Genomic DNA, 72,089 nt, shown 5'->3' with positions numbered 1-72,089 from the left:
TGATGGAGTACATCATAAATAACTATTACATATATATGTATGTATGACCTTGTTGGTATCTTTCTCCTTCTCTCTCTCTAGAAATGGAGAAAAAATAATCAAAATGTGGGTTCTTTTTTAGTTGAATAAAAGAAGGGAAATAAGACACCCATTGTTGTATACTTGTGAAGATATCCTTTTCTGATAGGACTCTTTTTTAGGTTTACATATGCTTCAACTATCTTTATGTTTTGATCAGCTAAATTTGCAGATAATAAGCTAAAACAGAAACAGAAAATTAAATGACATGTAAGTTAGGGTATTCCACTCTATAGCTATAGCATGAGGAATTCATCCCCTTATAAAGAGTGAAAGTAGGCATTAAAGGTATAAATGAAAAGGCAACCCCTTCAGCAGCCACTTGAGTTGAAACTTCAAAGCTCAAGCACCATGTTCATACAAGCCTGCAGTATTTATCAGTTAAATTTTAATTAAAAGAAACCATACTCCATAAATTTCAAAATGGAAAGATGACTAAAATTTACTAGTTAAGCAGTTGAATTTGTATTGAGCAATATTGAATTTGGTCTTCAGCCAGCCCTGTGTTAAGAAGAACATAATCTTACTTATCAACTATAATAAATTAATGTCATACGTCGACGAAGTCAAAAATAACTTTTTGAGGAATAAAATCGAATAACTTTAGAGTGATTAAACCATAATTCTATCATTTTGGGAGGAAGTCCCTTACTTATGGCATTGCTTGTAATGACTCGGTACAGTGATGTTAGAAATTACGATTTCAAGATTTTGTTTTAGTGAACTAAACTTTGTAAATAATTAATAAAAATATTTAAGGAGTTAATTTAGTTAATTTAAAATTTTAATCTTGCCCAAGGACTAAATTATAAAATTAGATAGCTACAGATTTTAATTAAAAAATAGTTCAGAGACTAAAATTACTAATAGCCCAAAAGTCTAAAATGACAAGAAAACATGCCAAATTTATGGCTAGGAAACTGAGGGGTTCTCTGAAATTATTATTAATTATAAAAAAAAAGTAAAAAAAAAAAAAGAGTAAAATGTCAAATGAGTTGAGTGGAAGGAGAGAGACGATCTTCTCCAGCCTTTTACGTACAAAAGAAAGAAAAGAAACATAAAAGCATTTGCTTAGGGATTTCAAGCTTTAATCCACATATTACTTCGACGGATTAGTTTCCTCAAGAGCGAAGGAAAAAGTTAAAGTCGCCAATGAATAATTCGAAATTTCTTATAGGTATATTTATAACTGAACTTATTATTTATTTTCTTTTCTATTTTCACTGTTAGGTAAATTGACAAAACGAAAGAAGTTACATATGAGTGACTGACTAGAAATACAATATTGAGATAGATTATTGTGATAGAGAGTTAAATTGTATGAAATTTGAAATAGAATAATTTAGTAAAATAGTTCATTTGATATGAACATGAGATGAATCGTGCCATGTTTTATATGAAATTACATTCAACGGAAGAATTTTTGTTGTTGAGATCAATAGAATGAAAACTAAATTTAGAATGAAATTGGATTACTGGTTGTCGTAGTAATTGTTGGGCAAAGTTGAGAACAATTAATGAGTTATAGAATCGAGTAAAAAAAATTTCTTCGACTATAAGTCGATGAGTGCTAAGTGAATTTTTCTTTGGACGTCCCAACCGTGTGGATTTCACAATTACTACTTCGGCTAAGTCGATAGGTGCCATGCGCAAATTGCTTACGTCAAATGTTCCAATATTGAATTACTTCGACTATAGGTCGATGAGTGTCGCGTGTGAATATGATATGCAAATTGTGCAAGTATACACATCGGATAAAGTAATAAAGTGATAAGTAAGATCGTCTCCATAGTGATCGAATTAGGTATAAAAGTGGTCGAGTTATTATAACGAATTATGATTAATGCTATTGCAAAACAAAGATAAGTATGCAGTGGTAGTTTAAAGGAATAATAATGTGTGCTAAATGTGTACTGACTAATATTGGAAAATGCTAAGGCAAAGCAAGAGTAAAAATGTAGTTACAATTACGAGAATAACTACGCGAATAATATGTAACAAACAAGTAATTTTTTTAGAATAACTACGTGGTAGTTTAAAGGAATAACTACATGCCATGAAATGGCAAGATGCTATGGCAAATGATAGAGGATATATGATGTTGATTTGGAAGGTCGGGATTACTAAGAATATACCTTTTCTATCAATAATGACTCATCAAAATATACTTCATCTACTGCTCAAAAGAGTTCTAAAGTGAGCAGCTTCCTTCGAGAGCAAAAACCTCAAGTTACCTTGCCTTAAGCAATATATGTCTATAAGCCTTTAGCATGGTATCCTACACTGTTTTGTTTTCTTTCCATATGAACACTGCTCTATGTCTAGAGTCTACTACAAGTATCGATTGAGTACTTACTCATATCATTTAATTTCAGTCCAACTAATCCAACCTTTTCAGAATTAAATTAGCTTATGGGCATGCTGCACAATTATCTATGTCTAAGGATTGCACGCATACAATTCAGAAACAAAAATAGTTGAATGAAACATTAAATTAATTCAGATCTATGCTTCGACCATTAAAGAAAATAAATATTTCATCATGTAATCCCAACCCTATAAGATTTAGCTCATGGGTTGGCAAGTAAAATTCAAAACCAAAATATCATCCAACATCGTTTCAATCAAATCAATTCACGGAGGAACGAAGTAAGAAATACAGAAGAACTTTGGGAAGACAAATTTCGCTTGTTCAGTTCACACTCCAACGGATCTCCACACCCCTTAGAGTTTCCTCTTTTGGCTTTTTATAAGCTTTTTCCTAGGGTAAATCCAACAGCCCATGATATCTTTTTCTCTTTTTTAGGCAGATTTTTCTGGTACAAGTAGAGTTGGGTTGAGACTGGTATGCGTTGAATGTTGACTCGGTCATCTTCCTGGAATTGCCACGGCATATAAGTTGGCAAACTATCCAACCTTTTGCCCTGACAAACCTTCACTCTTTTATTTCATTCTCCACATCTTGCAGCTGCCAAACCACCAAACACAACACTTGCACATGCAATGAAAAGTACCTAACATTTAAACACAGTCCAAACTCCTAATGCAACGATAAAAATACTAATAAAATGTCCTAAAATGCAATTAAATGTACCCAAGTACAAGCAATTAGCTAGTTCTAAAGGCATGAAATATAACTCTTTTCAAGAGTTATCAATGAGTGCTCGGCGCGTTAACCATCAGACGTACCGATGAGTGTTGGGCACGATTATTGCTTTAGATGAACCAATGAGTGGTGGGCGCAATTTGTTTAGTTCGAGACGTATTGGCGAGGCATTGAGTGTCGAATCATGGTATTAGTAGGATCCTTAAATTAGTTCAGATCTGAGCTATGTATTAATGAATATAAATGTTGAACAAGAATGGTTTGATTCAAATTGGAAATGCAATGCGATATGATGAAATGAGACAAAATCGAATGAGGTTGCTTACATCGTTACCATAAAGTGTTAATAAGTTCGTTAAAATAGATTGGTTACTTGAAATATCACATTTGATTTATTTGGGATACATATGTATATTAATGTATTGGATAAACTTTGATGTGAAACATACTTGAATTGGTCTATGGAAGAAATAAATCAACTGTGTCCAATCATCTAAATTTCATGCTATATTGAGTGAGTTATAGTAATACCATTGGAATTATTACTCACCAAAGGGTCTTGTTTTCTTATGCAGGCTAGGTGTATTTTTAGATCTTGTACTCAGATTCGTTAGTATCCAACCGACAAATCTTGGACTCAACAATGTTTGTATATTTTGATTTGTTTCAAGGTGGCATGTAATTGGTTTTTAGTAGAGTCATTTGGTTATATTTGTATATGTGTGACATGAAAAATTTAACTTTTGGTTGCAATAGTTATAATGTTATTAGTCAATTAAATGGTTTTAATGTGATAAGCTTAGTTTCGGGTATGTTTTGGAATATTGAAGTGCTAGGAATTGATTTGGGAGATGATTTGAATATGGATATATTGTGAAATCTGAATTTTGTAGGAGGTTTTTACGTAAAATAAGCAGAAATGCTGCCGAAATTTTTAATAAGATAATTTTACCACTACGCTTCCATTTCGATAAAGTGAGATATAAAAGTAGGTTGTTTTGGCAACTAAATGTGGCATTTTATATTCTAATCCTCCAACTGGATTGGATATAAGGTGTCACATTTAGTGGTATTAGAGCTATATAGCCAATTCTTAGACTAGATCGAGTTAAAAATTTAGTCTAGAAGTACTTGCCAAAGTTGAGTCGAGTCTGATTCAGGATTTGGATGCTAATTATATTTTTTCTATTTTATAGCTAAAGATGTTTGTAGAATAAGGAAATGATGTCGATCATGATATAAATAGTGGTGGTCCTTCCGTTAAGAATGAAAACAAAATTGGGTTAGAAGCACCTAGGGTAATGCCTTCAACCAGACCCGATTAACCAGGTCCAGATCTTGGGTGTTATTGCGCAGGCTACTTAACAATTTAACAAATAGTTAACAATTTCTCATTTCTCTAATTATTTTATTTAACACTTTAACTAAAAAACTTATCATCTGAAAACAAATGAATTATTTTAAAATAACTTATTACAATAGACTTGATACAGATCTTTATAATATAAAAGTTTATTAAAGACAGACACAGAAGGTGCAATCTTAGATTACGCCATTTTTCCACTGTATGCATAATAGCCCTATTTGCCTCTACCTTGGGGATACTCCTGGCATTGTCTTTCTTGGCGCAAACTCGTGTTGAACACCTGAAATGATAATAAACATGGCAAGTTCAAGAGAACTTAGTAAGCCTTATCACAGAATTACCTTGGCAGATACTTTATTTTCTTGTAATAACTTCTGTGCGTCAGCTATCCTTCTAAATCATTCATTTCGAGCGGATGTCACTTTAGTTTTAGCATACGCTTACATGCCAAATATCATACCCTTATCATACCCATATCTTTTTTGTCTAACTAACTAAAGATCCTTCCAAACATTTCACAAATCTCTTTGTCACTTATGTGCTTGTCTACAGAACATGCCCACAGAGTCCACCTCAAGCTAACCCTACCTTAACACGTACACTTATCTCAAATAGTTGTTCACAAACATTCATCGCAGACGGATACATATAGTTTGGAAAATACTTTCGCAGAACTAAATACCACCAAACTCACACTCAAAACATATCTTGGTTCATTACTATATAGACCCATGCTGATAATTTACTATATAGATCATTCAGATGACTTCCATGCCATTTTACTCCAGAACCCCAGACTCTCAAATAATTAATAAGCAAATTTCATATAGTTTTAGATGAATTCATTATACAACCTAGACAAAATAGATTCTAGATAACTTTAATTCAAAAATTTCATAACACAATCAAACCCATATTGTCCATTTCTTAAGTCACACATTGCTACGAATATATCCATGTCCAACATTATCTGACCATCATGACGAATACTTTTATTAAGACATGAACACTCAATTCTTTTCAAAACTTATTTATTTATCTTACAAATATTACTTAAACCTTACTCTTGAGCATATCAATAACTTACCATAGTCATACGTTACTTCATAATCAACAAAATTTATCCATAATTTACCATAAGTATAAATACACAAATCTTACAAGGAACATGCCACAAGGGCCAAACAGAATATGCCATAAGGCTTCACATAGAATATGCCACAAAAGCGTCATACAGAGCCATATGTTTACTATCTCGATAGACTTTTACAAAAATCCATGTATAGTGATCAACCAATTCGATTTACATACTTCAAAGGCTACACCATGAATATTCAAACAGACATATCATGCTATAGGTCTTAACCACATAGTCTTACATACATTCATGTATTGTGTTCTGCCAATCCAGTCTTCATCTTATTGGAGGCTACATCATGAAAGTTTCCAAATCATACCAAGTTGTCATGGGCTTCTACCTCATGGTCTTACACTTGATTTCAACTCGTGGCATGCCAGTTTGGTTAGCAATATAACTGCCTTACCAGAGGCTTCACAATAGAATGTTAGCTCAACATTTACTTACCTAGATGATCACTTCTTTACTGGCTTGTACATCTCGTATACCAGACCTTACCTGTGTGCTTATCAAACATCATTCCTTTAACTGAACTCATACTTAATCATCCATATAAAAAAGCAACAACCAATGCTTACAGAATAAAGAAACACATGTAAAAACTTATTCATATAAAATTTAATACCATCTCAAGCACTTACAACCCCATGCAAAGCCTTATACTTACATTGTAACACCCATGTTTGGCAAGTTCTAAGTTTTTGCGTGTACCCTAAAAGTAATCTGTGTAGCGTGGTTCTACCTGCCAATTGTTTCCTGTGGCATATAGATTTGGGCACATAACCAAAGTCTGGATATTAAGTAAGGATTGATCTAAGAAAATGGATTCATAAGGGAGAAGAGTCAGTAAGAGAAATTTGTAAGTTAGATTAACGCTATGGGCAATGTGCACCAAGTTTGTTTAAGTTACTGTACTAATCATGTTGTAAGTATTCAATATAGGATACAAGGTAATTTAGTTAGAAGTCAACTGGATTGAGTATTGGAGTAACTAAAATATTTGACCTTCACTTATGTTCTTCTCAGAGGTTATAGGCCATTATAGACACAATTCTAAAAAAAGGTGATAGGTGTCAAGTTTCAATAGGGACTTAGGTTGTATATACATTTGTATTTAGTATGATTGTGGGGGAAGTTATCTTCTCCATTTTTCAAAAAGTGCTACTATCTGATTCTTAAGGAACTACAAGCATTTCTTCCTCAAGCTAGAAGTTGTGGTTTTAGGTTATTATGGGAAGATGCTTTATGTCTAGGTAAGTTTTATAACTCTGTATGTTATGTTATGAAAGATTAAGCCTGTAAGGGTGCATGAATCGTAAGATGAAGAAGTAAATATTTGCATGAGGTTGTCTGGGTTTGAGATGATGGTAAAGGTTTTATGAATGAGATTTAATGGTGTCTCTTTGTTTTATAAGTAGTGGTCGTTGCAGTTTCATGTTGAATGTTGAATCTAGAGTGTAAGTCACTATTCATGGATTTCATGTGAGTCTTTAAGTTGGCTCTTGCCTGGTACTGTTCATACCTTGATGTCTGTGGAACTAATTGAAAGTTGATGCCGAGATCATGAAAGGTATAGTAAGTAAGGTAAGAGATTACTAAAGGATATCTATGATTATTGTTGAGAATAATATGTAAGATTGGTACAGAGTCTAATGATTTCAAGTGTGTGTTGAATGTTGCATGAATAATGTAAGGTAAATCATAGTTTTACTAGAACGTCTGAAATGCATGTTATGAGATGGGTGTTATATTGGTTGCTTATTGTAGACAAAGAAGATTAGGCTTAGTTTGATCGAATGTATGAAGTTCCTACAAGTAAATATGTTTTGAAACCGAGCTCTAGCATTTTTTGTTGAATCAAAGATACATGTGACCCAGATTTAGCCTGAACTGGTAATCTGTTGTCATTTTAAAGGTTTAGCCTGGACTGATAATCTTACATGTATGTTAAGCCAAGAATGGAAGGTAAGTTTAGGAAAATCCATTTTGTAAACACATAAAAAAGAATAGCCTTTGTGGTGAAGTCAAAAAGAATAGTTTTTGTGGCGAACTTTGGATGGACTGTCCTTGTGGCGTGTCTTAATAGGATTCCCAATGATAAGGCCTTCATGGCACATTCTAATAGATTTTCTCTGGTGGGCAATTTTGTATGGCTCTTAAAAAATATCAGAGGAATCTGTAAGGACAAAATATATCTATGGACTACATGATAAACTACTATACAAGACTTGAAGAGATACAAAGAAGTAATGAGTTAGTATTGAAAATGTATTCTGATTAAGGACATGAAAATATAACTGTGATCTGCGTATGTGTTTTTTCTTGAATCGTGATGAAGAGATGGCTTAGTGATTGAAGGATGAAATTGATGTAATGAAGATGTTTTGTTGAGAAAAGGAAATGTTCCAGAGTCAGGTATAGTAATGGACAAGTGAAAAGGAATAAAACTTGAGGAAGCATTCACCAGAGACAAGGTTGAAGGTTAAGAACAATAAATCCGCTTATATAAGTTATCAATTGTGATATGCAAATATGACTTAGGTAAATGATGTATTGCTTGCTAAGTTATTATGAACTTATCTGTGTGTTATATTACAGGTAAATTGGTAAGGGTCTACGTCAGGAGGAGCGATGCCAAGACTACATCAGGGAAATGACCTATCGAGTTATTATACATACTAAGTGAGTTTGGCAGTCTTAATAGGATTCCCAATGATAAGGCCTTCATGGCACATTCTAATAGATTTTCTCTGGTGGGCAATTTTGTATGGCTCTTAAAAAAAATCAGAGGAATCTGTAAGGACAAAATATATCTATGGACTACATGATAAACTACTATACAAGACTTGAAGAGATACAAAGAAGTAATGAGTTAGTATTGAAAATGTATTCTGATTAAGGACATGAAAATATAACTGTGATCTGTGTATGTGTTTCTTCTTGAATCGTGATGAAGAGATGGCTCAGTGATTGAAGGATGAAATTGATGTAATGAAGATGTTTTGTTGAGAAAAGGAAATGTTCCAGAGTCAGGTATAGTAATGGACAAGTGAAAAGGAATAAAACTTGAGGAAGCATTCACCAGAGACAAGGTTGAAGGTTAAGAACAATAAAACCGCTTATATAAGTTATCAATTGTGATCTGCAAATATGACTTAGGTAAATGATGTGTTGCTTGCTAAGTTATTATGAACTTATCTGTGTGTTATATTACAGGTAAATTGGTATGGGTCTACGCCAGGAGGAGCGATGCCAAGACTACATCAGGGAAATGACCTATCGAGTTATTATAAATACTAAGTGAGTTTGGCAGCGTGTCCAAAGACTGAAATGTTCTTCAGAAATCCATACTTTAGGGTATCTGCAATTGATTAGGATCTCAAATTAGATATCATTGTAATTTAATTATCACATGTTGTAGTTGTTTTTACTCATTGGATATACTTATGTATTTTAGTTTGAAATTTTGTAATTAAATAAGTTGTAATTATCTGTAGATTGTATAAGTAGATTAAGCTTGTATTTGTGTTTGCATAGTAATACCCAAGATTTGGATCCAGTTAATTGTATCGGGTTGAGGGCGTTCCAAGTTTGGTATCAAAGAACAGTTTAGTCGATTCTTAGACCTGATGAAGTGAAGAAGCCTTGTATACATAATACACTGAACCTGGCAGAGTTCCTCAAGTATGTTGAAATTATCTCATCATGTGATAGATATATTAATAATGGATAAATGAAGAGAAATAATGATGAAGTAAGAAGACAAAAGAAAGGTAAATGATCATTTCATTGCTAAAGATAAAATGCATTCCTAAGATAATAAAGAAATCAAAGAACTAGACTTCATAAGGGAAAGATTCATTAAAAGTATGACGACCATTACAATAATATCTATCAGAAAAGTACAAAAAAACCAAAAACAAAGAAGACTTAGTTCTTTTCTCCAGACCGATGATCCATTAGTTCATCAATGACTTCTTTAGTTTGTTCCACGCCCCTAAAAACTTTCTCTAAATCGATTGAGCCCTCAAAATTTTCTACCTTAGGCATATTAGTAATAAAGAAACCAATAGAATTTGTGGGGATATCCTTAATAAAATTAAAATCCACTTGGCTCAGATTTATTGGACCAATTGCCACTTGAGTGTGAAGGACTAGGTTAGACATCAGTTCTAACAGTGCCTCAACTAAACTCTTTGTTGTGTCTTCCTGGTACCTTTTGAAGGCTTCATTATTGGACTAGTGAAGATTATCCAACTTAGCCTTATAATGCAGCTCTTGGTATTTGAGTTGTTCCTTTAAAGAGTATTCACCCTCCTCTAATGATTTGACCTTTCTTTCCAACTGCTTGCACTTATCCTCTGTGTCTTTATCTTTGAGCTTCCAAGCCATAATACAAGAGTCGAAATGCTTGAGCTTGCTTCTTTGGATCTGGTCATTGTAGCATAACTCATTTATCGTATTATCTTTAGATTTATTCAACTCCTCCAAGTTTGTAACCTTGGCATTATGGTAATTACTGAACTCTTGAAGGATTCCAGTCCATAATCCAGCCTCTACAGGTAGAGCTTGGAGAGGTTTAGCCATTTCTAAAATAGGAGATGAATCTGAATTGGATGTAAGGTAGGAATGGATAGCCTCTTTCATCTGAGAAGGTATCATGTTATATTGACTTGGAAAATCGAATAAAAAGAAATAGAGGGTGGCACTGAAGCATATAAGCCACACCATGAAAATAATTCCCTCCTCTCTGTAGAAGGGAATTGTTGTGGATGAGGGCCAGTGGGGATCACAGGCAGATCCAATGAAAATGTTTCTCCTGGGATATCAACACAGGAAGGACCCTAATTTGGAATAGGGATTTCTATGGAAGGGGTGGACTCTAAGGGGATTCATGGCATAACAGACAAAGATGGAGTTGCAGGAGAAGGAACTTTTGGAACTGGAAGTCCCTTCTTAATTCTACGCCACTTTGGCTGAAGGAGTTCACTCTCTTCAGCAACTAGAGTGTCTTCACTTGCTCTAGACCTCTTCTAATATTTCTTCATAACTGGTTTCTTAGAGGGAATAGTTGTGGCTTTTTCCTTAGCACGAGACTTCTCTAAAATAGCTTTAATATGTCCATACTCGGTGCTTGGATGATTGAATTGTGAGATTTTGGATTGGGTCCTGCACTATCAACGCAAGTATTAGCCTCACCTAAAGAGGAATAAGAAGAGTAAGGAATACCTTGAGTGATAAACCAATTTCGAGAACGTATTCCACAAAATTCATAAAAATAAGCGTGCCCAGTTAAGATCTATGCCAAGATAGTGTTGCCATTGAAAAACCAAGCCTCTGAAGCAGAAGGTATATGGTAGTTGTTTAGCCAACTAATGAGGCCGGTACTTCGTCAACCATTGGGACTTTGGTTTAGTAGACAATATTGGAAAATATTTCAAACTGTAACCAATTCCACTAACTCAAGAATATTGATTTGCCATGAATTACACTACTATTTACATCCTTTTTACACATAGCTTTAGCTTGTTTAATAGTTAAATTAAAGCATCCTAGTATATATTTAGGTTTTCATACTTAAAGTAGTAATTTATGTTTTCTAGTATTTTTTATTACATTTTATATATCTAAATAAGGTTACATGAAGTCGGGAGCAAAAGATGCTTATTCGAGCCAAAACTGATGCTTATGTCGTAACACCAAGATACTTAAGTCTCAACATTGAAGAAAGAAGCTAAAAACAAGTTCTAGAGTGAAATTGGCCTTAATGTTGCTATACGACCCTCCTGGGTTGCGACATATTGGAAATACGAAAATATACACACTTTTTAAATTCATAGTAATTCTTGTCGAAAAATATATAATAATTATAAAATAATTAAATTGTACCTAAATTATTAACATGTTTAATTTTAAATGAATTTATAATAAATTTTGATTAATTTTGATCATTTTCAACAGATTTGCACAAAGGTAAAAATTGGCTCGGCAGACACTACTAAAAGTGCAAAACCAAGAAGCGATTTTTGAAGCATAAAGGCGAATTACTTTTTTAGCCGAAGATAGTCCAAATTATGAATATTAATTCATAATATAATTAATTTTAATTTTAATCCAATTTATTTTGGGTTAAAAAATTATTATTAATTAAGTATAAAAAAGGCCTAGTTGAGCTGAACCGAGAAAACCGATCCAACCGAGCACTAGGCTGCCCAAAACCGTCGCACATGCTGACCCAATCAGCTTTTTTGGCTTGCAAAACTGGCCTTCAAGACTCCTTGAATTTGCATTCAAACCCCTCCACTTATCATGGCTTCTTAGATTTGCCCTACCTTAAAATAGCAAGTTTGAAATCTTTAAACTTGCCATACATGTGGTTGGCCATGAGGGGACTCTATGGCTGCTGATTTTTGCTATTTTTAACAGCCTACTCAACCTATAAATACCCCTTGGTTGCTCATTCCAAACACATCTCAACTCTTCTCATCTCTTCACTTCTCTCTCATTTTTCTCTTTTCATTTCCCTTCCATTATTCTTCATTCCCTTGCCGATTTCACCTCTTGAAAAGAGTCATTCATCCACCATTTGAGAAGCATTCAAGTGTTAATAGAAGCCTTGGTTTGACAAGAATAATCAGAGAAGGAAGAGCGGAGCACATTAGTCAAGCCTCAGAGAAACACTGGATTTGATTCTTGTTCCCTATCCTTTTAATTTTTTTGTTGTTATGATGAACATGTCTATGAATATTTGAGATGTTGATATGCTTAATTTAATTAATATGGCTTAAATTTAATTCGTGTTACGTTGATTGCATGTCGTCTACTTGAGTTATTAAAATTGTGTTTGTGTCGTTATAGGCCTCGATAAGATGTTTGATTAAGTAAAACCATGACTAAGTTGTTCTTAGATTACAATTGTAAGGTAACTAATGAATTAATTATTTAAACGGATTGAAATTGTAATTAATTGACACAGTACTTAATCACTGCATGTTTAATAGGATCATCCGATTACAAGAACATATACTTAATCATCTCGCGAGTGGAGATTGTTCCAGAGCCATGCTTTCATCGATAAATCCATAAGCATCTCTTTTCCTTTATTCTATTCCTGATACCTCTTTCTTTAACTCTGTTTAATTGAATGTTTGTGTAAAGATTAGAATCAATTTATGCTTCATACATACCTCGCATGGTTTCAACTGTTCTAATGTTATTAATTGATTAAAGGAAATGGTTTCTTAGTGGATTAGTTATTTGGGAGAGGAAGAAATTAAACCTTACGCTTGACGACCCTAGGAAGTCATTTAGGTGGGAATTAACCCAAAATTGGTATGGCTTATCTGTGAACACCTTAAGCTATTTGGGAGAGGAAGAACTTAAACCCTAGGCTTGACGACCTTAGGAAGCCATTTAGGTGGGAATTAACCCAAAATTGGTATGGCTTATCTGTGAACACCTTAACCCTGGACTAGTCTGGACTGTGAGGTTAGAAGATAAGTAGTCACTTTTAACTCATTATTTAGTGGAAAATTGGAAGATCCTGCTAGGGTATCGACTAGTTGATTGATTAGAACCTTGCATCAATAATTAATTAGGTAAAATAATTGGATCTAGGCTAAAGGAACTTACGTAGTGGAAATAAGGGACAAGAGAAACTGATACATGAACTTAGGAGTAGATTTAGATTTAATACAATTTATCTAGTTTATTATTATTATCATCTTACTTCTTGATTGACACGACTAATTCGTGACTCGAGTAAATTAGTAATTATTTTTGGAAATTGGCTTAATAGTAGTTTTCCCCAAACTGCAATCCCTTGGGTACAATCCTCGAAATACTTACCAAGTGTTTTGTTGTAAACAAACTATATTACAACCTAACTCGTATACTTGTGGACACCACCTCAAATCTATACTTTAGTTGTAGCATTCACACTCTAGATGTTGGTACGTCCAAATGCGGTCAAATATGCCCCTTGTTCAGACGTTTGAACTGCTTGTTAGCAACCTTAGATCAACAGGAAGACTTTGAGAACAAATGGATTCTTTAGGAAATGATTAATTGATGGGAAAGCCAAAAGCACTCTCAAGCTTGCAAACAACCCTTATGAATCGTTCCTTTTTCCAGTGTAAGTTGGAAAGGCTATTTTGAATGATAGGTTCATACCCTTGCCGAACACTAAAGTGGGCATACCTTGCACTAGCCCCTTGTCTTATAACCTTCAACTGATAGAACTTCTAAAAAACCCTAGGAGGGGTGGTTCATTTCTTGGTAGCAATCGATGAAATAGGCTATTAGAGTCCACTAAGATAACACTGACAACTATCCCAGTGCAATATCATACTCAGTCAAAACTGAGAAAATAAGGGATGTAAGGGTAAGTGGAATCCAACCTCTAATAGAATGAGGGGAAGGATGAAACTTTGGGTGTTGTCACTCAAACGACACCTTGGTGGTATTTCAACATTGTAAGCAAAATTTGGGCAATGGAAGCCTCGGGTTGCTAAAAAAAGGTGTGCTTCTTCTTATAAGGTGTTACATTCATAAGTGGGAGTGGAAACTCGTGGAAGAGTATTCTCAAGTTCATATTTGGGGATTTATTTTATATTTGCATGATTTGAAGTTTTAATCTGCTTACTGATGTTTTATTGAAAATGCATGAATGATCGATTTTCAACAAAAATATGATTTTAATACAATTTTTCTGTTGCAATACATAAAAGTTTGTTTTTAATAAATATATTTTTTGAAATAATTAATCTTTAAAATGAAACTTTAATGATGCTTGATGATTTTGAAATTAATATGATTTTTCTTGGAACAAAGCAAATAATTGAGATCACTAGTCTTAAATAAATAGAAAATTGGTTTTAAAGAGTGATTTAAAATAGGAACATTTTTCCGTGTCATACCAATGACCAATGTAAGTTCAGGATTTGACCATAATGTCTAGGTTGAGTTTGGGAGGTTACACAAATATTAAACGTGCAGTGTACTTCAAGTGTAATAGGTCTAGTTGTAATATTTATATAAAGCATAAAATGGAACACCTTACAGAGTATTTCAAGGATCAAACCCATAGGAGATCGGTGATAAAATTGAATCAAAAGAAACAAACATGAAAATAGGAAGTCTAAATGGTTATTATCTAACAACCGGTAGTATGGTAAAACATAAATTGGAGTTATTTTGCTAAAAACTATATCTATCGACCTAAGTGTAAAGATTTCAAATATTTTAAAAGAGATAATAAAAATGATGGTTTATTAATTTCGTGTTGACAATTAACTCTTGAATTAGGGAGTTTAATAAAATAATTTTCTAATCATATTAGTTAATAGCTCTAGGTCTATAATTTACCCAATTTGCAATTTAGTCCAATTAATCTCTCGATCTAATTTAAACTAAATAAGGACAATTGAATTGTTACATGATAAGTTCTTCTTTCGATCTCACTTATCTAAATTTTTACCTATAGTTGTCAATTCTAAGTTTTTATTTCTATTCAATTGAGTTCGAATTATTCAATTCAGTTGGTAATCCTTAAGATAATTATTCAACAATCAATTAACCAACTACCCAAGAAAAATTAGTTCATGCTCATCTTAATCAACCAATGCCCAATTAATCTCATGTTTACTTAAGCAGTTAAATAAAATGAAAATTAAAGGGTTTAAAATTGCTCAAAGTTTTGTTTTGACGAAGTCCTTGATTTGTTGATTATGATGAAGCGAAAACAAAAGATTCCTCATTTTGATTTTTTGAATGCATACGCCAAGGGTCTAGTGCCACGACATCCTTGGCAGTATCAAAGTTTCTTCATGTTTTGCCTTAGTCATCTCCTACACAAGCTAGAATTAATTGTTAGATCACTGAAAGGTGAGATTTTCTCATTTTTGTTACAAAAAATACTAAAAGTACACAAACTAACTACTAATATAGAAACCTTATAAGTATTAAAAATAAAAAAATAAATCCATAAAATGCTTAATCACAAGATCTTTAAGTGTCAAAAAGGACTTAATTTACCATTTAAAATTATGAAAGATCACCTATACTATAAAGAATATACAAAAACAAAAAATTAGACCTATGTGCTATTACTGTGGAGTTATGAGTCATATCAAGATCAGATGTTACAAACTCTTCAAGGATCATAGGAGAAGATATCCTATTATATCTACTGGAGTATCTCCAATTACAACTCACTTTACAACTACTAGTACATACTTCTAGAAACAATATTAGAGGAAGTAGAGTCAGAATGAAAAAAAAGAAGTAGAGACAAACATGTCATTATAATGATGTTGCGGGTCACATTAGACCTCAATGTCATAAGATGCTAAATGATTTGAGTTGGGGGGAATAAATATGTTGCACATGGTGTTCTAGAAAGGAAAAAAAATATATTTTTTTAAAAAATCTCACAATCACAATAAAGTGTGGGTGAGAGAATTCAAATCACGTGTTAGTTTTGAAAATTAACTATGGGTTGATTCTTTAGTCAATCATGAAGTTGCAACTACTGAAGCAACAATTGGAAATCAAAATGAAGATATTTCTACCGCCATAAAAACTCTCTTAAGATTTCGAAGAAAAGATCATTGTAGTTTCATGAGTAAAAAATCTTATTAAAAAGTTAGTGTCCTATCGTACCACCTACTGGAACAACTTATTGTGAGGAAGTAATAATGCTTTTGTTATGATAGATGTTGATGCGATAATTTCTTGTTTTTATGCTAACTTATACTTGCGTTAATTTATTCTTATGTTTTCTTGGGTTGATGCAAGAAACAATGGTAAGGTAATTGAATTTATTTTGGCAAGAGAAAGATATGCTAAAAGGACTTCATTTTATTTATTTGGTGAATCTGTCATACTTGAGAAAAACCCTAGTAGTTGTTTCACCTTCAATTATAATTGGTCCTAATGTGGTCAATATTACTAATGATGTAACAACACCTTGTCCATCATAGAATAGAAGTAAGTTCTAGATATTCTTAAGTTTCTTATTGATCTGCAAGAGACAAGATATTAAATGGGAGTTTTATTGATCTCCAATGTAGAATTTGTTGAACTGATGGAAACTAAGAAAGAACTTGAAGTTGTTGCACTACAACTAAATAAATGACAATATAGTCAACCTCACCTATTATACAACCAACTATAAAATTTGATGACAATGCTCCTTTATCTTCACTTGATCCTAAAGGCGATTAATTGCTTGAATTTTACTATTGTATAAAAGGAAAGGATAATATCATACTCGTGGAATTATCTTAGGACCATTAAAAAAGTCGGTGTAATAGCCCGTTTTTCATTGGTGTTGAAAATAGTTGTTTCAGGACCACAAATACGATGTGTGAGTCCATAAATATTATTTATTTAATATTTACAAATTTATTTAAGTGTCTTATTAATATTTGGTTCGGTAATTTTGACATTTGGTTAGTTAATTAAGGAAAAAAGACTAAATCATAAAACCTACAAAAGTGAATCGCTATTAATTTTTATCAATTAAAATGTTTAATTAATGAATGTTTAAGGACCTATAAGGTAATTAGACCCTGGTGTTAAAGTTTGTACAGTTTAAGCATGTGATTAATTAGAAAACATGTTAAAATTGTAATAAAAATTTAAAGAAATAATAAGTAAAATAAGATAAGAAAATTGGATGGAAAGGTAATGGTTCGTTACAATCATCCTCCACTGTTTGAAAGCCATTTTTGAAGTGTGGAGAAAGCTTCAAACTTTTCATGAAAATCGGTCTTTGTATGTAAGTAACTTTGATGTCGTTTTTAGTAAACTTTATTGTATAGATGAATTGAGATAAATGCAAAAGTTGAAAAATTATTGTATAGATGAATTGAGCTATTATTTAAATTAAATATACTATTAGAAGATATTTAGAATAGATGGTTGATTTGAATTATGGTTTAGATCAAGAATTACAATAACCGGAGGACATACGTGGAAAAGAGAAAATTATTAACTAGTCACTGTCAGCTAACTGCTACTATTTTGTCAGGTAAGTTCATAGAGTTAACTAAAATAATATTACTGATGTGTTATACTTATAAAATGGTAATTTGTTGGTGATTATGAATTTTGATATAACGTGAGGATAAATCTCGATGAACTTAGTAAAAGTCTCGTATAGGTTACAGGTTAATGCCTAAAGGTTTTGAGCTCCAGCATGTGTTGCGGACTTCAGAATACATGTATATTAAGCCTTGATCAGGCTATTTATCATATGGGTTTAACCCAAACAGGTAACAAGACACTATTATTCACTATTCATGTAAGTTTATCCCTAACAGGTAACCAAACACTATTATTCATTATTCGTGTAGGTTTATGTAAACTCAAAATTATATATGGATTTTCTATATATATTTTACCACCTTTTACTTAATAAATATGTTAATACTGAGTAATTGTTATTAAAATAAGTGAATTTTATTTAATTAGTAATATTGGGCATGGATTTATGAAGTATGCGAAATTATGCTTAATTACACGATTTTTGTACATATTTTATAGTATTCCATGATAATTTATTACTATGTGATTTTTCACTATGTAGGAGGACCATTGAAGATGCGATTAATATGAAAGAAACATGGACATGCACAAATCAATACATGTGGATGACAAGACCATGCAAACTGGGTCATGAGGTTGATAATTTCACTCAGTGAAATATGTACTAAAAGAGAGACATGTCTGCTAAACTATTGGACTAAGAAACCGTCTAACAAGGGGGAATCAAAGCCTAAAAATTCACATTTAATCAAGAATTCATGTGTACTTCCATACAAACAAAAAAATAGGGAATAATCACCAGCATTCATAAAGAAATAAGAAAGAATCGAGTGAAGAATACTATTCCTAGACAAACTTGACTGAATCTCTCTATTATCTCTTGTCTCGCACTTTGGTCTTCTCGTCAGAAGCTAGTCTGCATCTGGTTTTTATGTTGGCTCACCCGAGGCTTAAGCTACCATGGCCACAAGCTTCAAGGTAGGATGATGAAGATGATGATCCGAAAAAAAGAGCTAGATTTTCTTGTCACGTCTACCTTTTATATATGTCCTCCTCCAACAGTACAGATGTCCTTTCCTCAAAATTATTCGGTCCTTGTACGAATAGGTTGGTTATACCAGGCTGGACAGCTCACACAATTTTAGTTCTTATCTGGATAGTTGTCAGGTGTGGTGACAATTCTAGACGCAATCTGGAATTCACTTATGCAACGACATTAATGCAAAAAGATAGAAAAATTAAGGATAAAATAGGCTAGGATTCACTGAATTATAAAATGAAATTTACTAAACTGAAATGGTATAATGTATGCTAAGGATAACTACATAGGAACAATTTAACCAACAAGTAAAGGGGAAAACCTATGTTCTTTCTAGTGCTATCACACCCCGAAACTTGAGTTTTTACGTGTCCTCAAGTAAAACAGAAACTAGCAATGCTAAAAAAATTTTACTAAGGCAAATGATCATTCTAGCAACCTGAACCCTCTAAATTCCCAATGGATGAATCACATTCAGATGAAAGAATATTGCACCGACAATTCATAAGCATGAATGAATAAGGCTGCAACTTCATCAATACTAGCATCATGCTTCAAACACTAAGTTTTATCTACAATTACAATATTTATTGTACAATACTAAGTATTTATATATTATATATATACATTTTCTTTTCAAAATAAGGGATATAGTTGCATTACTGTACCTTTGTTCCTGAGAAGTAACGATGGGGTGCAACAAACCCCCAAAGAGTATGTAATTGCGTCGACACACACTCATGCAACGACAGCTGGCCAGATTGATTTTTCTAACGCTTGTATTGGAGTGTTCCCTTTTTAACATTCCGTACTACACCCACTTTGGAGTGTCTCTAATTTATAACTATATATACATATATAAGTAGCTGTAAAAAGCAAAGTCATCCACTACTAATGCAACTTAATCCATTCATCAAAGAATTGAAGATACAACCTTCTGTCAAATTTATCCAACTCATTCATTGATAATTCACATGATTCAAGAATTAAACATCAAATGTAACAAAAATTTTTGAACAAATTTCATTAACTATAATTAAACCTTGCATGCTTCATTTTTGAAAAAAATTATATTTTGAAATGTGGGTGCATTTCCATGCCCCATGTGCATTCCCCTAAACTTAAAGTTTACATTGTCCCCAATGCACTAACATGAAAATGTAATGACAAAAAAAAATGCAATGGCAATGTATACTTATTAAAATAAAACTTACAGCTACATGCAATGCATGAATACTACAACTAAAGCTTAAAATAAACTAACTCAGTTATCCGCAGCCGTCGATGTGGCTGCATTATGTTTCTTTCTCCTTCTTCTTTCATTTTTATCCTTGGAGTACTTTCATTTCATTTCTTTGGGCTTTGTACGGTCTTTGGATTGCTCCTCAGTTCTCGACTCTGTCCTCGCATCATCGGTTGCTTCCTGTGTAGGAGAAGCCACCTAGAGTGGTCTAGTGTAGACCATTATTGCCAATGAATTGCATTCCTCCTCACTGGTTACCTTAGCCATTTCCATTGGTCTCACTGTATATCGCTCCAAATTATCAATATTTTCTCCCACAAACTTAGGTACGATGACAGTCTTCTCAACAAAATCTTCTTATTCTTCAGCAACAACTTCCTTTTTTGCAGCAGCAACTTCCTTCTCATCAACAGTGTCCTCTTAATCAGCAAAAATACCACCCTCAAACAAGCTATCAATCTTTCGCAGGCATTCTTCAATGTCCCTACATTCCTCTTCTTTCTCATTATCAGAGACTTGCACAATGAGTGGAGATGCCACCGATCTATCTCGGTCTTCAAAGTCGTCATTCGAGGAAGAGAGGTCATAATTTTGAATGATAGTAGGGATGGGCTCAGTTGGCCTAATGCGGCTACAATAGAACTGTTCCAGGCTCTAGTATAAGCATAAAAAAATTATGGGATTTCTCCATATCTTCTACTGTAGCGACAAGCCTGATTGTTTGTTGTTGATGAAATTTAACATTTTTTTGACATCTTTTGGTTTACGCCATAATAATGTCTCTGCATTTAGTTTTCTTCCTTTGCTGTCGACTTTGGCTTTACCTTTTCTTGTCTTGTTGGTTTCTGCCTTCTTCAGTATCGACGTGTCCTTGCCATGAGTCATTCTCTCCATAGAGGCTTCATTAATTGGGTAGCACTGGGCACGATTCCTCTTTACTGGCACAATAACATCACCAGTGATGGGAAAACCAAGATCCCAGTCTGCCTTGCGGTGCAGTCAGCAATTTCTTGGTGAAGTATTGCTCCTACATCAATTTTTCTGCCCTTGACGATAGAATGTATTAGACACATTCTCTCGAGGGTGACTGTGGAGCTGTGAGTAGAGGGCTTTAGCTTGTAGTTGGTAAAATGAAAACAAATTTTGCCTTACAGTGTCAGGGTGCGATGGTGCATAGTATAATTCTTTTGATGGGAACCCGTCCACACTGCTCCCTCGACACACAAGTCTCTCATCAATGAACTAAGAGTGTTTATTGACATTGACCTTAGTGTTGTACAACTCGTTGTTTTTTTCAGCGTCCCATGGTATTAAATCTTCTCAAACGAAAATGAAATCTAACTATAGAGATTTGCATAAAACTCACGTACCAGTGAACGCGAGTAGCTTCTAGGATGGGTGCAAAAAGTTTCCCACTTTAACTTCGAGATGGTCTTATAGACTTGTTTACCTAAATCTTGTTGTGGCGAAAGGGAAATGCCCTATTCAGGATGGAAGTTTCGCTTCAACATCTTGTCGTGAAATCATTCTTTTGCTGCTTTATTCAAAAAGATTACTGGCTCCTTTGTCTGCATTGGCCTAGGGGATTTTGATTTACGGGCTGTGGTAGTAGAGGACGCTTGTTCTCCAACAGAATTGGTAGCTTGCTTCACTGAGCCTCTTGTTTTAGCCATCTTTTGTTAAGGGAGAATGGTTTGAAGTTAAAAACATATGATCTTGAGAAGAGAAAAGAAATAAAAATGGTTGCTTGAATGCATTATAGTCGGGACAGTGGGAGAGGATTTATTGTTGTTGTCTGGAGAGATATAAGGTTGGCGGGAAGAGTTGTGTCCAATAGAAATTGTGCACACTTAGAAGGATCAAACGATTGTGTGAGTTTTGATCCAACAATGGAATCTGAATTTCCCTAAATTCTGATGAGATATCAATGGTAGCACAGACTTATGGAATGCGCCGACAGAAAAATTTTAATATGTCGACAAAGGTACCTAATTTATTCTGCAAAAAGGAAGGAAAACAAAATTTAAGAAAACATAAATAAAATAAACTAAAATCACTGAGTACTAATTAAAAAGTAAACTTTTCGACCAATTTAATGGTCTCTATCTACTTTTGATCACTGTTGCCAAAATAGTGTTTCAGCCTCTGTCCATTTACTTTGAACTGTTTTCCATCACGTAAATCTCAAATTATAATTGCACCATGTGGAAATACATCGAAAACTTCAAAAGGTCCAGACCAATGTGAACGCAATTTACCTGGGTGCAATTTGAGTCGAGAATTGAATAATAAAACCTGTTGACCCGTGATAAATTGTCGCTACAAACTAATCTTGTCATGCCATCATTTGGTCTTTTCCTTGTAAATTACAGCATTTTCATAAGCATTTAATCTCCTCTAGTTTAGTGATATCCAACAGTCTTTTCTTTTCAGCTGCTTGATAGTCCATGTTCACTTGCTTAATTTCCCACATTGCTTTGTGTTCCAGTTCGACTAGCAAGTAACATACTTTCCCAAAAACCAATTGATTCGTCGACATCCCTAATGGAGTTTTGTATGCTGTCCGTAATGCCCACAAATCGTCATCCACTCGGAAAGACCAATCTTTCCTCGAAGGGTTTACAATCTTCTCAAGAATGTTCTTGATTTTTCGATTCGATACTTCGGCTTGTCCATTGGTTTGCGGATGATAAGTAGTAGCCATTCTATGATTAGCTCCATATCTCTTCAATGCGGTTTCCACTTGGTTGCAATGAAAGTGTGTACCCTGATAACTAATAAATGCCTTTCGTGTGCCAAAGCGAGTGAGTATATGCTTGTGAAAATAATTTAGCACTGTCTTTGCATTATCCTTTGGGACTGCAACAACTCTCACCCACTTTGAGATGTAGTCAATAGGTACTAATATATAAAGATTTTCAAATTAGCTAAAAAACGGTCCCATAAAATCCATACCAAAATCATTGAATAGTTCAACCTCTATAATTGGCTGCTACAACATTTCATTACGTTGGGATATAGAACCAATGCACTGACACCTATCGTATTGATTCACAAAATTGTGGGTGTCTTTGAATAATGTCGGCCAGTCGAATCTTGATTGGAGAACTTTAGCCATAGTTCTTATACCACCAATATGACCTCCATAAGGAGCATCATGACAATGCTGTAGGATTGAAAGCATCTCCTCTTCCAAAACACTACGTTGAATGATGTTGTATTGCATACCCTGAATAAATACGGCTCGTTCCAATGATACTTCACTATGTCACAAAGAAATCTTTCTTTTTTATGGCCTGTGACACCCAATGGAAGTTTTCCACACACTAGATAATTAACAAAATCTGCAAACCAATGAGATGAATCTATAGCAAATAACTTTTCATCTAGGAATGCATCAAAAATTTGAAGTATGTTTCTGCTTTCGCTGCGGCCTTCTAATTAAGACAGATGGTCTGCAACTTGATTCTCTGAACCTTTACGATCTTTTATCTAGATGTCAATTTATTGTAGCAGTGATATCAAGCGTATCAGTCTTGGTTTGGCATCCTTTTTCGCAAAAAGATATCTCCACGCCAAGTGGTCAGTGAATATAGTAACATTTGCACCGAAAAGATAGGAATGAAACTTGTTGAAAGCAAAGAATTCAACGGGTAGTTCTTTCTCCGTAGTTGTATAATTGAGTTGAGCCTGTATAAAAGTTTTGCTAGCACAATAGATGACATGAAATATTTTTCCTTTTCTTTTTCCTAGAAACGCACCCATAGCAAAGTGGCTTTCATTACACATAACTTCAAAAGGTTGAGACCAATCAGGTGTAAAGACAATGGGTGTATTTACTAGCTTCTTTTTTAATTGAATAAAGGCATCTAGACATGTATCATCAAAGAAGAATTTTCGATTCTATTCTAACAATGAGCATAAGGGCTTTGTAATTTTCAAAAAATCTCTAATAAACCCTCAATAAAACTGCGCATGTCCAAAAAAGCTATGAATAGTTTTCACGTTAGTTGGTGGAGGTAATTTCTCAATGATTTCCACCTTAGCTTTGTCTACTTGAATGCCTTAACAAGAGATGCAATGTCCTAACAAAATGACTTTAGTTTCTATGAAATGACATTTTTCACAATTCAGGACGAGATATGTGTCCTCACATTGCTTCAGTACTTTATCTAAATTGTCAACGCAATGATCAAAATCATTCCCGTAGACTAAGAAATCATCCATAAAAACCTCTAAAGTGTCTTCGATCATATCTGACAATATTTCCATCGTGTACCTTTGAAATGTGGTTTGTGCATTGCAAAGATCGAAAGGCATACGATGAAAAGCGACAGTACCAAAGGGGCAGGTGAAGGTTGTTTTATCCTAATCCTCCGATGCAATAGCAATTTGATTGAACCCAGAATAGTCATCTAAAAATAAATAATAAGCCTTTCTAGTAAGTCGATCCAGCATTTGGTCAATGAAAGGAAGCGGGAAATGATCCTTCTTTGTGGTCGCATTCAATTTTGTGATAATCCATACAAACTCGCCATCCCGTGGGAATATGTGTAGGGATTAATTTGTCATTATCATTGTGAACCACAATGATGCTACTCTTTTCAGGCACGCATTACGCTGGACTTACCCAATTACTCTCAGAAATCGGGTAAATAATTCAAGCGTCAAGCCATTTTATGATTTCCTTCTTGAGAAGTTCTTTTATCTTCTCGTTTAATATTATTTGTTGTTCAATCGATTGCTTGCCTTCATCCTCCAACTTGATCTTGTGTATGCAAAAAGGACTAATACCTTGAATATCAGTAATACTCTAAGCAATAGCTCGTTTGTGCTGCTTGAGAAAATGGACCAATTTCGCTTCTTTAGTTACATCCAGTGTTGCGAAGACAATAACTGGGAGAGTATTGTGGTCACCTAGAAAGACATTTAAGATGAGGAGGTAGTGGTTTTAATTCCAAAGTAGGAGCTTCTTCAATAGATGGCTTGAAAATTAGGTTGTTCTGTTAGCTAGGTCTAAGGATTCAATCTGCCATCCATGCTTGAGTTCAAGATTAGTAGCTTCAACCATGCTATCACAATCGTCTAAAGATTCAGCAATAGATGTCAGTGCAAACTCTTCAGAAAGTACTGTGCTTTGGTTATTGAACTCTTCCTCAATTAGATCATCTAGCACATCAACAGTATGGCATTCTTCTTTGTCCTTGCATTGAATAGATTCAAAAACACTGAAGGTGACGAGCTTATCATTAAGTCGCATGGTTAGTTTACCTTTATAAACATCAATAAGAGTTCGACAGGTGGCTAAAATTGGTCGTCCCAAGATTATAGGAACCTCTTTGTTGCCTTGCAATCAAGTAGGATAAAATCAGCCAAAAAAATGAATTTATCCATGTGAACTAAGATGTCTTTTATTTTCCCTTCAGGTGGAGCCAAGGATTGATCGGCTAGTTGTAATGTCACTACAATAGATTTCATGTGACCAATTCCCAACTTTCTAAAAGTAGATAGTGGCATTAGGTTAATTTTAGCTCCTAAGTCACATAAAGCCTTACCCAAATAATGATTGCCAATTAAACATGGGATGGTAAAGCTCCCAGTATCTTTCAATTTAAGGGGCATCTTGTTTGTCAAAACAGCATTACAGCCTTCTGTGAGTGCAATAGTTTAAATATCAGTGAGCTTCTTCTTCTTGGACAAGAGGTCTTTCATAAATTTCCCATAACTTAAATTTTATAATAGAGCATCTACTAAAGGATTGTTATCTGTAGTTGCTTCAGTGTGTCCAGGAACTACTGATACTGCTTGTCATGCTCATTCTTCCTGAATCTTTGTGGGAAGGGTACAGGTAGAGATGTATCTGCTTGTGCTGACATCTTTGATTGTGGTGACAGTTTCGAAGGTCAGACATTAGGCATATCAGTGAAAACTTGTGGAACTTCTTTGTCAAATGCATCGAAAAACTCTTTAGATTCAACATTCTCACCAGTGATCACTCTATCCGTATCTTGAGTTTAGAAATGGTTTGCCAGTTTGATAACTAGTCCTAAGAGTGATAGTCTTACAATGTTCTTTCCTTATTGGGCTAGGATTTTCCATATCATTAGGTAATGAGCCTGGTGGTTGAGTATTCAAATTTGAAGCAAGTTGTCCTAATTATGCTTCCCTGTGAGTAATATGCTCCCACATTAACACGTCAAGAGTTGCGAATGGGTCAGAAGTAAAAGCTTGTGTGTACGGTTACTGTTGATGTCCTTGAACATGTTGATTTAGTATTGAAGAGTGTTGTGGCTGCATCGAATTTTGGTGTGGATGTGTTTGGCCTTGTTGTGGATGCATCAGAGTGTGCTGGTTGTAATTCTACTATTGTTGGTTGTAGTTCCCCTGCCTGGGATTATAATTACCCTAAGTAGATGTATTCCCATATTTGAATGTCGCAGCATTTTTTCCAACATTCTGAATTCCCCAAAGCTATTTGTTGCGTGCAGAGTTGTTGTAAGAATTACCATAAGAATTGTTGCGGATGTTACTAATATAACATGCATTCTCTGCATGTTGCGGAGAATCTTCATAGCTATGGTTGTCACTACAAATCTCACAACAAATAGTAGGAACATCAACTTGCTGAGCGACTTGTATAGGTGCAACTCCACTAGTCCGTTGCATATTTTTAATCATGTTGGTGAGAGAAGACATTTGAGCACTTAGTGCGGGTATGGCATCCAATTCGATAACTCTTGGAGTACCTTTTTCTTGTACAGCATTGGAGATAGGGTATTGATAATCATTCTGAGCAATTCTCTCAAGAATTTTTGCAGCATCATTATAAGTATAATCCATCAAAGGTCTATTGGCTGATGCATTAACAAGATTCCTTGTATGTGAATTCAACCCATTAAAAAAAATCTCAGTTTGTGTTTCTGGTTGAGTGCTATGCATGGGACAACGTCGAAGTAAAGATTTATAACGTTCCCATGTGGTGTGAAGATTTTCATCATCCAACTAATGATAAGCATTAATGTCATTTCAAATACGAGCATTCATTGTAGGCAGGTTTAATCTCAAAAAAACTGTGTTGCTAGTGCATCCCAAGAAGTAATTGATCCAGCAGATAGTCCAAAAAACCAAGTACGGGCTCTTCCTTGTAGGGAATAAGGAAATAATTGAATCTTCAAGGCATCATCAGGAACACCTTGTTGACTAAAGGAAGCACAAAGCAATAAAAATGATTTAAGATGTTCTCTCGCATCTTCATGTGGCAGTCTAACATATTGTCCATTAGAATTTAGCATTTGAAACATTATTGGCTTGAGTTCAAAATTCCCAGCTTGGATTGCTAGCCTAACAACTCCTGGCTGTAAATCATACAAGACAGGTACAACCAAAACTCATATAGTCCTATTTTGTATGCGAGCATCTTGCGGCAACAATGGGTTATTAACATTTTGCAGTTGCATTATTCCCTGGTAAAGCCATATTTCTTTGTTCTCGAAGTCTACTCCGAACAGTCCTTTCAATTTCTGGATCAAAGTGGTAAGAAAACCTGAATTACTTCGGGTCATAAAACACCTAAATTGATGTTAAAGAATTAGCAACAAAGAAAAACCAGTTAGTGAATAGTAAATATTATATATGGAAAATAAAGTGAAAAAACACATAAAAACAAAAATAAACATCAAACAAAAGCCATCCCGATAACGGTGCCAAAAACTTGATCAGCTGTTTAATGTCACAACAATAATGTGCAAGTGTAATGTGCAAGTGTACACTGTAGATGCAAGTATAGTAGACAGATGTGAGTCAGTCAGATATCGATCCTACAAGGATGGTAGTCTTTTGTCTATTAATGTCGGTGTAACAACTAGATGGAAATGAGATAAATTGAGAATATTTATCAATACAATAACTTGAAAAAAATAAAATAAAATATGATAATGATAAAATGGGATCCCCAACATGAATCTTCAGCAGAATACTAAGTGCTCACAAGGTATAAAAAGATAGGTGATTGTCGAAGCTATAAAGTTCAATGTTTATCTTACCCAGCGTCACTCCTCTATTTAATCTGAGACTTAAACATGCATACTAAACTCACCTTCCAATGATGGCAATACGACACTATTAAGAACAAGTGGACTAAATTCCTCTAATTCTCACTCAACTTCCGTTGTAATGCTTGTTGGCTCAAACTTTCATTGTGGTTTGTCCACAATTTTGGTATGTTATTGGATGGATCAATTTTGGGGGAACTCTTTTATGGTGTGTAGCAGAGTTGGGTAAGAACTTTTCTAAAAATTCAACAATTATTTTTGAAAACTCTGCATCGACATCATCGTACATATTAATATATGTAAAATTGGACTGCTTATATATATTTTCTCCTATATTCGAAAATGTATGTTTTAATTTCTGTTTGTTACCTAATTTAATACTTACACTAGGCTTATTTAGCTCACTCATTAATTCTTTGACTTTTCAGATAAAACTCAAGGTTAGCACTTGAACACAACATTCAGAGGAGCTTCACGAATGTTTCCGTATTTAAGTATTTTCAATTAATTATTAATCATTATTTTGGGACTATAATAATTTTCTTTATGGACTGTGGCATGAGACACTAACTTTTAGATATTCATTTTGATTTGTATGACTTGACTGCATGACACTAGAGTTTTAACAACTACTCGAACGAGTATTTTAAATGATTTCGCATAAAACTTGGTTTTTAAATAGAATCTGTCAATAACACATTTTTTCACTACAAATACTGAAAAATGAGTTTTTAATAAAATCTAAAATAGTTTTGAATAATGATTGAATTTATACAAATGAAATATTAAATATTTTGATTCCTACAATTATCAGGTTTTTATAAAATTATGTTAAACATTCAATTTTACTTGTTTTGATTTGATAAGTGATAAATGATAAAACTAACATATTTTGATCCCATTTTTAATGTGTTTTTGGATGATTATCTATGCAAATTGATGAATTTGATGCTCCTAATCCTTTTGAATTCATGTTCCTACACTTAGGTGAGCATTTGGGAGCAAAAGGAGTGAAAAACAAGCTAAAATCAGACAAATAGTGTAAGTTTCAGGAGCCACACGGGTTGGACACACGCTCATGTGCCAACCCACATAAATTTCCCAACTTGGATCCCAAATGTGCCAAAAAACACAATTTTTAGGCTTTCTGACAATTCTAAAGTCTATAAATACTAATTAGAAGAAGAGAAGAGGAAGCCACTAGAGAAGATCAAGAAAACAACTCCAAGAACACCATCAAACCAATTTTGAAGCGGATTTCCACCAAGATTGAAGATCCCCTTTTAATTCCTCTTGAAATTTTTATGAGTTTTTCTGTTTCTTGTGGTTTTTCTGACTTTGAGATGTTTCCATACAGAATTATGAACTAATTCCCTAGATACCCAGGGAAGATGAAACCTATGATGAGTTCTATTATTTAATTTCTATTTTAAACAATAAAGACTTGATTCTTGTTCTCAATTATGTGTGCTTATTTCTTGTTTTAATATATGTGGGATACTAATTAATGTTTAATGTGCTTAATTCAATGGAGGACAAGTCCTTGATTAAGAGTAGATCTAGCATAATTGAGTGGAGTTGCATGCAATCCTAGAAATAGGATGACATAAATCTACCGGATTAGAATCAAATTTAATAGGGGAATTCATAGATTGAGTTAATTCAACGATAGGGGTTTTAATTAGAAAGAGATTTCAATTAATCAACCTAGAGTTAGTTGCCCTTACTCTCGAAAGAGATATTAGCATAATTTAGGGATTTCTACAGATCAAGACACCAAGTGAATAACTCGTTTAATTCAGAGTCATAATAATTGATGAAGTCTAGGTGGATTCTTTCCTGGGTATTGTCTCTCTCATTGGTTAATATTCGATTATCTCCTTGATTAATTCTCTGTTGAATTCTTAGTTAAATTAGTTTAGTAATTTTAGCTTAAAACCCATCACTCCAATTTGTCAGCTAAATAATAAGAAAACAGTAATTACTACTACTTTTAGTCCTCACGGATGTGATACCTTTGCTCACCGTAGCTATACTATTATAGATAGGTGCGCTTGCCTTTGTCGTATTTTTAGTTAGTCACTGAAAACACATCATGTTTTTAGCGCAGTTGTTGAGGACTAAAATATTAGGAACACTTTCTTTTTATTAATTTAGCCATTTTTTATTTTATTATATTATTTAGTTTAATTTTTACATTCTAATTTTTCTTTTGTTTGCTTCTAGTAGGTTTTTTTTTGTTTATGACTAGAAGAAACCCGTCGAGACCATTACTTTTTGATAGCGAAATTGAAAGTACTACTCGCAGAAATAGTAGAGAAGAAAGCCAGAGTCGACATAATATAGTAGACGAACAAGAAGGCATCATTATTACCAAGGAGATGGGTGATAATCAGAATGTTTAGCTACCTCCTAAAACTGCTGCAGCTTTTATTCCTCGTACTATGTACAATTATGCCAAGCCCACTCTGATTGAGGTTGAATCGAATATTGTGTGACCCACTATTTCTGTAAATAATTTTGAACTGAATCCGAACACTATTCAGATGGTACAACAATATGTTCAGTTCAATGGTTTGTAAGAGAAAGATCCAAATACTTATTTGGCCAATTTCCTGGAAATCCGTTACACTTTCAAGATTAATGGCGTCACTGACAATGCCATTCGCTTATGGTTGTTCCCATTCTCGTTGAGGAACAAAGAAAAATAGTTGTTAAGCTCTTTACCATGAGGTTCCATCACTACATGGGCTCAAATGACTGAGAAGTTCCTTCTGAAGTACTTCCCATCGGCTAAGACAACCAAGTTGAGGAATGACATCTCTTCTTTTGTGCAAATCAATTTAGAGACATTATATTTTGCATGGGAGAGATACAAGGACTTATTGAGACAGTGCCCTCACCTTGGGTTACCCTTATGGTTACAAGTTCAAACCTTCTACAATGGTTTGAATCCCTCAATTAGGCAGTTAATCAAAGCAACAGCCAGTGGAACACTTAACAATAAAACACCTGAAGTAGCTTATGAATTTATATAGGAGATGGCACTGAATAATTATTAGTGGCAAGTCATGAGGAAAAAACCGATGAAAGTCACCAGTGTTTTTATTTTAGATGCAGTTACCATGTTATCAAACTAGGTAGAAGTACTTAATAAGAAAATTTATGGTTTATATCTTTCTACGCAGGTACATCTAGTGATGCAATGCGAAACAAAAAGAGGTGGAATGATTAATCCAAAATGTTTATCCTACGGTTCTAGCACAGAGAACGAGAAACTCAATTATATGGGTAATAATTCGAGGCCTTAAAATAACCCTTGTAGTAACAACTATAACACAGGTTGGAGGAACCATCCCAATTTTTCTTGGGGTGGTCAAGGAAATCAGAGAGAACAACCACCTTCAGGCATCTAACAACCTTACTAGCAAGAGAAAAAGTTGAACCTTGAGGAGATGTTGACGAAGTTTATCTCGGTGTCAGATACTCGTCTCCAAAATACTTAACCAGTACTAAAAAATCAACAATCATTGATTTAAGGGCTCAAAAACCAAATCGATCAGTTTGCTAAACTAATCACGGAAACACCACAAGGTAGCTTGCTTAGTAATACTGAAACTAACCCAAAGGAGCAGCTTTATGCAATTACTTTTTGAGACGAAGAAGGGTTAGTTGAATTTTAACAAGAACCGAGGCAAGAAATTGTGGTGAACAATGATAAGGTTTTCGACAATAGGAAAGAGTAAAAACCAACTATCAAAGAATATATACCTCGAGTGTCATATCCTAACGCGTCAAAGAAAGACCAGACGAACGAACAAATTGGTAAATTCCTCAAGCTCTCAAAAAAATTACATATTAACTTACTATTTTTTCAAGTTCTTTTGCAAATGCCAAATTACGTTAAATTTTTAAAGGAGTTATTGGCAAACAAAAGGAAGTTAGACGACTCGTCGACTGTGGAGATCAATGTAGTCTGCTCGGCCATTTTAGAAAATAAATTGCCTAACAAACTAAAAGATCTAGTGAGTTTTATTATTCCTCGTCTCATTGGTAGTTTAAATATCGATAATACTTTGACTGATTTAAGGGCTACTATTAATGTTTTTCCCTACAAAATGTTTAAACAACTTGGTCTTGGGAAACCTAAACAAACTAGGATGAGTATTCAACTAGAGGATAGAATCATTAGATATCCTAGGGGTATTATTGTGGATGTACTCGAAAAAATTGACAAATTCATATTCCTCATTGACTTTGTTGTCTTAGACATGGATAAGGATAGTGACGCACCTTTGATTTTAGGTCGCCCCTTTTTAGCAACTGCCAGGACTATTATTGATGTTGGTACAGGAGAATTGTTACTTCGTGTAGGTGACAAAATGATTACTCTCCAAGCACGTGATTCTGTGAAAGTCTCTAGTGAGTGAGAAGATACGAAACATTTTGTTAATGTGGGTAACCATATGGCTCAACTTTCTTTGGAAGAAATCCCTCGTGAAAATGTAATGGAGCCATGTTTTAGTGAAGGTGATAGAAACAGAACAACATATAAAGAACGAATGGTTCAAATCGATGAACTAGATGAATGGCGAACACATGTTAAGGAGAAACCGAAAGAACACAATGAAGAACCAAAGTGATGCCATGATGAGCATCTAAATGGAATGAACTAGTTTAAGGTTGGGGACAAAGTATTGCTGGACAAAACGGATCCACAAATCACCCTTTGGAGCTCGAGTCAAATGGATCAGCCCTATTTATGGTACTGAATGTCTTTCCATACGGTATAGTTGAGGTAACTCATTTTGAGTTCGGCACGTTTAAGGTAAACAATACTCAACTTAAACCTTATCTTGGTAAAGTATTTGATAACGAGAAATAGGAGCTTAGGCTCCATGAACCACCGTGATCGTGCGTGTACAAGGTAAGTCGAGCTTAAACTCTAAATAAGCGCTTCTCGAGAGGCAACCCTAATGTTTAACTTCTGATAACTCTTTTAATTTTATTGCATGCTAATTTTAAATTAAATTAAATAAAAAATTGTTTTTGACCCACACGGCTTGGACACACGGGCGTGTCCCAAGCCGTGTTCACAATAGGGGAATTGATAGTAAGTTACACAGTGTAAAGACATGGCCGTGTAGGTCACATGGGCATGTCCTAGGCTGTGTGAGAACTGGAGCTAAGTTTTCAGTTTTAATTTAAAGCCAGTGAGTTACACAGGTAAGAGACACGGTAGTGTTCCCCACACAGCCTCTCACACGGGCGTGGGTGAAGTGAAGGTTAGCAGACATAGCCTAGACACGGCCGTGTGAAGACTAGGTTAGAATGTTTAAAAAGCACATGGGTTGAGGGAGTCACACACAGGCGTGTAACACGACCGTGTGGCCCAACACGGGTTTTACACAACCTTGTCCCTCTTTTAAAACCAAAAACCCTATTTTTTTCTTCCACTTTGTGTCCTTCTTCCCTAACTATTTCCCAAACACTAGCCACCGCCGTCCCTATATCATTCTAGCCGCCCTCGCCCGTCCACTCTTCACGCCGCCTATCCCCTCTTCCTCATTGCCGACCACCTTCTCCTGCCTTCCCCTCTACTTTTCCCTAACCTCCAATCTTTTTCACCTAACCAAGCCCTTCCCTCACCCTCATAGCCTCAAGCATCCATCCATTGGTTTCCCTCTTCTCCTTCCTCCTTTCGTAACAGCCCTTCCCGCCGACCTTCACATCGCTTCTTCGAACCACCACGACCGACTCCTTCCCCCGTCCTTTTATCTTTCCTCCTTAATTTTTTACCTTCTCCCCATGCCCCTCTCCTCTCCACCATCCACCACTCCTCCATGCAACCGCCGTCGCACTTCCCCTTTGCCGCATTTTTTCCTTGCATCAACCGCCGTGCCCACCACCCCGTTTTAACTTCGGCAACTGCCTTACCGTTAGTCCTCCCCGTTTACCCTTCTTCCTTATTTTATTTATTTATTTATTTATTTATTATTCTTATTTATATTATATTTATTTTCATTTGTTTTCTTATTCTGCTTTTCATTTGTTTTATTATTATGTTTATTACTTTTATTCTTGTTGTTGTTATGTTATTTTAGCTATGTTTTGGTGACTTGAATTAGTATGATGTTTTTGTTTTTGTTGATTTATTATATTCCTTTATTTTTATTTTTATTATTAATTAGTTTTATTTTTATTATGATTATAAATCATTTTAGTATTGCTATAGTTATTTTAAGAGTTGATGTTTTCTTATTTTAGTACTTAGTATTATGGTTGTTATTGATTATTTCAATACTATTATTATTTTTTAGTACTTGTTCATTCTTGATTTTTTTAGTAATAAGTCTTATCTCTCTTAGTATTCTTCTATAATTATTGTTTATATTGTTTTCGCTGTCAATCTATTTTCTTTCGTCAAGTTATTGATGTTGACTTCGATTTTTATTGCATGGGTTATTGGATTGCCTCTATTACGATTGGTTCGTCCATTTACTTCATTTGACTTTAATATTTGATTGTTTTATTTTCTTGTAGATTCTTCATGACGAACACTAGAGGGAAATCCAAGGTTGCGTCCCCCCTTCGAAAAGTGAAAGACTCTAGGCGCGACCTCATCATCAGGCGCTTCTGCCAAGGCACGACATCCATGCCTCTGATTCTCACAGGGTCCCCATGAGAAACTTTATCAGCATCTTCGACAATGATTGTTTGGATAAGGTCGGTGTATTGATTGGGCGGCTTTAGAGTAAGTCCAGTTGGTTGATCAAGTCCGCGCGCTGATTACAACAACTCTTTGGGACCGATTCTTCTCTATCGTCGAGCCCACCTACTCGGAGCTTACTCTCGAGTTTTGTTTGGCATTCCTCTTACAACACGTAATGTCGACACACGATGAGTTGTCATATGAGTGTCCTAGAGTTCGGAGCTGTATTAAGACTCTACACTAAGGAGTTCATAGGTGCCAAGGGGGTTCTCACTTTATACCGGCACATCCAATACCGACACATCCACTACTCGCCTTCTTTATGCTGGATAAACCTTACTGCAAGTATGACGCCCTATGATGCTAGTTGATCGAAGCCAAATTCCCTACCTACGGCCTTACACTATATCCATGCCATCTTGGCTCACACTTTGACCAGTCAGAGGGAGAGCACTAGCATCGTCGGTACAAGCGACGCTTATTTTCTATGGAGCATGGCCATGGGGCGCACCCTTGGTCTTGCTTATTTCATCGCCTTAGCTTTCCGCCATCAATCAGAGTGCAGTAGGAAGGGTCCTATCTGTTTAGGCCATTATGTGACTCGCCTCACATGGCATTTTGGCATCCTCGACACTTTGGAGCAGTCGTCTTACTTTACATTGGTTTGACAGATGACCCTACAGTGGTTATCCAGTATGAGTCACATGAGGATGATCAAGCGAGTGCATGGAGTGGATCCTTCTCAATACCAATTATCTCATTCTCACCCTCAGGATGAGCATGCGGACTTCACTAACACTGTCCCCTTCCACCATAAGGATCTACTTCATCCTCCATCTCAGAGTCACCGTCCTGCTACTTCTGTTACCACCTTAGTGGACCTCTACAAGCGGTTCAATCGTTTCGAGCGACACTATTTTAAGTGGTTCGATAATTTTAGTTTTCTCTCTCTTATGATATTTTGCTTATACTATGCTCATATCTGCTTGTAAATTGAGGACAATGTACATCTTATGTGTGGGGAGCTTATTTATATAAATATTAAAAATTCCTAAATTATTTCTTTTTTAAAGTAATTTTCTCATACTTCCATTAGAATGATTTTTTGTTGATTAGGGATTTTTGTTGATGTCTTTATGATTAATTTGTAGCTATTTGTACATTGGTTGATTTAAACTTTAAGACATGAGAGAATCAAGCATGATAACTTATTTTTCAGAAATAAAAATATTTAGGTTGCTTCCCTGAATTTAGGTATTATCTTAAAGTTTGAAATTTGCAAGTTTGACATCAAAACCAAGATTTTTTTGTGAGATTTTGAGCCTTTAGAGCATACATTTTTCATGCTCATTCTATTATTGGTTATAAGTGTGTTAACTTGATTTGTTATTCTAGAACTTGTTTTGATTATGCATGTCGAGATCACAACTTTCATTTAATATACTGAGATGATAAAGCCACTTAGCAAAATATGAAATATGGACTTAATTGAATAATAGACGTACTAAATAAATTGAATTTGTCTATTTAGATTAAGATAGATCATGAATAGATTTAGATTAGGCTAAAGCCTAGGATTAGTCGATTCTGTTTCTACGCTCTAATTGTCGAGGTAATTTCGTATGAACTGTAATCACTTAAATGTTGTTTAAATTGAATATTTATTTTGTTGTTTGATGTAAATGAATCATAATAATAAATGTATCACAGCTATGATGAATTGACGGATATTGAGTCTCGATTGAATCTTAGAATTCTTAGGACATAAATGACATGTCATTAGAGATTTCATGTTTCGAGTGCTGGTCTTGAATGTCCTTAGGAGTATGGTGCATAGTGAATTATGCCAACAAAAGTCTATCTTTAATGAGCTTTTGTGTTGTAATGCCTTATATTATATTTAAGAGCTTATTGTATTCTTAGATGTTTTATTTATTTATTGTTCAGAAAACATTTAATAAAATAATAAGAAGTTTGTTGAAAATGATTGTATGCAAATTGTTTAAAATTTATGCTAAGTGTTTATATGTCGTAACATTTGATATCCGAACTCGGTGATTCAGGTCGGGTAGAGGGTGTTACGGACATGGCATCGACACAATTCTTCAACATCAAAATATGTATTTTACTAATAGTCTATCAAGGATAAAGACTCAAAGTTTTAAATAAAGCCATCTGTTCATGGTAATTACTTTGCATTCAATCCTACTATAATCAATAAGGTTTTGAAGCATACAAGTCATGAGATGCCATTTGAAGCTAATTATGACAATGCCATTTGAAGCTAATTATGACAATCTTTCTGGGTTTTTTATTCATGGTTTTAAAAAGACTTGGCTTGAAGGACAAGAATTCAAAACTACTTAGTAGAGCACAAAGTATGCATCCTTGCAAAGTATAATCGCCAAGAAATGGTTGCCTTCAAATTATTGCATGTCATTGAGCAAGAAGATGAGACTTTTTCTGCATAAGGTAACTATTGTGCTCTCTTTTGATTTTGGAACTCTTATATTTGATCAAATTTTGAAGCACGTCATGATTAAAAACAAGTGAAGGAAGCTACCTTTCCATCCTTCAAATACTATTGGACTAGAAAAATATTTTTTTTTAGGATGATTTTTTTATGAAGTTGAGCAATCTAAGATTAAGTTCTCTAGTAAGTAGAAGAGAGGATAAAATAGTTTAATATCAATGAATCCAACCTAGAACAAGGCTCTAATTCTGGATTTGGTCTAGAAGTTGTTCCTCCGACTACAACTGTTGATATGACTTCTTCAACACAACAGACTTCTCAAGCATCTCGATGGTGAAATAAACTACATTGACAAGCAGGTTAAACATCTCCAAAGAAATACATATTTAAAGAGATTTGATATTGGACTGATCTTGAAGCTATAAAAATCCAAAATCTTAATTCCTAAATAAGTATACTTTTCTTCTCATTTCTAATACAAATATTTATCAACCTAAATACTTTTAAAAAAAAATCAACCCAACCCTTAACTTCATCTCTTATAGTTTTTCCTTTCATTTCACTTTTTCATATATTTTGTACATTTCACTTATTAAAAAATAAAAATAAAAATAAATATAAGCCTTTTTCATAAACATCTTTCTTATCCTCTTTCATCCACACTCGTTGCAAGAGAATATACAAATCCTCTTTTTATTCTTGTAAATCACACACCTAATTCAATTTTTATTGAATAATAATTAACATTGTGAAAGCACATGTATTGAGAATCATATTTTTTCTCAAAACCTCAAACATGAGTTTTTATTTATATTATTCATAAAATAACCAAATAAAAATAAGTATTATAATTGAAATTATACATCTCGTTACCCAAAATCAAATGGCAATATTATTATGGGAACCAAATTAAATTTGAGTTTGGTAAGGTATTCCTAAGTTTTAATTTTACTACTACTGAAGTTATTTTTTAATAATACTAATATTTTGAATTAATAGCCATTCAAAATCGTAAATATTAAAATTTTATAATAAAAAGTATTTTATTTAAATTTCAAAATATCTTGTGCACAAATGAAATGAAATTGATTGATAGTAAAAACAATTTAGAAAAGACAATTATATTTGAGTGACTTTATTTTTTTCTAAGCAAAGATATTGCATCATTTTAATAACCATACATATTTACATTTGATGATTTAGTATGTAAAATGAATTTTAAAAAAAACTCATTTTTGGGTCTGTGATTTGTAAGAAAATATTATTTTAAATGTTTTTATTATTTTATATTTTTAATTAAGAAATTTGATTAAAAAAAATGTTCTCTTACAACAACATATATGAAAAAGATGGTTAGAAGTTTGGAAAATAAATAATGTTGCAATATCTTTCATGAGGGAAAAACTTATATTTAATATTTTATCGTTATTGTTTGAATAATAAAATATAAATGATATCTAAAAATCTTACAAATGAAAGAGAAACCAAAAGAGGCTGAATTGAGATTTTTTTCTTTTGTGTTTAGTTAAATAAGTAACATACTTTTTAGAAATAAGAGTAAAAGCATCATTGTTTGAGAATTAGGATTTTATAATACGGGGAAAAAACTCCTTCAGATGTAGCATACTTCCAATGACTTCAATCATATAAGAACACTTGAAGACCAAAAAGAGACCCTATCCCAACTAATAACAATAAAATATTAAGCAATGTAAAGTTTTTAGCTACTGTTAAAAAGACTTAAGATGGTCAGCATGATCAATATCAAATAAAATAGGGAGATGAACAGTTAGATTTTTGAGGCTTAAGCCTCCCTCATTTAGCTTCTTCATTACTTCCTCAAATACAACCTTTTTGCCTTCTTGTGTCAGGTGCAAACCATCCCTGCATTCCCACAAACATTATCATATTAGCATAATATGTTGTTTCATTAGTGTAGAATATATATACATAAAATTTATTGTGCGAAGGGGGTAAGAAAGAGTAAATTACTATACTAGAAAAATCATATTAAGTTTAATTCTCAAAAAAGATTGGAGGGGTTACAAACGGTTCCAGTTAAAACCTAACCTTTTAGACCGATTCTAATAGCATAGTATATCACTACAAAATATTGAAATATAAATAAAAAAATAAAGAACACCAAAATTTAACAAGATTCGATAAATCATGTCTATGTCCTCGGGCATTCCTAAATATATTTCACTACAAAAAATATAAGTAAAAATTACCTTACAAAGAAAATGATAAATTTTGGCATGATTTAAAGGTGGAGAAACAACCCATATTTATAGTAGTACAAACTCTTCACAACCTTGTATTTTTTAGGATTGTGTTTTTTCAACAAGTCTTCACCTTAGCAAATTTTCACATCTTCAATCTCCTTATAAAACAACATTTGGTAGCATCTTCAAATTTCAACCTTCAAGTTTTAACATTGATCATGTCCAAACATAGTTGGAACTTGACTACAGTCACAACCTTAGTCATCATATTGACAGGATTCCCAGTGGTTGAAATTTTTGGGATCTTTACACCACCTTCTTTTAGAATCTCTCCAACAAAATGATATCAGACATCAACGTTCTTCGTCCTTGAATGATAAACTTGACTGTTTGCAAAATGAATAGCACTCTGACTATCGCAATGTACTTTGACATACTTCTACTTAATTTCTAGTTTACCAAGGAACCCTTGGAGCCAAATTACCTCTTTTACAGCCTTTGTGATTGTCATATACTCCGTTTCTATAGTAGACAAAGTAATTGTTGATTATAAAGTAGACTTCCAACAAACCTGTTCCTTTGCAAGAGTAAACACATAACCAGTTCTTAGTTTTCCATTATCCAAATCACTAGTATAGTTTGAATCAAAATATCAAACCATACCCTGATTATCTTCCTACTCAAAACTCAATTTAATATCTATTATATCCTGAATATATTGCAAAATCCATTTCACAGCTTGCCAATGCTCCTTTCCTGCATCATGTATAAACTCACTCATGACCCCAACTACCATAGCATACATTAAACTACCAACAACATTTGCATATGGTATCTTTGACAGATATTCTCATTTTGTATCATTCTTTGGCGACATAGACGCATTAAGCTTGGAAAGAGGAGCAAGGGGAATGCTAACAGGTTTTGATTTTTCATTCATGCCAAAACACTTTAGCAATTTTCTCAAATATTGTTCTGAGTAAAACAAAGCCTCTTCAAACTTCTATCTCGAGTTATCTCCATGCCAAGGATCTTCTTTTCTTCTCTTAGATCCTTTTCTAAAAAGTCATTATTCAATTGTGTCTTTAGCTTCTCAATCTCTATTTTATTTTTGGAAGTCATCAATATATCAACATAAAGAAGAAGATATATGATAGAACTATCTTGAAGCTTGCGAAAATACACACAATGATCATATTTTCTTCTTATGTAAATCTATTATGTTATGAACTTGTCAAATCACTTGTACCACTGCCTAGGAGATTGCTTTAAACTTGTCAAATCACTTGTACTTGTCAATTTTTCAAGTTTACACACTAATTTTTTTTAGCAACCTTCAATCCTTTTAGCTGAGTCATAGAGATTTCCTCTTCCAAGGCTCGAAGTAAAAAAAAGAGTTTTCAAATCCAATTGTACCACTAAAGCCAATAAAATTCTAATGGAGGAATGCTTCACAACTAGAGAAAATACCTCATTGTAATCAATTTCCTCCATCTGAGCAAAGTCTTTTCCCACTGATCCTACTTTGTAGAAAACATCATCTTGACCAGGAAATCCTTCTATCTTCACAAACGTCACTTGCATCCAATTGTCTTCTTTCCTTTTTCCAGACTAGCTAGTTTTCAGGTCTAATTTTTACAAAGAGACATCATTTCTTTATTCATGGAAGCCCTCCACTTTTCTTCTTCTAAACTTTAATTGCTTTATTAAAAGTGGTAGGACTGTCATCAGTTACAATTGGGAATGCATAAGGCACCATATTAGCAAAGTGAGTAAGCTTTCTAATTATTCTCCTTGAATTATTAGTTGCAATTGATTCAAGTTTCTATGAAAGTTCTTGGGTCTAAACCTCCTTTTCACTAGAGTCTCCTTCTTCTTCTAGTTCTTCTCTACTAGAGTCTCCTATCAGAAGAGAATCATTAACTTCTTCATTTGCTAGAATCACCACTCTTTCAAACTTTCAATTATCTAACTACTCCCTTTGTGCCTTTGAAAACATGGTAGATTCATCAAAGATTACATCCTTGCTGAAGATAACTTTCTTTATTTCTTGACACCATAGGCAAAAACCCTTTATGCCAAAAAAATTTTTTTGTGCAGCAAAACCAAACATAATAGTGTGCACTGGAATGAAACACATGTAAGGAATTATAACTTGTAGTTGGCTTCCTGGTCCATTTCTCTAACGATGTTTTCCTCTCATGTGTAGTATATTGTAACACCCCAAATTTGGCAGATTTGAGAAAAATGCGAGTAGATATGAATGTTGCTTATTTTGGGGCACTATGGTAGTGTAGTCTACCAATTTATAAACTTTTGACGAACTAAAGTTTAGCATATAAAGTATCCACTGTGTCAAAATTTCAATTCGAGATTTTCTTTAAATGAAAAAAGAGTATGACAAACGAAGAGCATGCCTCATGAGAGTTACCGTCAGAGGCGTACTACACCTTGTTAATTTGAAAACTTTTCAAGGCAGGTCTTGTAATGTAATCTGGTTAGGAGTCAACTGAATGGATTGACTGGTCAAATAACATCTGTACAATATTGTCTTTTATATTTCTCTCGATTCTTGTAGGTCATTTAAAGGAAAATTATTGTATACAGTCGACACTTGTCAAGATCCACTAAGGGGAAACTAAGTATATATATGGAATGAATGGAGCATCGAGATGGTTTTTCTTTCTTTTGTTCTACATTCAAGTTTTTCTTTTTGAACCTCAAATATTCTCTTCTTATTTGTTAAATTGGAAACTAAGGTTTTTGGGTTAATCAGTGGATATTTCAATATCATGGTAAGTTTGATAGCTCTACATGTTACGATTTTGAAAGAGTAAAAGTGTTAGAAGTATATAAATGATAGGGTGTGAATAAGAGGTTCTGCATAGGGGTCATCTATAATTGAGATGTTAGTAAATTGTCTTAATTAGGATTTTAATAAAGTTTCATGATCTTTTAAGTAGTTGATGTTGGTGGTTCAAGTAGAACGATCAAATTTGGAACTCTGAGTTATAGTAAATGAGAGTTTTAGGTCAGTCTCTAACTTGACTTATGGATATTAATTTATACAAGATTATTCGTATGTTGATATCTACTCTGATAATTGATAAGTGTATCTGTGTATGAAGTACCGTAAGGTTACTGCATGATGAAAAATGAGGTATACGAGTTACTGCATGAATAAGATGATGTATGGTATGAATGCATGTGAAGTCTGACATGGGAGAATATGAATCAGTCAGGTGTGTAAACAAATATAGGTAAGTGTATTCTATGGTAAGTGATGCCTCCGGTAGGACAGGTACATTACTAGTTGGACTGGCAGATCATAATATGAAAATATATGTAAGATTATGTGGTAGGGACCCATTACAGCATATAAAAATAAGATTATTCATGGTGTTTCCTCCAGTAAGATGTAAATCGGACTAGCAAAGCACAACATGAAAATATGTATAAGACCATGTAGGAGAAACCTCATGGCACTCCCTGAGATAGTTCACCGGGACAGTAAACATGTAATGTTCTGTAAAGCCTTTTTGGCGCGTTTTGTGATGCATGTGTGGTGTATTTTGTAAAGACTTTGTGGTGTGTTCTGGATAACCACCTTTGTGGCGTAATCAGAGTAAGTTTTGAGACTTCTTCATTAGTTGATTTTGTGGTAGAAATTTAAGTAAGCTATGAAGATATATCTGTTTGGTTAACCTTGTGATGAAATTGAATATGACTTAAAGGCATCTCTCTGAAGTATTAGGAACTTTTATGTTGAATTCTAAAAGAATACACATGTTTTATGTGTGTAAATAGTAAGATGAGGGAATAAGGTTTTGCCTGGAGGTTATCTGGGTTTAATATTACAACAAAAGTTATAAGAATGAGTCCCTGTGTCTTATAAGCAGTGATTGTTGGGTTTTCATGTTGGATGTTTGGGATTTGGCGATCAAGATGTTGTTCGTGGGTGTCAGGTGAGTCCCTAAGTCAAATATTGCCTGTATATTATTCATGTTAGTTCTTCTATGAATAGTGATTGATCTATGTAATCGAATTGGAAAAGTATGGTATGGTGATAATGCTATTGCATGTGTGTTTGATAGGTTTTGCATATGTAGTATGTAGGAAATTTAAGAAATGAGTAAGTGTCTTAAATCTTTAAAGTTAAAGTATAGTTGTATGGGCATATTTAGAAGGATGTAATGAGATGTAAAATTGTTGGGGTGTTTGTATGAATAAAGTGTTGAGTAATGAACGATGCTAGTATATGATGTAACAGCCCGTTTTTAGTGAAATCAGAATAGTGGTTCTGAGACCACAAATTTGACGAGTAAGTTTTTATTATTATTTTAATGTCTATGGGATATTAGTAAGGTCGTATTAAAATTTCGTTAAGAAATTTTGTGGTTTGCATGATTAATTAACTAAAAAGGACTAAATCGTAAAAAATGCAAAAGTGGAGTTCTAATAGTTAAAAGGACTAAATGACTATGAAATGAAAGTAAATGGACTTAAATGGTAATTATACCATTCATAATGTTAGTGGACAAAGATGGGCATGAGTTTGATGTTTTGTTTAATTAATAAATAAGGTTAAAAAGGTAATTTAATAATTAAATTCAGGTAAAATATGGTAAAAATTTAGTGTCATCTTCTTCATTCTCTCATCACCACTGAAATAAATGAAAGAGGAAGCCAGCTTTACACCTTGAAGGTTCATTCAAGTTTGATTATTGCATGTAATTGATTTTGAACCTCGTTTTTAATTATTTTTATGTTTTTGAGGTCTTTCTAACGTAATCTAGCTAGCCCGGGGTTTAATTTGTAAAATTGTTAAAGATTGAGGGTTATGCCAAGAATTTTTTTTGAATGGTTCTTGATGTTAAATGGTAGATTATGACTCCCTGTTGATAAATAAACATGTTTTGTAAAGTGATTTTTGATGCAATCTGCATTTAGGGATTGATTTGTAAATATGGTAAAAATTCATGTTAAAATTATGAAATGATAATTTTTTTGGGTTGGTTTAATTCCCTAAAGATTTCGGTTAGCTTATAAGAGGGATTAAAATGCTTACATTTCAATTTATAAGCTCTAGGACTAAATTGTGAAAAAGTTTAAATGTTAGGGGTAAAATAGTAATTTTGCATAAATATGAAATGGGGACTAAATTGAATACTATAAGTATTAAATTGATTGAAATTGTCTATTTAAATAAAGATAAACCACGTATGGACCTAGATCTAGGCAAAACAAAAGCTTTGAATTAGCTCCTTTTAACTTCTACACCCTAGTTATCGAGGTAAGTTCGTATGAAGGGTTGTTACATTCATGTTATTCAAATATATGTTTATTATGTATTCATAATGTAATTGAATGATGTATATCCAAATCAATGCTATGGCAATTACCAAGTCTCGATTGAACCTTAGGAATTCGTAGGATACAAATGACATGTCATTAGTGATTTCATGGTTTGGTTGCTGCTCTTGAACCTTAGGAACCCTGCTAGTTTGTGTCATCGTGGCTATTTCATGTTGCATGTTTTAAATGGCTCATATGGTATGTTTTGAATTGGTATGATTATGGTCAAGTTATGGTATATTTTGGAAGGTATTGAACTATATATTGATGGTTGAAAATAGGTATAGTTGATATGTTTAGGTAAGTTTTGATGATTGCATTTGAGGTGCATTTGGATGACATATTGGTTAGTTGATTTAGGTATTGGAATGGCATATACATATGTATGTTTAGATAGATTTGGATGCCTTGAAGTGATGCACAAATGGTCCAAATGTTTGTGCATGACATGGTGATGGAAATGGTTTGTTCTAGGTGAATTTTTGGTACACATAGCCTGGGACATAGGCGTGTGTGGCACATGGCCTGGTGACATGGCCGTGTGTCATCTGAAAGTTTCTTTACATCCAAGTTGTGAGTTACACAGCCTAACACACGGGCATGTGGGGCAACTCAGAGAGTTACACGCCCTGGTACTCGAGCGTGTGACACGGCCGTTTGACCCTACTCAAAGAGTTACACGGGTGAGCACATTGGCTGGGACACGACCGTTTGTCCCTAGTTTGAAGGTTACATAGCCTAAGACATGGGCGTATGTCTTAGCCGTGTGAGGTAAACGTCCTGGTTACGCGGCCGTGTGACCCCTGTTTCTAAAATTTTATGACTCTTTCCTAAACTTTCCAAATGACTTTAAATTGGTTTTGATTCATTTTTATGATATTTTTAGGGCCTCGAGAGCTCGATTTAGGGATGGTATGTATGTATATAATTTTTTTATGAATTGTTTTTACTATTGAATAAAGTTAACTTTAAATATTTTTGTTTGTACGGTAATACTTTGTAACCCTAATCTGACGATGGATATGGGTTAAGGGTATTACATTTAGTGGTATCAGAGCTACCTACTATTTAGTCGGTTCTCAAAATGAACGTAGCATGTATGAATTTTAGAAATACATGTCATTTTATAACCTATGATAGTGTGATAACTCCTAACTCAAATTGAACTATGTTTTTATATAGATAAGATGTCATAGAACTGAGTCGGTTCAGATGAAGTAGAAAGTAATGTGCAAACCTCTGTTCACGAGACAACTTCTAGTGGTAGTAGGCCCGTATCTGAGGATTGAGGAGGAGAGGCTAAAAAGCTTTCTTCCAGATGATGTCTGAGTGATTTTCGGAGTTCATGCGAATAAACCCAATGGCTCAACGACCTTCACCCCCACTCGTACCCCAACTGATCCCTATAGTTCCTTATGGTTTGAAACCAATACGAGTGAGCAAGCCCCCAGTTGATAAAATCTGAAAGTATAGGGTTGAAGAGTTTCGTGGTACAACCAAAGATGATCCTAAGAGAGCTGAGTTCTGGTTAGAAAACACTGTGAGGGTTTTCGATGAATTATCTTGTACACAAGTTGAATGCTTGAAATGTGTTGTTTCTTTATTGAAAGACTCGGCTTACCAGTGGTGGAACACCTTGGTTGCGGTAGTATTGAGGGATCATGTAAATTGGGAATTCTTCTAGACAGAGTTTCGAAAGAAATATATAAGTCAGAGGTTTCTCGATAAGAAACGTAAAGAATTTCTAGAATTGAAGCAAGGCTGTATGATAGTGGCTGAGCATGAGAGGGAATTTTTGCAGCTCAGTACGTACACCAGGGAATGTGTACCAACAAAGATTTTATGTGCACTCATTTTGAAGATGGTCTAAATAGGGATATCAAACTGGTAGTCGAAATTCTTGAGCTGAAAGAATTTGTAATTTTTGTTGATCGAGCACACAAGGCTAAAGAATTCAGCAAAGCAAAAAGAAAAGAAGATTTAGCGACTCGTGATACATGAAAATGACCTATTGGAAAATTGTTCTCGTCTCCATCAGAAAAATTAAAAGAATTTCATAGTTGTTTGTTAACTTTGGTGGGATATTCTGGGAGAGATAAAGTAACAACACTCGAGCTCGAAACCTCAGGCTATATCTGTAGCGAGTACGGGTAGCGTCAAGAACAACAAGCATGAATGTCAGCAATGTAATAGACGACATTTTGGTGAATGCAGATTGAAAGACGGGTCATGTTTTAAATGTGGTTCTTATGATCATTATCTTCGAGACTGCCCTAAAAGGCCTGATATAGAAAAAGTTAAGAAAACTCGTTCAAGTAATACAGCTACGAGAGGGAGACCACCCCAGAACACTGGAAATGCGGGTAACAGTCGAGGTGGAACAAAAGATTCTACTATTAGATCTAAGGCATAGGAACCAGCTAGGGCTTATAGATTCGTGCTCAAGAGGAAGCTTCAGCACCAGATGTGATCACTGGTACATACTATATCTTTGATACTAATGTTAATGCTTTGATTGACTTGGGGTCAACGCAGTCACATGTATGCACAAATTTAATGTCAGATACGAAAATACCTTTTGAGTCTACTAAATTTGTTATTAAAGTAACAAATTGTTTAGGTCGGTATGTATTAGTCAATAAAGTCTGTAAAAACTGCCCTTTGATGATTCGGGGTTACAACTTTCTGGCTGATTTGATGTTATTACTATTTGATGAGTTTGATGTAATTTTAGGTATGGACTAGTTAACTCTACATGATGTTGTTGTGAACTATAGACGAAAGCATCGTGTTAAAATGTCAGAACGGTGAAAGGATTTGAATTTAATTAGATAGACTGGATAGTACATCTAATGTTATTTCAACTATGACAGCACAGAAATATGTTAGAAAGGGCTATGAAGCGTATCTCGCTTATATATTTGATTCTAGAGTTTCAGAATTAAAGTTAAAATCTGTTCCAATTATTTCTGAGTTTACAGATGTATTTTCAAAAGAATTATTAGGGTTATCACTGATCGAAGAGGTTGAGTTTGCTATTGAATTAATGTCGGGGACACCTCCGATATCGATAGCTCCGTATAGAATGGCACTTACAGAATTAAAAGAGTTGAAAGAACAGTTGCAAGAGTTGATAGATAGGGGCTTTGCTCGGCCCAGTTTTTCTCCTTGGGGTGCTCCTGTGTTGTTTGTCAAGAAAAAGGACCGGTCAATACGATTATGTATAGATTACCGGTAGTTGAAGAGAGTCACGATCAAGAACAAATATCCTTTACCAAGTATTGATGATTTGTTTGATCAACTGAAAGGTAGGACAGTGTTATCGAAGATTGATCTCCGTTCTAGATATTATCAGCTACGGGTTGAAGACTCACATGTGCCGAAAATTACTTTTAGAACCAGTTATAGACATTATGAATTTCTTGTTATTGCACCGACATTAATAGACAAAAGACAACCAATCCTGTGGGATCGATATCCGACAAACTCACATCTGTCACTATACTTCTATCGACAGTGTATGCTTGAACATTATTTCTGTGATGTTAAACATTTGATTAGTGACCCAAGACAATGAGGGACAAACCTTATGAAACATGAGTTTAGGCAAATCCCTATCCTGAACAAGCTGGAAAATGGAAGTCTTTGTGGCAACCTATGAGATGGAAGCATTTGTGGCAATCTATGAGATAGAAGCCTTTGTAGCGATCTAAGGAAAGGAAAGCGTTTGTGGCAACCATCTGAGGGAAACGCTCTGTAGCGAACTCTGAAAGAAAGAAATGGTGTTCTTAAAGAATACCAAAGGGATACCATGTATGACGAACTCTAAAGGAATAGTCTGTATAACAAGCCCTAAAAGAAAAGCCCTTGTGGAGTATCATGTTACACTTTGGATATGATAATTTAATGTGTTTCCATTGGGGAAAGCTCCATATGAGTTTTTGGGGTGAACCCTACATAGTTTTAAGATAAGAATAAAGAAGCTGGAATGCACCAAAATACGTAGCGAATTCAAAGTATAGGTTAATTAGATTTGAAGAGAAAATCTAGGTAAAGGTTATGTCTGGTAAGTAGAATAAGGTAATCATAGAAGGTAATATATTTGTAATTATTAAAAGAAGAAGGGTATTCTCTAGAAAGAATCAAACTTTATAATTAAAGAACGTGTCTTTAAGAGTATGAATGTAAGAACAACAGTATTTTGTCTATATGGGCCTCTGGAATAGGTATGGTTAAGGAATCATAATAGTGTAGAGTGAAGAACGTAAGTAATGTATCAATATGTAAAAAGTAAGGCATGATTTTAGAAGTTAAGGGTGACATCAAGAGTATAAAGAATGACACCCTAGAAAGGTTTTCACTAGAGACAAGTTGAAGAACAAAGGACAATGGTGACAGACTAAACTACCAAATTAGAAATACAAAAATATAAATCACGTAATTTGGTGTTTATCTCACTAAACTCTCATGAACTTACCAATGTGTTTTATGTTACAAGAATGTTAATTTGGGTCTACACCATAAGGGACGACACCAGGGCTACGCCAAAGGAGCGACGTATCGAGCTATTATGAATATAGAGCAAGTCTGTTGCCATGTTCAAGTTTGAATTATTTTATATGAGTCTTTTACATGGAATAATTGTAATTGACCAGAACATCTATTCAATTATAGTTGTAAATAAATTCTGTATCTATACTAAAATAAAATTATTGTATTATTCATATTATGTATTTCTTAGAGAAATTTATAATTAAAATAGTTGTAATCGAATGTAAATGGGTATGATTGAGTGAACTGCATATGTACTTGAGTAGTAACATCTGATCGGGTTTGGACGTTACATGGATAAAGTTATTAGTAGTGTTCCTGAAGGGTGAATCCGCCATAGTAGGCTGTCAGTACAGGTAATTTGGCGTATTCGAAATCATGAGTAGTCAAAGAGTTGTCAGATCTGAATTTGCTTATACTGTGTAAGGAAGTAATCTGAGTTATTTGGTATTCACCAAATCTGAGTGTTTCCTACTGTAGAGAAAAGGTTATCTAAAGTTTAAGTTATCTGTCAACCTTGTTGTTCCTATGACATGTAATATGATTATCTGGGATTTCCTAGTTGACTTAGAATGTTGCCTCCGTTAGAATAATGTGTGAGTTGGGTTGTTTCAAGATCTGATCTGGCTAGTGTTTTGATAGTTGCTAAATTCATTATGAGAACTCGTTTAAGATTGGATTGATATGAAGCCCGTCTTAAAGATTATTTAGTATAAGTGTTCGCCAAGAATAACATCTATGAGTACCCCAACCTAGGAAAAGTCTACATTCGTTTGACTGGAAATCCACCTAAGGTAAGTTTTATATTGGTATTCTTATGATAAATGTATATGCTTATTGTAAAGGAAATGAGATCCATATTAAGTAGTGAATTTTTTAATCCGCATATGAAGTGAATTATGTATAAGATAATCAAGTATGAAAGTTGGCATATAAGTATGCACCGATATTGGAAAAGTATCCGCTGAAGATAGAAAGGAAATCCAGAATATTCAAGATGAGAAAATAAATAACAGATATTTCAAGCTAATCTGAGTTAAAACTCACTAAGTTCGTTGAAAATTACAAGTGTCTATTTCTGATACAGATTTTAATTTAAGAGTGGTTGTGCCAAAATGGACCAAGATAAGATTACACCAAGGTGGTAGTTCGAGTTATGGTGTTATGCATACAGAAGGCTCAATAGAGGCATGACGTTTAGTCATTATGCCATGTAGAGTCTGTTTCTAGCAAAGTTTTTAAGTTGTAACATTTTATGCTGTTTGAAAGTCTGATGTAAATTTTAAATATTTTATAATATTAAACTTTTGTATTAAGAATTGTAAGTATATAAATAATAAGTATGTTTTAGAATGGTTATACGCCAGATGTAAAATTTTTGCTAAGTGTATATGTGTTGTAACCTCTGATATCTGATTTTGGTGACCCGTGTAGAGTAGAGGATGTTACATATATGGTAGGCAATTAATGAGACGATATGCCTATGTCATATCCTTAGCTCAAAACTCTCTACCCAATCCATCATTAGATATCATACATCAAACTTTCTCCAGCAACATTTGATTCATGCATTTTGCCACCCCATTTTGTTGTGGTGTAGATTTGACAGTGAAGTGTCTAATGATGCCCTCATCTTCACAATTTTATGCAAATGGATCACTTCTATACTTTCCACCATTTTCTATGCGAAAGTGGTTGATCCTTTTACCCGTTTGATTTTCCATCATCTTTTTCCAGTTAAGAAAATCTCTTAACGCTTCACTAAGAGATACATTAACCTTTCTATGAAGTAGAGTAGTTTCGAGGAACTCAAACTCCTCAGGAAGTGACCTCAACAACATTAAAGCTAAATCTTCATCTTTCAAAGTCTCATCCACATTCACCAGATCAATGATTTATTTATTAAAACTGGTGATGTGATAATTCATAGTGGTAGTCGGAATACAAGTGAAGCGAAACAACCTTTTTTTCCATATGGAGCTTATTTTGACTATTTTTCTTCAAAAAACTTTCTTCTAATGCTGACCACAAGTTATTTACAAAAGTCTCCTCTGAGAAAGCATACCTTTGCTCTCAAAAAAGGCACGGTTGAATTGTACCACATGCCAAACGATTAATAATCTTCCAATCTTTCTCCTCCGCATCATCTGGTTTTCTTTCAACAATGTGTAGACCTTGCTAAAAGAGAATATCTAGAACCTTACTTTGCCACATAATGAATTGGCCCATGCCATTGAAGATTCCACTGCCAGTCTCATCCATATAGATGATGTTGGAGTTGTTGATGTGGATCCTCTTAGATTGTTCACCATTTCAGTCATAATCTTTCAATATGCTAAAGGAAATATTTTCTGATGTGGATGATCAGTTTAAATTGCAACCACAAAACATATTTTGAATAACCTTTGACTCTAATACCACTTGTTGTGCGAATAGGATAAAAAAGAGTAAATTATTGTACTAGAAAATCACACTAACTTTAATTGTCATGAATGATTGGAAGCGTCATAAATGGTCCCAATTAAAACCCAACCTATTATATAGAATCTCCCTACAATGTAATTTAATAGCACACTATATCACTACAATTATATCCTACAAAATATTGAAAAATAAATAAAAACAATAAAGAACACCAAAAATTTAACGACGTTTTGTAAATTACGCCTACGTCTTCAGACACTACCAAATGTATTTCACTGCAAATAAGAAGAAGAGAAAATTTCCTTATGAAGAAAATAACAAATTTTGGGATGATTTAAAGGTGGAGAAATGATAAGTGTCAAAAATAACATATGTTAATATCATTCTTAATGCGCTTTTGGGAGATTAATCAATGAAAAATGGTGAATTTTATTATCCTAATCCTTTAAAGCCATGTTTCTATACTTAGGAGAGCATTTGGGAGCAAATCGAGTGAAAACGAAACAAAAATCAAACAATTGGAGAAGATTTCAAGAGCCACACGGGCTGGACAGATGTTTGTGTGAGCCATACGGGTTGACACATGACAATGTGCTAGACCGTGTGGATTTTGCGAAAAAAATGCAAGACCTATAAATACCAAATACAAGAAGAGGAAAGAGATCCGTTAGAGAATTTTGAAGGAAACAACTCGAAAAACACCATTGAAGCTGACTCGGAAGTAGATTTTCATCAAGATTGAAGTTCTCTTTTATTTCTTGTGGTTATACTGACTTTGAGATGTTTATATTCGCGATTATGAACTAATTTTCTAAATACCTAGGGGAGATGAACCCTATGATGAATTCTATCTTTTGATTTCTGTTTTACAAAATAAATACTTGAATCTTCTTCTCAGTTATGTGTGTTTAATTCTTTATTTAATATTTTCATACTATTATTTCATATTTAATGTGCTTAATTCAAAGGAGGAATAGACCTTGTTCAAGAGTAGATATAACATAATTGAGTGGAGTTGCATGCAATCCTAGAAATAGAACAACATAAATCTACCAGATTATAGTCAAATCTAATAGGGGAATTCATAAATTGAGTTAATGTGATAATAGGGGTTTTAATTAGAAAGAAATTTCATTAATCAACATAGAGTCAGTTGCTTTTAGTCTTGAAGAGAGATATTAGCATATTTAGGGATTTCTACAGATCAAGATATTAAGTGAATAATTTTTTTAATTCAGATTGATAATGACAGATGCAGTTTGGGTGGATTCTTTCCTGGGTATTGTTTCACTTCTTGATTATTATTCGATTATTTCCCTAATTTGTTCTTTGTCAAGTTCTTAGTTAATAATTTAGTTAATTTTAGTTTAATTCAATTACTTCAATTTGTTAGTTAAATAATAGAAAGACGGCAATTACTAGTACTTTTAGTCCTCGTGGGAACGATATCTTTGTTCATCATAGCTATACTATTTATCAATAAGTGCACCTACCTTTTTCGTATTTTTAGTTGGTTTCGTGGACATCAAGTGTTTTGTGCCATTGTCGGGGACTGAAATATTAAGAAAACTTTATTTATACTAATTTAGTAATTTTTTATTTTATTTGTTTTTAATTTAATTTTTATATTTTAATATATTCATTTCTTTGATTTTGACAGGTTCTTTTGGTTTATGACTAGAGAAAACCTGTTGGAACCAATAATTTTTTTTATAATGAGATTGAAAGAACTATTCGTATAAATCGTAAAAAAGGTTAGAGAAATAATGCAAAATCAACATAGGCGATCACGAGGAAAAGAATATTACTGTGGAGATGGGTGATAATCAAAATAATTAGCTACCTCCTGTAGGTCATGCCCCTCGCTATATGTGTGATTATACTAAGCCCACTCTGATTGGAATTGAATCGAGTATTGTTAGGCCGACTGTTAATGCAAACACCTTTGAGATCAAACTAAACACAATTCATATGGTGCAACAATATGTTCAGTTTGATGGTTTCCAAGATGAAGATCCAAATGCTCATTTGGCTAACTTTTTGGAGATTTGTGACACTTTCAAGATCAATGGCATTACTGATGATGCCATACGCTTATCGTTGTTCCCATTCTCATTGAGGAGCAAGGAAAAATAGTGGTTAAGCTCTTTACCACGAGGTTCTATCACTACTTGGGCGTAGATGATTGAAAAGTTTTTGTTAAAATATTTTCCACCGGCTAACATAGCTAAGTTGAGGTATGATATCTCTTCTTTTGTTCAGTTTGATATTGAGACTTTTTATGATAAATGGAAGATATTCAAGGATTTGTTAAAAAGGTGTCCTCACCATGGATTACCTTTGTGGCTCCAAGTACAAACTTTTTACAATGGTTTGAACCCCTCGACTAGACAGAAGATTGATGCAGAGCTGGAGGAACTTTAAATAACAAAACACCTAAGGGAACTCAAGAATTTATTGAGGATATAGCACTAAATAATTATCAGTTGCAATTTACCAGAGTAAAACCTGTTAAGGCAGCCAGAGTTTTTGATATTGATGCAATTTTTATGCTAACTAACCAGGTTGAAGCTTTTGGTAAGAAAATTAATGGTTTAAATTTGTCTAAACAGGTGAATCTGGTGATTTAGTGCGATACGAATGAAGCAGGGATGGTTAATTCAGAATATTCACGCTTCAAGTCTAACATGGAGCATGAGCAAGTCAACTTTATGGGTAATAATTCTAGATCTCAAAATAATCCCTATAGCATTACGTATAATGCAGGTTGGAGGAACCATCTAAATTTCTCATGGAGTGGTCAAGGAAATCAAAGGTCATGACCCCTTCCAAGTTTTCAACAATCTTATCAGTTAGAAAAAAAAACCAAACCTTGAAGAGATGTTAGCCAAATTTATTTCGGTGTCAGAAACTTAATTTCAAAACACTGAGACAGCTTTGAAAAATCAACAAGCATCAATTCATGGGCTCGAAAATTAGATTTAGCAACTTGCTAAACTAGTTTCGAAAAGACAGCAATGGAGCTTACATAATAACACTGAGCCCAACACAAAAGAGCATATGAAGGCAGTTACATTGAAGAATGGAAAGGAGTTTTCTGAAACCGAAAAGAAGCTGAAATAAGAAACTGATGAGAAAGATGATGGAGTGGCAAAAACTGAAAAAATTTAAACATCGGTACTTAAAGAATACAAACCACCAATACTATACCCAGCAAAGTTGAAGAAAGACCGCATTGATGAATAATTTGGTAGATTTCTTGAACTTTTTAAACAATTACATATTAACTTACCTTTTTTTGAAGCTCTTTCATAGATGCCCACATATGCAAACTTTTTAAAGGAGCTTTTAACAAATAAAAAAAAGTTTGACGAGCTATCCACTGTGGAACTCAATGGGGAGTGTTTAGCCATTCTCCAAAATAAACTGCCTACCAAGCTATAAGATCTAGGAAGTGTTACTATTCCTTGTTTTATTGGTAGTTTTAACATTGAAAAAGCATTGGCTGTTTTGGGTGCTAGTATTAACTATAAAATGTTGAAGCAACTTGGTCTTGGGGAACCAAAACCCACTAGGATGAGTATTCAATTAGCTGATAGATCTGTTAAATATCCTAGGGGTATTACTGAAGATGTACTTGTTAATGTAGATAAATTCATATTCGCTATTGATTTTGTTATACTTGTCATGAATGAAGACGTTAAGTTACCTTTAATTTTATGTCTACCCTTTTCAGCCACAGTTAGAGCTATTATTAATATGGGTAATGATAAACTTGTGCTTAGGGTGGGTGATGATGAGATCATTTTTCAAATTTATGATGTCATGCGATTTTCTAGAGAGCAAGATGATTCCTGTTATTTTATTGATTATATTGATCATGCTATTCAGGATTCTTTGCAAGAAATTATTCATAAGGACATATTGGAACTGTGTCTTGTTCAATGAGAGGAGGTCGATAGAGATAATGCTGTGATAAACATGATGGGAATTGATCTAGATACTAATGAGTCTCCACTGAGACAAAAAAAATTATGAGACCATTAAGGTAAGTAAAGAACTGAAATTGAAGCCCTCTATTGAAGAACCACTCAAGTTGGAACTGAAACAATTGCCAAATCATTTGGAGTATGCATTCCTTGGAAACGATTCTACATTATCGGTGATTATTGTTTCGAATTTAAAGCGGAATGAGAAAAAAGAGTTACTGCAAGTGTTAAAGGAACACAAAAGAGCTATAACCTAGAAAATTTCAAACATTAAAGGGATCAGTCCTTTTTTCACCCATAAAATTTTAATGGAAGATGAGTATAAGCCATGTGTGCAAGCTCAAAGGAGGTTAAATCCCAACATCAAGAAAGTTGTCAAGGCTGAGGTAATTAAACTTCTAGATGCTGGAGTTATTTATCCTATTTTTTATAGTACTTGGGTTAGTCTTATGCAAGTTGTTCCTAAAAAGGGAGGCATGACTATTGTGGCTAATGATAAGAATAAGTTGATTCCAATAAGAATAGTCACGGGATGCAGAGTTTGTATTGATTATAGGAAGTTAAACGATGCTACAAGGAAAGACCATTTTCCTCTACCATTTCTGAATCAAATGTTGGAGAGATTATCTGGTCACATGTATTATTGCTTCCTAGATAGGCTTTCTAGCTACTTCCAAATTCTAATAGCTTTGGAGGATCAAAAGAAAATGGCATTTACATGTCCATATGGTATGTTTGCTTACCAAAGAATGCCTTTTAGATTATGTAATGCTCTTGCTACTTTTCAGCGTTTCATGTTAGCCATCTTTGATGAACTCGTAGAATATATTATGAAGGTATTTACGAATGACTTCTCGATATTCGATAATTCTTTTCATCATTGCCTTAATAATTTAAAACGTGTTTTGATGAGATGTGAGGAAGAGAACATTGTACTTAATTGGGGAAAATGTCACTTCGTGGTTCAAGAAGGGACTGTTTTGGGCCATAAAATTTCTAGTAAAGGGATTGAGGTTGATAAAGAAAAAATTGAAACCTTCAAAAAGTTACCCCCTAATTCAGTTAAGGCTATTAGAAGTTTCTTAGGACATGTTGGGTTCTATAGAAGATTTATCAAAGATTTTTCTGAGATGGCTAAGCCGTTAACTAATTTGCTAGAAAAAGATGTGCCATTTAATTTCAGTCAAGAATGTTTAGATGCGTTTAATGTTCTTAAGAAAAAATTTAATTAATGCCTCAATTATGATCACAGCTGATGGGAATTTACCTTTTGAACTAATATGTACTGCGAGTGATTTTGCAGTAGGTGCAGTTTTTGGACAACGAAGAGACTAGCATTTTCAGCCGATTTATTGTGTTAGCAAGACTTTGACAGACGCACAAGAGAATTACACCTCTACCGAAAAAGAATTGCTAGCTGTGGTTTTTGCATTCAATAAATTTAGACATTATTTAATACTGTCTAAAATTGTTGTGTACACTAACCACTCTGCTCTTCGCTACCTTTTGACAAAATTGGATGCAAAACCTCGACTTATAAGGTAGATTTTATTATTGCAGGAATTCAATTTGAAAATTAAAGATAAGAAAGGGGTTGAAAATCTTGCAACAGACCACCTCTTGAGGCTCAAGAATCCTCATCTTGAGCACCTTAATGAGAAGGAGATAAATGACTCATTTCTTGACGAACGACTCTTTGCGGTAACCGATTCTGAAGGCCCTTGGTTTGCAAATTTCACGAATTATTTGGTTGCTAACATTTTCCCAAAAGGGTTGACTCATCATAAAAAAAACAATTCTTTACTGATGTGAAAAACTATTTTTGGGAGGATCCTTTTCTTTTTCGTGTGTGTGCAGATCAGGTAATTTGAAGGTGTGTTTTGAAACCAGAAGCGAATAAAATTTTGGACCATTGCCATTTTGGACCGACAAGAGGACATTACAGTGGGATTAGGATAGCACATAAAGCACTTGAATTAGGTTTTTATTGGCCCACGCTATTCAAAGATGCTAACAGGTATGTTGCTTATTATGATAGATTCTAGAGAACAAGTAATATTTCCAAACCTGATGAAGTGCCTCAAACTTACATGCTTTCTTGTGAAATTTTTTACATTTAGGGTATTGATTTCATGGGACTGTTTCTTAGTTTTTATGGTAATAAATACATATTGGTAGCGGTCGATTATGTATCAAAATGGGTTCAAGCACAAGCTTTACAAACTAATGATGTTGGGGTGGTCGTTAGATTTATTAAGAAACTGTTCACTCGTTATGGAACACCTCAAGCAATCATTTGCGATAAGGGTACACATTTCTGTAACACTCAATTTTATAAGATTCTTAAGAAATACGATATATTATAGAACAGCTACCCCTTATCATCCTCAAGCTAGTGGGCAAGTTGAAGTGTTGAACCGCGAATTGAAACGCATCCTAAAAAAAACTATAGAGACAAATAGGAAGGATTGGGCTTTAAATTTAAATGATGCTTTTTGGGCTTATGGGACTGCGTAGAAAACACCATAGGAACATCCCCCTACAAACTTGTTCATGGGAAGAGTTGTCACATACCACTAGAACTCGAAATAAAGCATTTTGGGCAATAAAATCTCTAAATTTCGATCCTAAACTTGCAGATGATAAGAGACTGTTGCAACTAAATGAGTTTGATGAATGGCAAGCAAATGCTTACAATAACTCAAAATTATACGAAGAAGCAACAAAAAAATGCTACGATGCTCATTTAAAGCAGCCCAAACAATTCACAATTCACAGTTGGAGATCGAGTGCTTTTATATAATTCAAGGCTCGAATTGTTTCTAGGAAAGCTAAAATCGAGATGGTCAGGTCCTTACGTGGTAAAAATTATTTTTCCCTACGGTACAATAAAGGAGCTCTGGCTCCAAAATTCGAATCAGTCATGAGCGAAAAAGGAAAGTTAATTATTTCTTGTGGTTATACTGAATTTAAGATGTTTTTATTCGCGATTATGAACTAATTTTCTAAATACCTATGGGAGATGAACCCTATGATAAATTTTTTCTTTTGATTTCTGTTTTACGCAATAAATACTTGAATCTTGTTCTCAGCTATGTGTGCTTAATTCTTGATTTAATATTTTTGGATTATTATTTCATATTTGATGTGCTTAATTCAAAGGAGGAATAGACCCTATTTAAGAGTAAATCTAGCATAATTGAGTGGAGTTGCATGCAATTCTAGAAATAGGACAACATAAATCTACCAGATTAGAGTCAAATATAATGGGGGAACTCATAGATCGAGTTAATGCGATAATAGGGGTTTTAATTAGAAAGAAATTTCAATTAATCAACCTAGAGTCAGTTGCTTTTAGTCTTGAAGAGAGATATTAGCATAATTTAGGGATTTCTACAGATCAAGATATTAAGTGAATAAATTGTTTAATTCAAATTGATAATGACTGACGCGGTCTAGGTGGATTATTTCCTGAGTATTGTTTCCCTTCTTGGTTATTATTCGGTTATTTCGATGATTTGTTCTTTATTGAGTTCTTATTTAATTAATTTAGTTAATTTTAGTTTAACTCAATCACTTCAATTTGTCGATTAAATAATAGAAAGACGGTAATTACTAGTACTTTTAGTCCTCGTGGGAACAATATCTTTGCTCACCATAACTATACTATTTATCGATAGGTGCATTTGCCTTAGTCGTATTTTTAGTTAGTTTCGTGGACATCAAGAAGCAACCCCTATTTATAATAATAAACTCTCCACAATCTTATATTTTTTAGATATGTGATTGTGTTATTTCAACAAAATTCATATATATATATATATATATATGTGCATGAAAAGTAGAATTCTAAATTATTAAAACCCGAAAAGTGTGAGATACCTAAGAAAAGCATTGCGCCAATCAGGATAGTGCTGCATCCTGGTCCAGAGATCTACCACTGAAATTCCACATTCTCCAGCAGTTTCAACACATGCCTTGGCAAAAGCCCCGGCAGCTTCATTTGTCCTCTCCGGCAAACCCAATGGATTCTCAACGTAAGGATGTCTACGGTTTAACACCAGTTTAAGCATGTATAATAGAGATCATAAGGCGCAATGGAATGTAAAAGGCCAAAGTAAATAGAAAATGTTGAACAATACCTAATGCGTTGAACTTCATCAATTGGAGGAGGTGTAATTAGGAGAATCAAAGTACTTGGCCACCGCTTCTGAGACCAGAAAATAGAAGAGCACAGTCTATGAGCAGGACCAGCAAATAATATATATAAAATATATATTTATATACTATATATTATATGAAATCCATGATAACCTGCTGTATACCCTCATAATTTTGGCCTAGAAGGACGAAAAAGAAAATGTAAATACAAGAGATTATATAAACTGTTCCCACATAAATGATTTGTTGAGCAGCCATATGTTTGATTTAGAAAGCTAATCCGCTAAATAATCCAAGTACCTAACATTGAAAAAGAAACTAAAAACAAATGGAAAAAGGCTGTAATGCTTGATAAGTAAACTTACCTTCTTTCATAATCATTGAAAGCAAATTAAAATATTCAACTCTGGTGGCTTCCCATCATATAATCCTTTATATCAATGGCCCAACTTTACTTCTCGAGAGGCACAAAAGTGGAACCATAATCACAAAGGGCGTATGAATATTTTTCTCAGCATAAACGTTCTAGAAATATATGCATGCACACAAGAGACTTCCAATCCAACCAAGAGAAGGACCACTATAACTGCAACCCCATCTACTAGCCCTTATGCCCATGATATTAAGTATCTATTAAATTTAAAAACGTTTCCCTAAAGTGATCTTTGGATCTCCAGAAATTATTGCCTTTCTTTGACCGAACAAAGGTACCAATCCTAATAGAAATTTAGACTAGTAGCTGGGTATAGCCTATAGGCAGTAATTTAAAAGGAAATTAAACAAGGGATATTCATAATAGCCAAGTGGCGAACAAGAATAGCGACAACTGGGCCTTACCCACCCACCCTTCATCTCTTACTTTTTGGATATCCGGAGATCCACTTTCCCAACCAAAATGCCTAAGGCTCACCATGCTTTCTACCAAATAATAAAGGGTGACATAAGCCATGTGCATTCCCAATATTAAAATCATATAAAAGAGAAGAAATATTCCATAGTATTTAGATTTCACAAAGTTAAAAGGGTGATGTATAAGTTTACGATAATATATAAAAAATTAAAATATATATCATCCCTTCAACCTTACTTATAGGGTTTTTAAATAATTTAAAAATAGAACACACACAAGAAAACAAAGGGTAGCACAATCCCACGGCCCAAATTCCAATCCTAGCTTGAAAATTCAGTAAACTAATACGATTAATATAATTTATCAAAAGAAATTTTGTTTATGATATTTATTCACGTATACTATTACTTTCTTTTAATAAGATTCATAAATAACTTATCAACGAAATATACTAGAAAACCTAGAATTAATATATATATGTATAAAATACATAATAATTAATAAACAAAGAAGTGCTTCAAGCAATAATCGCCAAAATTATACAGGCTATAACTTCCTTTTCTGAAAGTATGTCTAAAAGTTGTTTAGAAAATCATATTTTAAAATGTATGTTCAGGTGTGTGCATTCTAAAAAATAATAATAATAAAAGAGGTTGACCTATTTTTAAAGTAACCGATCGAGTTTTAATTTGATCGGTATTGTTGTTATTGCAATAAGAAGAACGTGAATTCAAACACGTAAATTTAGATATGCTTAAACATAATTTTTCTCCAATTTAAAGGTTAAGAGTTTTAATAGAAGTAATCATTATATATATATATAATATAATATCATTTTCAAGTAAAAAATTGCATATTTTGATAAATAAATTTATGAATTGTAATATTATTTTGTATTATTACTAGATGAGGTTACTTTTAAAATAAAATAAAATTCACGAGTGAGTTAAAATATTACCCACATCTCATTTATTTATTTATTTATTTATCTATCATTTTAAAATAATTATTTGATGAGATTTTTAAATTTCATTAAAGATGTATAAAATACTTATCTTATATTTTTGTGGAACTTGTTAATTTATATATCTGTTGACCTAAATATATATAAAGCAATTATCATTGTTGAAACCATTTTTGAAAAAAGATAGAGTCGACTAAAAAAATATAAATTGGAGTCGCCACCGATCCTTTATTGAGGTGTAATTGGATCACTTTAAAAAAATAATTTTGGTCTACAAGTTTTTAAAAAAAATGGCTTCGGGAGTCAGTTACGTACGAGGAAGGATTAGCACCCCCGTAACGCCCAAAATTGGTACCTAATTGATTATTTAATGTCTTAAGGTCAAATATCAAAAAAAAAATTAAAGCGATTCCCCTTTTAAAAATCTTTATTGAAATTTATTATTTTGAAAATTAAAAATTTGGTCATCTTGCTTCAATGAAAAAATCGAAACCCCGTAAGTTAGGGTACGATTCTTTGAAGTTCCTATGACAACATGAATTTGCCTTTATTAAAAAACCTCGTCTCGAGATAGTAAAATGTCATATCCAATGAGTTAGGACACCACGTTTTGAATCCTCGAGATAAGCTTTAATTTTGGAATATTTACATTTAAATTGAAAAAGGGATATTCGGTTACTTAAATTCAACAAGGAAAATTGAAGCCTAGCAAGTTAGGGCACAATCCTCTTGAGAATCTTAGATACCGAGTATTTAAAAATTTATGGATAAAATGATTTCAATATTTAAACCAAATGCAACCTTTTAAACGAAATAAAATGCGAGTGAATGATAATGGACAACGTAAAGGATAATTTGTAAATAACATACACTAGTGAGTAACAAATAATCAATAAATAAATACAAACAAGCATAGCAACAATAATCTCAATCATACATTATGCCAATATCAATATCAACATTCAAAATTTAATGAATTAATAATCAAATTTAAAAGATACACTAAAAGAAAAATTAATAGCAAGAGGAGAAATCATAATCAATAAATTATACCTTAAAACAAATAATATATACATATATGTAAGTTTGAAATAAATCGAAAATATAGTTAAAAATGAACACTACATAAAATAATGGTATCTAAAAGCATTTTTAAGTAAATATTATAAGGAGAAAAATCAAAGTACATAACACAATATACATATATTAATTTTAAAACTAATACATATGGAGTGAAAACTTAATATAAATTATATTATATATAATACTATATGTAAAAGTTAAAATAAGCTAAATATATTAAAATAGGATCTTTTTAAAGAAATAAGTTATATGTACGTATAAATAAAACTTTAAAGCATAGAAGTATATATAAATGCATTTTTTTAAAAACTATTATAAAATAAAACCATTAAAATATTGGATTAAACGTAAAAATATAAAATTATACATTATGAAATTAAATAATAATATATGACAATAATATAAAAATTTAAAATACAAGTACATAATGGAATAAAATAATGTATATAAAGAGTTAAATAAATTAATATATATATATAATAATAATAATAGTATTAATAGCAATAATAATAACAATATTAAACTAATTAATGAAAAAAACACAAATAACAAAAAAAGATTAAATCGTAACTAAAACAGAATTACCAAGAAACAAATGAAATTAAAAACAAAAAAGAATGATCAAAATGCAATATGCGTATTACATGAGGGCCAAGTAGGGAATATTCCCTCGCCACAAAACGCAGCACTTTAGCATGGACTAAATTGAATCAAAAATCAAATGCATGATTAAATTTAAAAGGAAATAAAACAATAAAAAAAATCGAAATGTGTCTGAAAGGAGGAGGGGTCGTATGCGCAAATAACCCAAATGACAGAAACTCACAGATCTTTCCATGAGTTGGGTCACCGCGCGGATCATGGCCACTAAACGGCGTTGTTTTGATATTAGGAACCCTAGTTCAAAACAACGTCGTATTGTAATGTTATTTAAACAAAAATTTCCTAAAAAAAACCATTAGTAGCCCATTTTTTTTTAATAATGGCTGCTTCTTTTTCCTTTGCTAGGGTTTCGACCCTAACCTCAACCGCCGTTCTCATGCCCCCAAATCTCCATTCAAACTTCGATTGCGACGAAGCGACGGGGATTCGATGGCACCGATATAAGGTAAACCCTCGTCCCCTTTTTTTGTGTGTGTTTCTTTTCTTAAACAATAAACAAGCATCAACCAAAATAATCGAAGAAACAAAAAAGAGAAAAAAATCCAATCACCTTAAAAAAAGAACTGTGATTTTTATTGCTTTCGAATTTTCATTTTGTCAACTTTCGATCCCCTCTTTTTACAATCAAGTTTGCTTTTTATAGTAGATAATGGAAAAAGGAAAATGTAAAAAAAATCTAACTTTAAATGCATTATTTGCCTTTGATTTGAGATTTTCTATTTTTCTTGCTTGTTGTCATTTTTGTTGTGCAGGTACAAGCTCGGAGGGGACCTTTTCATGTGAGGCGCAAAGACGCTTCGGAGGCGGGCGGCGCTTGGATCTTCTAGAGTTTCTGTTTCGTGGTCTAGGGCTAGGTATTGGGCCTCTGTAATTGGGTTTGGGTTTTAGATTGGGTCTTGGTGTATTTGGGCTTGTAATCGGGTTTGAATTTGGGCTGGCAATTTTAATGTAATTGGACTATATTTGGGAGTTTGAATTTTCATTTGGTATTTGATTTTATTTATTTATATATGGGCCGGGCAATTTAGACCGATTACAATCATATTATAAATAAAAGGAGACACTACAACAATTAAGATTTTTAGTATTGATATAGTTGTGGCAATAAAGATTTTCATCACAAATAGTTGATTATTTGTGACACTAGTAAAATGAACAATTGTGATTCATTATTACAACAATAGTTGTGACAATTTAAATTATGTCACAAGTAAAATTGTCACTATAAGTGTATATGTTGCTCACTATCAATTCATCACTTAAGAAATGCTAATATTGGCGTGAAGTTCTATTTCCCAAGAAATGGTGCAACAGTGACAAATATAATATTCACTACTATTAACCATTACTGTGATAATAAAATATTTCGTTGCCATAAAGTTTACTTTTTATAATGATGTAATTGTCATAATATAAATTTATATCACAAATAAATAGCCACTACAAGTGTAAAATTGTTTCCAAATTCGTTGGTCACTATCAATTTGTCAGTAATGAAACGTTAAATATCAACACGAAGTTTTCTCCCCAAGTAATTATATAATAGTGACAACATATGTATAGTCACTATTATTAATATTTAATTACTTCACAAGTAAATCATAACTATAAGTGTATAATTGTTACTAAATAATTGTAATAGTAATAACATATCTAGTAATCACTATTATTAATCATTATTATAATGATAATTTTTCACTATAATTTTATTTTTATAGTGATGTAATTATGATCGTTTAAATTACTTCACAAGTAAATCGCCACTATAAATTTATATTTGTGACCAAATCTATTTGTCAATACCAATTTGTCACTTACGAAATGTTCAAATTACCTCCAAATTCTTTTTTCCTCGAGAATGATGTAATAGTGACATCATATAAAGTCACTATTATTAATTATTATTGTGGCCATACGAATTGCCTTCAAGTTTTTTTCTTGAGAACTGATGTAATAGTGATAACATATCATGTCACTATTATTAATTATTATTGCGACCATACAATTTTTTCACTATAAAAACTGCTAATATTAATACACATCCTATTTCATCATTTGTATCTATGTTATTATTTAAACCCCTAATTGAGTTGGAGTCATGAGTCGATTAGATATCAACTCGGTTTGAAAATTATTAAACTACCCTTACATATTTGAAATAAGTTATATTATTACTAGGTACTTTTCTCCTTTTACTTTTTAATGAAACCAATAAAAACTTGCAAATGGTGAGATTTGAACCCATATTATTAACATGCATAAAATCTGAACTTTACATATGATTCATTTGTTACATAGCTTAGTGTCACAAGTCAATTCAAGATTAATGGGAATTTGTTTTAAATAAATTACCGCTCTACCTATGATTCAATTGTTAAATAAACATTTTATAACTCTATTTTTAATGTTGAATTTTTCTTTCACGAACATGATAACATTTTGATAATATGTTAAAGGTTAAGATATGTCATAAGTTCATGTAATCTTCACAAATTTAGAATTTAACCATAGTACTTTTATTTTTGGGAAATCAGTCCTCTATTTTTCAATTTTCAAAATTTAGGTATTGTTGTTAATGCAATTTATTTTTGTTAAATTTATTAATGTGATACTTTGAAATGGAAAAAAATCACTTGGTAGTCATATAACTAAAAAAAAAAACCTTGTAATGTACTTAATTTTAACAAAATAATTTTAACATTGTTAACAATTGAACTTGAAATTTAAAATCTGAAAAGTAGGACTAAACTCTTGAAATAAAATTATAAAGACTAAGTTCTAAATTTTGAAGAGTACAAGGACTTATGACATATTTTAATGCTTTCTAACATGATGACATTTTAATTAACAAGCTATAGAAAAAATGGCTATACAAGTTAGAAAGTAATTGAATTGCATTAACCAAATGTATTTATCTTTTTTAATAAATGTATTTACTTATTTAATTTTTCACTCCCAATTTAAACTAATTTTCTTTTATTTTAATTTCATACATTTTGCATATACGTTGTGATTATTATTAGTTTCAAACCATACGTTTTATTGTTTATTGGATGTTATTTTTAAAACCACACATATGTTCTAAATATGTGGTTTCCACACATATCTGAATATGATAAAATTTCTAATTATTATTACAACTAAAAAAGTATTTCAAAATAATTTATAATTTAATTTAAAAAATTATCTTTGATATATATTGAATTAAGTTTATTATTTTATATATTTTGAAAAAAAATTATAATAAGTTGGGACAGTTGTCGATTGAGTCTTAGCTCGATTGGTATGGATATTGTTGGCAATGTAGGAGGACGTGTGCTCTAGTAAGTTAAAATGCAATATCCTCCTATTTAGTCTTTTTAAAAATAATAATAAATGGTTTTAAAAAGATTAAGGGTCTGTTTGATTGCCAAGAAAATATTTTCCGTAAAATGATTTCTAGAAAATGTTTTACTTTTACGTAAAATGATTTTTGGAAAATATTTTACGGTGTTTGATTGAATCATGTAAAATATTTTCTTTGCTTGGATTTTTTGAAAATATTTTTGGAAAAGTTTTTTTACATATATTAATATATATTAATAAATTTTATATTTTAAATTATTTTTACATATATTGCAATAATTTATTTATAATAATACTCAATTATTAAGCTACAATATTAATCGTTATAAATTGAAAAAACTAATATCAAATAAATTATTTGTAATTGTGTTAAAAAACAAGTATTGAATAATTAAAAAACAAGTTCTTGGAAAATCGATAAATAGAAGCATTTTTCTACCGGAAATGAAGGAAGGAATGAAGGAGGCGATAGAGAGGAGAGCACGGAAAATGTCTTACGGAAATTGAAAGGGTAAGACATTTTCCCTAAAATGTAACCCATTTTCCCTTGTTTTGGAGTTCATTTTCCAAATGGAAAATATTTTCTGCCAATCAAACACTGGAAAAGTTGAAAATGATTTTCCAAAAAATCAATTCCGTCAATCAAACAGACCCTAAATAGGAGGATATTGCGTTTTAATTACAAAAAATTTAATAATTTTGATGATTCAATTTTGTCACAGTTATTTATAATTTTAGTATCGAAACTTTGGTAAAAAAAATTGAATACCTATGACCATTTATTTTTATCACAATTGCTTAAAATTTGTGTCAAAAATTTGATCACAAAAATATTGAATAATTATGATGATTTCGTATAAGTTGCCACAAATATAATAGTGATGGAGATATCTACGATGACAAGTGACGGTTTTAATTCTAGTCACTATAGATAATAGGAAAATTTTTATAATTTTATTGAATATTATTTTAATATTTCTCCTCTAAAAATATTATTTCGGATTAATTATACCCAAGGAAACTGTTCAGATTTTATGGATAAGTGTTAGCAAATTTTGTAGTAGTGTAGATTAAAGAGGTGAAGGAAGCTTGACCTTGAGAGAGGCGACGATAGAGTGGAGATTCCGCTTGTACTCATCAAGCGGCACGTGTTGGAAAGCACCGTATCTATCGGGAAGGCAAGCGTCGTTAGCTCCAAAGAACACCGTTACTGCAAGTGGCGCCGCCGCACCAGAGCTTTCCGCCCCTGGAAATACCCTATCAACTATCTTCAACGCCAACCTTTTATTGTATCCACTGTACCCTCTCAGCACCACATCTACCTGTAAATATTAAACCACCAAACCCACTCTCAAAATCTCTACAATACCATAGAAATAAAACAACACAAACACTGCCCATAAAAATAAAAATAAAAATAAACTATATGTACCGTGCGAGAGAAATGGTTGGCAAGAGAAGCGCCCCAACCGCCATCACCGAAAGACTCCGTGATAAAGTCTCCAAACTGATAGATCTTTGGCCTCATGTTTACAAACAAAGGGCTAAGGAGGAGCTTATCAGTAGCTATGAATTGCCTTGTGTTTGTCACAGAAAAGATGGGTATTATTAAATGCTCGCCAACTTATTTGCACCCTAAAAGGAGAGAGGAAATACAGACAAGAAGTCAAGGTTAAAGAAAGGAAGGTTTTGGTCGGATTTTTTTTGGCTTTTTGGTTCTTTCTTTTTTCCCCTTCAAATCTAACCAATGACCAGAGCAATATTTAAACAGTAAACTATAGCTTTTATTGGAACCAACGATGAGATTTGCCATGGTTTGGAATTGATATGGATGAGTGGGTTTTAGACTTTACGTTAAATTCTCTCAGAGGAACCGTGATATGTTTATGCGAGGCACTTCTAATAAATAATTAAAAAGGTTGTAGGATACAATGGAAAACATAGTATAGTTAATTCAAAACAAAGTAATTGATTATGATGAATAAGTTAAATTATATCAATTTTCCAGTAAACTCCCAAGTGTACGTTATTAAGTTACATGTTTCTAGAATTGCAAACCTTTAGAAAATAAAAATTAATTAATTTGTTAAATTATAAAATCATTTTAAATTAATGTGTCTAATACTTAAGCGCTTCAATATCTTTTTACTATCATTTAACATTAATATAAATATAATATTTAATATAAATATGATTTTAATTGTTTTTATTATATATACACTTAATTTAATGTCTTTAATGGTTATTTTCTACTTTCATCTCATTGCCACCACTATGATGTAACCCAAATACATATCCCACCATAGTTTTTAATCTCATTGTTACAATACTCAATTTCAATGCTATAGTAACTAATCTTATCAGTATCACTGCTAATTTTAATCTCATCAAAGCCAATCTCATTTCCCATAAAAAAAAAAACCTTGGGATCAAGGCTCAAAATTCGCTTTATGTAGTGATCTTTATTGAGGTGGAGTGTATGTAAAACATCGATTGTTGGATTGACAAAATATATAAAAATATATAATTGAATTATGACTACTAAAATTTTAATTTGTTATAATTTGGGATTTTTTATCAAAATAATATAAAAAATTAATTACAAAAATGGTATAGGGTGTGATTGTTTACGAAAATTGAGTGTATTCTACAGTGCCATTGGGTGTCACCAACATGTCAGGCGCACCACCTTAAACTCTCCCCCAATGATCAATCAATCATTTTGTTCAAAAAAATATTTTTTAAGTGTCGCCTAATACATTGACAACATCAGTTTGGAATTAAAAAACTTAATGTATTTTCTCCTAAATACAGTACAAATAATATATGGGTACGGAAAATACTTTTCTTTTGTGGTGCCACTTGACATAGTAGCAACACCGGCTTGAAATTTTAAAAAATGGTTGTTGTAAAAAAACATAAGGGTTGGAGGGTAAGCTGTGATCGGTTGGTCACTGACTGCCTCCCGACATGCAAATGTCAATAGTGTGAGTACTGCTACAAAGATTGGACATATGTAGTTAGAGATCAAATGATTTATAACTAAGTTTCAGTTTTTTGCCTATTAATTATAAACTCATTTAGTCACGAAGTCATTCCACTATAGTATCATGACTAAGCTCTTCCTAACGACATACCATTACGAAAGCAACTACTGAATGCCCATCCAATGACATTGTTGTAAGTGTGTTACCCTCATAGAATATTCTTGATCTTATCGAGATAATATCCGTTCTCCCAATATGATCATATTTTATCTCAAGGAAACCATTACATCTTCTTTCATGAAAACTCAATTACTATCGAATAGTAATTAAGTCATTCATCACAAAGACGAAATACCCATGACCATGTTTATTTTTCATAAACAATGTAATGCCAATGAGAGGATATCATTTGCCAATGTTTCGGTCCATGAATTCCACTATTGTGAATGATGCTACGACACCCAACGCACCAGCTTTTAGCTCCTTATCTATTTGAACTAAGGCTTTTACTTACACCAAAGTGTACGAGTCACGCATACATAGTCTGCCATCCACTTAGGATTTAGGTATGCCACACAATGAACATCACAAGTAAATAAATCCATAAACAGTTTCAGAATCAATTCTGCTTAGGTCCTATCTGATGTACTATTAATCTAGTCAGCCATATCTATGTCTCTATCATCTAAGAGTCATCCGCTTTGATGCACAAGATAAAACATCTCCTTAATTGGAATCGATAGAAGACATATTAGTCTTTCAATCAGTTTGCTCATGTCCGATTATACTAAAGACATGTTTAAGTTCATCTACTAATATAAGTTGTCTTTCTATATTACGATTCGACCACGTAATACAGCTTAATATTAGTTAAACATTAGACAACCAACAAGCAACATATGCTTCCATTTTACTTGCGATGCAAAAATCATGTGAGAAAAATATACAAAGTATTGATGTAAGTTATGGATAATTTTATTAATCAATCTGTTCAAAATTTTACAAGTGTACTTTGACGAAAATACTACACTTAGGGCACTTATAACAGCCTATTTTCAGTGGTGTCAAAAATAATGGTTTTAGGACCACAATTCTGACCAATGAGTAAATAATTATTATATATTTAATATTTATAAGATCATTATAGTGTTATATTAAAATTTGGTTAGAAACATTTAATGTTTAGATAGTCAATTAGTAAAAAGGACTAAATCATAGAAGTTACAAAAGTTAATCACTATTAGTTTATATGTACCTATTTGTTTAAAAGCTTGAAATATATGCATATGAATTACTATTAACATTTCCACAATTTCCTGAAATTTTTACACTTTTTTAATTTAGTCCCTAAAATCGAAACAAACTTAATTTCACAATTAATCCCTAACCATAGTGTCGAATTCATTTCCATCCTTAATCATCCTTTTAATACTAAAATTTTACAAGAAAGCCATGCCAAATTTAACAGACTTTCAGTTTAGTCCTTAAACATAAAAACTATACAAAATCACTTTACGAAATAGTCCAAGTTCGTCATCAAGCTTCAAGCTAAACCATTATCAAATAAAAAGCTTCAAGAAAATTAAGGACAAGTTTTCAAAACTTTAACAAAATTTCAAAATAGTCCCTGAGTTAGATGAATTAAGTTACAATGATCGCAAAAACATAAAAATGACTAAAAATGAAATCAAAATTGACTTACATGCCAAGCTCAAGCTTGGATGAAGCTTCCTTAGGTTATAAAGATGGTGTTCGACTGGAAATAGAAAGAAAATGGAGAATATGATACTGGTTTCTTATGTTTTATTATTAATTCATTAACCTTATTTTAATATAATTTTTTTAAAACCATAAAACTTAATTAATCAAGCCTAAAACCAGCCACTAACATCAAGAATAGCTAAATTTTCATTTAAATCCATTCAATCATGTTTTCCAACCCATTTGGCCTATAATAACTAATAGTGATTAACTTTTGCAGCTTTCACGATTTAGTCAATTTTCCTTAATTAACTATCCAAACGTCAAATTAATGGACCAAACTTTAACACGACATTGTAATAACCTCATAAATATTAATTAATTAATATTAAGAACCAAGATTAAGGACTCACATGTCCGAATTATGGTCCCAAAACCACTATTTCCAACACCACTGAAAAACAGTCTATTATAACTCTCATCCCTTAGAAAATTTTATCCTCGAATTTTTACCTGAGAATAGATTCGGATATT

General features: G+C 33.1%; 1 protein-coding gene and 2 non-coding genes across 4 annotated transcripts; all 3 read right to left on the bottom strand.

Annotated features, from left to right (window-relative positions):
• Positions 1 to 30,876: 30,876 nt before the first annotated feature.
• Positions 30,877 to 30,983, bottom strand: LOC128042081 (small nucleolar RNA R71). The gene has a single exon (XR_008197289.1). It is a non-coding gene; the product is annotated as a small nucleolar RNA R71 (small nucleolar RNA).
• A 7,945-nt stretch (positions 30,984 to 38,928) lies between these two features.
• On the bottom strand, positions 38,929 to 68,748 carry LOC105774536 (GDSL esterase/lipase At5g45920). 2 transcript variants are annotated; one of them, XM_012597064.2, is made up of 5 exons: positions 68,300 to 68,739; positions 67,962 to 68,189; positions 59,944 to 60,011; positions 59,684 to 59,848; positions 38,929 to 39,141 (listed from the first exon to the last, which is right to left on the bottom strand). In XM_012597064.2, exons 1-5 carry the CDS (start codon positions 68,393 to 68,395, stop codon positions 38,988 to 38,990), a joined length of 711 nt encoding a protein of 236 aa, XP_012452518.1. In that variant the 5' UTR covers positions 68,396 to 68,739; the 3' UTR covers positions 38,929 to 38,987. The 2 variants fall into 2 exon arrangements, with proteins under 2 accessions (XP_012452518.1, XP_012452519.1); XM_012597065.2 differs by lacking the exon at positions 38,929 to 39,141 and adding an exon at positions 51,841 to 52,087 and having other exon boundaries at positions 68,300 to 68,748.
• LOC128042037 (small nucleolar RNA R71) lies at positions 54,042 to 54,148 on the bottom strand. Its single transcript, XR_008197245.1, has one exon. It is a non-coding gene; the product is annotated as a small nucleolar RNA R71 (small nucleolar RNA).
• Positions 68,749 to 72,089: the final 3,341 nt, after the last annotated feature.

This window comes from Gossypium raimondii, chromosome 6 (genome assembly GCF_025698545.1).
Source record: "Gossypium raimondii isolate GPD5lz chromosome 6, ASM2569854v1, whole genome shotgun sequence".
Classification (NCBI taxonomy): Eukaryota; Viridiplantae; Streptophyta; class Magnoliopsida; order Malvales; family Malvaceae; genus Gossypium; species Gossypium raimondii.
The sequence above is the reverse complement of the archived record's forward strand: the minus strand, read 5'-3'. Positions and strand labels throughout refer to the sequence as shown.

Excerpts from the sequence above, each read along its gene's own strand:
- LOC105774536 (XM_012597064.2), bottom strand. The coding sequence starts at position 68,395 with ATGAGGCCAAAGATCTATCAGTTTGGAGACTTTATCACGGAGTCTTTC. Across the intron at positions 68,190-68,299 it reads CCAACCATTTCTCTCGCACG|GTAGATGTGGTGCTGAGAGG; the intron begins GTACATATAGTT and ends TAATATTTACAG. Across the intron at positions 59,849-59,943 it reads GATGAAGTTCAACGCATTAG|ACATCCTTACGTTGAGAATC; the intron begins GTATTGTTCAAC and ends GTTAAACCGTAG.